Genomic DNA, 60948 nt, shown 5'->3' on the forward strand with positions numbered 1-60948 from the left:
GGGCACATTAGCTAATCAATCTGTCCAACATCTGTGCGAGGTGGATGAATCAGGATCATTATTTCCGTCGGGGAGAGGCCTGACGGGGAAAGTGGAGGGGCTGAGGCTCAGCGGAGGCCCACCCAATCCTGGACTCAACGTCAGGAGCACCTGCTTCGAGGCGGGCCAGGCTTTGGGACCTTCGGCCCGCGAACAGAGGCCGCCTGGTCAGTTTGAAGATCCGGCAGTGTTCCAGGTGAGATTTCGGCCCTCCGTGTGATGGGGGCAGTGGTAGAAAGGAGAAGGAGAAGCCAGAATGCTACGGGAGGCCGTCGGACCCTCCCAAGGAAACAGTCATTTAATGTATTAACTTGTTCACTGATTCATCGCCTGACTCGTTCACTCAGCTGCAGATGCATTGACTGGACAATGGGATTTATCCATTTTCCGCAGCGGTTCTCAACCTGTGGGTCGCGACCCCTTTGGGGGTCGAACGACCCTTTCACAGGGGTCACCTAAGACCATCGGAAAACACAGATATTTTCATGATGATTCATTAACAGTAGGAAAATTACAGTTATGCAGTAGCAACGGAAATAATTTTATGGTTGGGGGTCACCACAACATGAGGAGCTGTATTAGAGGGTCGCGGCATCAGGAAGGCTGAGAACCACTGATTTACCGGATACTGGGGATCTGTCAGGAACCGTGTGGGATTTGGGAGACACTGAATGAAAAAGTCACAACCCCTGCTCTTAATTTCCTCATCGATGTCATGGCGATAAAAAGAGCAGTCCTCTCCTTCACGGAGATCACTGACTCCTATCCGTCCCGCCTCTCGGCCTCTCCGCAGCCCATCCCGCCCCTGTGTTCCCATCCCCGCACCTGCCTCCCTCTGGCCCTCATCCCCTCTGGCTGCAGGTCTCTGTCCTCAGAGCCGGTGTCTGTTTTGTTTCTAGAGCATTTTTCTCAAATTCAAATGTGATGTGAACGCTCTCTTGCCCACAGGCCTTCAGGTTATTCATTATTACTAGGTGTCCTTTCCCCTGGAATCACCCGTGGATAAGCAGCCTCGTTCTGTTCTCACATACAGTCAAGAATGTGAGTTCTCTGTCTCCCGCATGACACGACAGTGATGGGAAAAAAGAAGGAAGGCTATTTTGAGCATGCCAGACATTAAATAAATGCAAGTGATTGAACCACTGTGGATGATTGACTAGAAATAGCAGGACAATCGCCGAGCCCATCATACTCCATCTTGCCCCTCATGTTTGCATTTGATCCCGTTTAGAATGAGGTAAAAATGTCCAGAAATGCGTCCTCCTCCTCCCAGAAGAGAAATCAACGCGGTTCCCTTCCACCAGGCATCCCCTTTTGGAGACTTCCTCTTCTCATTATCAACTTCCCAATAGGGAGCCGTGTTTGCTCTCTGCCCAGGATGGTCCCTGTAGCCACCTATAGATTTGGGGCTCTGTTAATCATGCCTGTAAATCAATAGCCACTAAGCCATAGGCCACGTTGCATTCTCCATCAATTGAGTATTTATAAACAGAAACAACAAAACCCCCCAAGGATTTATTGTTTTTTTTTTAAAAAAAAAAAGTGTTCTGTAGCTTTATTTATAAGTAACCCTTACCACCTATTATATGAGCTAAGAATCCAGGCACCAGCTACCAGAAATCAATATGGACTCAAATTGCTCCATCAATATGCACGTTGATTTATTCCTCCAAGGTTATCGGGGCTCCTTCAGAGCCAGATGCTCATTTTCTCTATTACAGCCAAACCTGTTCAGTTAGGGGAGACGAGGGGACGGAATCTCATACCAGGACATCAGCTTGTGTATTGGCAGCCCTGGGAACCACTGAATTTAAGAAGTGGTGGGAGAGGGTAGCCAGTAGCTTCACTTACTTTTCTTGTTTATCCAGGTAATTATCTTCCTATACACAGCCTCTCCCCAGATAGGCATCAAGGTCACCAACCACGCAGGTAAGGGGAGAGCATAGCCATCTGAACCTATTTTGTATCAAAGATCTTGGCACTCGTGTACGTAATAGACGTTCATCGCATGAATGAAGTATGCTATGTGGAGAGAGTCTGTGTTCAAAGCAAACCTCTGATAGCAAGTGCATGTTACCCGGCTTCCTGCAGCAGTTGCTGCTGGTGGGCTCCTGCTCAGGTAAGTGGTGGTCTCTGCATCTGCCCGTCTCTCCACTTAGGGGGACAGCCGTTTGCCCTGCGACCTTCTGCCAGATGTAAGAAGAGTTGTTAGTGTCCAGTTTGGTTTGGTTTTATTTGTTGCAGTATAGCTTTTACTTCATAAATTAAGACATCCCATTATTTTATTTTATTTTTTAAAATATATTTAGAGAGAGAATACTAACTATATGCAAGGCACTATTTTAAGTGCTTTATAAACATAAACGCATTTTCTTCTCAAATCAACCCCAAAGAACCTTCAAAGGCAGGTTTTCTTGCCGAAACCAGTTTGGCTCAGTGGATAGAGCGTCGGCTTGCGGACTGAAAGGTCCCGGGTTCGATTCCGGTCAAGGGCATGTACCTTGGTTGCAGGCACATCCCCAGTGGAGGGTGTGCAGGAGGCAGCTGATCGATGTTTCTCTATCATCGATGTTTCTAAACTCTCTATCCCTCTCTCTTCCTCTCTGTAATAAAATCAATGAAATATATATTTTTTTAAAAAGGGCAGGTTTTCTTAATCATCCCCATTTTATAGGTGGAGAAACTGAGGCTGAAAAAATTAACCAAAGAAACCAGGATTCTGGCTCCCGACACTACACATGCAGCCCTCTTAAATTCAACGTAATTTCACTTGATCTACTAGTAAGCCTTCATCCTCCTAAACTGGCGGTTCTTATTCCTGCGTGGGTTGTGGGGAGTCATAATCAGAGAAGACTACGGGGTGGGGGTGGGGGTGGGAGGGCACTCAGCCATCTGCCAGCTCTGTGCCTGCAGGTGAGCTCCCTGTCCACGTCTTCCCTAAGGACGAGCAGCTCAGCCCGTGTGTGAGCCTGGCCGGGTCTGGAGTTTGTTAAGGACTCTCCGTGGTGCTATAAACATGAAGCCATTTCCTATTTTTCCATTACTACTTCCAACTGCGCTGTGTCAATCCCCTTCTTTCTCCCCCGGTGCCGTCTCGGGCAGATTTTATAGCTTACAATCACTTTTGATTATTAAAGGTCCACTGCAATTTCAGGCTTATCTCAAAGGCGCTTTAAATCTCATTCCTTGCCCTTTTCTTCCCGCTCAGACCTGGGGAGAGCCTGGGGTGCTGGCCTGGTGCGGCTCCCATGCCTCCAGCCCCTCCCCCGGGAGGACGGCTTCTCGGATGGGAGAGGGCCCTGGTAGGGGGGCCCTCGGACTTCCTTCTGATCTGCTCTGGTTTTATTTGATAGTTTCCTGTAAGTGGTTTTCTTGGGGGGCTGATGTGCTTCACCCCAGCTCCTCTGTCTCTAGGACTGCCTCCAAAAGGCAGCTGACTCCTGGCCCCACCCGGAACCCACGCCTTCAGCCAGTTCTCTGAGTAAGGAAGGCATTGCCCGGCTGGACCCAGCAGCCCCGGGGCCACTCTGTGCCTCTGACCCTGACCCCTATGCTCTGCTCCTTCCCGAGAACCTGGGGAGCACTGTGGTCCTGCTCCATTCCCTCCAGGGGCCCCTGGGAATGCGAGTGGCCTACCTTCAACCTTCCTTCCCAGGCTCCCTCACTGCTCTTCCTCACTCACTGCCATGGGTGAGTAGAGCCCTCGCCTTCAGATTCCCCAGGTACTCCTTCCCGCCCCATCTGCTCCAGCAGCAGCCCGGGTGGACAATGACAGCTGGGCTGCGGGGAGATGCCTGCCTCCTCTCATGACAGGCACCCCCATCTGTCCAAAGTCTCTCAACGGCCCTCTACCCCCAGTTAGGCTTGGGGGTGGGTGACTGTCCCACCTTTCCCTTTCCCACGGAGAAGAGTGGAAATCCTCTGTCACCTGCGCCACACTGCAGACTGGAGCATCCGGCGACTCCTCTCCCACGGCCACCCCCCCTCCTAACCCCAGACTCTGGACCCTGGAGGGTGGTGGGTGGTTGCCTGGATTGGGGCAGGTGCTCTGGCTGCCTCACAGACCTGGGGAAGGGGTGGAGGTGGCTGGCAACTGGATTATTGTGGACTTTCTTTAGCATGAGCTGTACTTAGTTTGCCGTTTGCCAAATGTGCCAAATGCCGGACAAAAGGAAAATCCCTCTGGACCTGGGACCTCGTCAGAGAGCCCAGCAGGAGGCCCTGATTCTCCGCCTACTTTGTCAGGGCTCCTCTGCTGCCTGGGACTGTTACCCTCACGCCCACTGTGTGCATGTCCTCCCCCCACTGTGTGCATGTCCTCCCCCCACTGTGTGCATGTCCTCCCCCCACTGTGTGCATGTCCTCCCCCCACTGTGTGCACGTCCTTCCCCCACTGTGTGCATGTCCTCCCCAGAAGGGAGGGGGCGAGGGAAGCACACAGGATGCTCTTCCTCCCCTACAAGGCTTGAGGCGAAGAGGGAAAGAGGGAAAGAGGGAGCGAGAGGTTTGTACCACCACTTTCCTCACTTTCCCACTTCTCTTCCCCAGAATCCTCTGCAGAGCAGATACAGGTGAGGCAATGGACGCCAGTAACTTGCTCCCGCTTTCAAACTCCAGCCTGTGTCTGAAACCTCTTTCTAGCACAAACGGCTTGCTATGAGGGTGAGCCCCAGAGGCAGGGAGGGTGGGACCTCATCCTAGGCTGACTCTTGTATTATCAGCTCACGTTCCTCTTGAACTTCAGTGCTGATGTTAAGCAGGTTATGCCTGTGTACCTTATCTCCCTAACCGAATGATAAGTTCTCGGAAATCAGGAACCTATTGATCTTCTTTCCTCCCATGGCATTTAGACAGTGCCTTGTGAAGTGTAGGAGAAAGCTTTACAATATTGGTTGAAGAAAGAAATGAAGGGCTAGGAGACAAAACAATATTATATACAAATACGCCGACTCCGGGGCCTTATCGCAAGGATGGCACCAAGCGAGTAGTAAGTATTCAATAAACTTCGGTGGAATTGAATTAGTTGCAGGAAGTCCTCTGAGTGCAGCAGGTGTATGTCGACAATGAGAGTCTCCAAGGACATGGGTATAGATTTCACTGAGAAATAGAATTTGAAGATCAGGACAGAGGAACAAACCAGGTAAAGATTCGGCGGAAATGAAATCGAACACTATTTGCAAATCTTCTCCAGGCTAGCTGTTGCTTTCCGATGCTGGCAGTGGGAGCTATGAGTTTTATCCAGCAAACAAAGTTATGAATCTCGAAGCATGCGCCCGCGTCTGACTGCAACTCAATCACTTCCAATGTTCTTGGTCACTTGTGAAGGGTGATTATAAAATAATGAAACCGATATTTATGTGTGGCTGGTAGAATCAGGTTTGTTGTTTTATAGCTGCACATCCTATTTTCAAAAGATCTTTTTTTTTTTTAACTTGAAGCAATGGCAAGGGATCAATATTCAATCAGTTTGTGCAGAATATGATGATGGATTTGAGATCACTCGGGTCTGGAATAGTTTGATGCCCCAAAGGTCAATAAATCTCATTCACTCATTCAACAAATATCTACTGCATATTTACTGGGCACTAGACATAGAAATATAAAGATAAAAGACATAGCCTGTCTCTTCAATACACTGCAGGGTTATTGGGAATTCAGATGAGTGGACAGTGTTACAACGCAGGGGCTCAGTGTCACCTGGAGGCCAGTGTGGCTGTCAGAGGAGCACACAGGGGGGCCCTCGTCCAGACTTAGGGGTGTCAGGAAAGGCTTCTTGAAGAGGTGATAGATGAGGAGTGTCTTGAAGGATGACATATTAGCAGATGAAGAAGGGGACAAAGTGTACCCTGGTTGGAGGAGGAGGACACATGAGAAGGGACCGACGGTCAGGGCTCCTCTGAATCCAGGGCGGCAATGGGGAAAGTGTCGAGCAAGTGGCATCTGTTGCTTATGATCAGAAGTCTGGATCTAAGGGAATCAAACTGTGTTCTTGGCACTTTTTTAACACTGTGTAGCTATAATATACATATTCGCAAGTCTGATTTTAAACTGTCAGGTGCACAGTCCATGTGTAATCACAGAAACCCTACACACAGGAGGGTGGGGGTGTCTCCAGAATTTTCTGCCCCTGCCACTCCCGACAGAACCACATGGGCACCTGGCTAAGTGCCATCACCGCCATCACAAGGTCGCTAGTTCCCAGGGGGCATCACCCAGAGCCCTAGGCCTGGCCTCAGGCCTCAGCACCTGGGTGGGCAGCGCCTCCCGGTCTTGGCCCTCCTGTGCCCATGCATGTACCTGTCCTTGTCCACAGAAAGGTGAAGCCTGGGCCCGGGTGGTCTTGCATCATCTCCTCAGGGATGGGTGTGCGGAGAGCAGTTATGAGATCAACCAGGAAGCCCACAACAACCCACCAGTCTGGACCACCAGGGGTCCCAAAGCCTCACTATGCCAGGCAGGGAAAAGAGGTGCAGTGCCCAATGTGCTTGGCAAGCCCAGTCAGAGGTTTGCCCTCTGTGGGGAAAGAAAAGGCACTGTTCGGTCTCAACATCCAAGAGAGCAGAGATCTCGGGATCCATGTGTGCTGGATGGATCTGGAGGTGGGGTGAGCCAGCAAAGTCTCTGCACTGGAGGTGGCCGCTTTCCCGATTCCAGGCCATGTGCTCTGGATGGAACAGGACCCTAGTCAGGGACTGAAGGAGTGAGTGGTAGGGTCCAGCCCTGCCAGGAAAAGAATTGGCAGATCTGAGCCTCAAGATCATCAACACCATCTCTGGACCAGCTGCCTCCTCTCCAAGGTGCTATATAAACTCTGATTTCTCTCTATTGATAAGCAACAAACAAAAAGGACTTGAAGGATGCCTTTTATTGAATCACTTGTGCAAATCGGTGTTCACAAGTCTCATGGCTGGAGAGCAGGTCTGAGGAAGGCCTCACAGCTATTCACAGGCAGCTATCCCGATGCTACGGACCCCAAACATTGGTACAGCAGGTCCTCAAATAACATCATTTCATTATAACATGGATGAGATGCTGAAGAAACCTAACTCTTTTATATCAAGTAGATGTAAAAGTAGCCTTTGGTGAAACTGGTTTTATTATATGTCATTTCACCTAGAGTTGCAGAACCTGACAATGAGGCTAAGTACTTACTGTGCTTGGCCCCAAGTCTGGGAACATCTATATGTATAAACGCCTAACATGCACATTGTCCCCTCAGGAGTTCAACTGGGAGACCTGGAGTTCGATTGCTCACTATGATGTGCACTGATCACCAGGGGGCGGCGTGGAACTAAGGAAGGCCCCAGCTGGCAGCTGGAAGGCCCTGATCAGCCCTGGTCACCGGCCAGGCCTAGGGACCTTACCTGTGCACGAATTTCATGCACTGGGTCTCTAGTATTGAATAAAGTGGTCTGCCTGAATTAGAAGGCCCGTGAACTCCTTTCCATTGCCGCCCCCCACACTGTGCTGACTCACCTGGTGTCAGGACATGAAGTCCAGGGCCAGGGGTAGAACTGCAATGTGAACAGGTCCTGTGGCACCAGCACTGATAGATTGTGGCTAGTGGAGGAAAAACACAATTTCAAATATAGCTAGTCTCGCCCTGGCTGGTGTTCTCAGTGGTTAGAGCATTGTCCCTTGTACTGAAGGGCCACAGGTTTGATTCCCAGTTAAGGGCACATACCTGGGTTGTGGGTTCACTCCCTACAGGTCAGGGCAAGTGCAGGAGGCAACCAGTCCATGTGTTTCTCTCACATTGATGTTTCTCTCTCCCCTTCTCCCTCCCTTCCACTCTTTCTGAAAAGCAATGGGGGGAAAATCCTCTAATGAGGATTATATATAGCTAGTCTCTGGAAAATTCCTCCAATTATCAGACATGTACAATTTAAGTGGAGAATTCAGTTCTCAACAATGCCTAATAAAACAGGCGTTCCATTCCGTTAAGCAAATGCTCAATAATGCAACATATATCATTATAAATACAGCATTCATTATTTCTATTTTTTATGGGAATCTCATGAAATGGGATTTATATAATTCCTATGTTTGTAGGAGACAAACCTATAGCGGTACCATAAGCAATGAGTACATCTATGTGTGAAGTCACACGTTTTATGTGTCCCAATGTATACTGGATCACACCTTACCTTGTCTGACATATTTTGTCCCAATGAAGTCTGGCAGTCTGGATGAAATGGCAGGCAAATTTGCTACCAACACAGCAAAAGAGCCCAGAAAACAAGTCTTCTAAAGACAAAACTCATAAGTCACTGCATGTAATATGAGTAATTTGATTACAAAATTATGTAGCTCAATTCAACATAGCAGCCTTCTACAAAATGCATTTGTATTCTTCTTTTGTATGCTTTAATCTCAGGTTCATTTTGTATATCTTTGCAGACTATTGATTAATATTACTAAATAAAACAGTCTGGTCAAAGCCAAAAAGATAATGTGAAAATAGATTGAGCAAAAAAGAAAGAAAAAAAAAAGGAAGAGAAAAAAAACAACTCATGGACAGACAACAGTGTGATGATTGCTGTGGGGAGGGGGAGTGGAGGGAGAGGATATAGGGTGGAAAGAGATGAATGGTGATGGACGGAGACGTGACTTGGAGAGGTGAACACACAATCCAGTGTACAGATGACATTCTGTGGAATTGTGCACCTGAACCCTGAATAATTTTGCTAACCTTAATAAATTCAACAAAAAGGAAAAAAAATAATATGAAAACAAAGTTTTTTGTTGTTCATCCTTTTTTAATTGAATTTATTGGGGTGATACTTGTTAATAAAATTATATAGGTTTCAGGTGTACAATTCTGTAATACATCATCTGTATATTGTATTGTGTGTTCACCACCCCAAGTCAAGTCTCTTCCATCACCATTTATCCTCCCTTTACCTTCTTCTCCCTCCCCCAACCCTTCTATTCTTTTAAATACTATAATTTGTAGTGATTTATTTTCTCATTCTAAAAGTATATTCTCTCTCATGCCTAATTTTATATACTTAATTTTGTATTTTTTTTAAAGAAAGACCCCAAAAGCTTAAGTTTTAGATTCCATAAAACTGGATCTGCCCCTAGTACTTATTATGATGCTAACTTGTCATATCCAATTTACTTGTCCTTGCCTATAAATGTTTAATAAGTATTATGTACCAAGCACTATGTAAAGTTATTGCAAATTTGCATTTGCTTTTCATGTCCAGCTCTTTATAGCAAACTATCAGAATATTTTTTTCTGGTACATCTGAGGAATAATGAAAACATCCAGAATTCAGTAAATTACAAATATTTTTACCATTTGTGGATTCCTTTGAAACATTTTTAACTATAAGAAGGTATAAAGTGGGGTTTATTTTCTTCAAAGATGGAATTTTTCTAGGCTATACATGCTAGCTAAATCTTCTCTAAAGCAAATTGATTTTAATTTGGATAATCATGTATAAAGAACTAAATTTTCTTGAAAAAACTAGGTGACCAGAATTCTAGGATTGTTCAAAAGTTAAATATTTCATTTTTTAAAAAGAAATACATATAATTCCCTGGCATAACCTGTATGACTCAGTCAAATATAACTTCCATGCAAGAGAAATTTTAATTAGAGGTTTACTGTATTTACATGACATCCAGGAGTGTTTAATATAGTTAGATAACTCTTCTTCACAAACTTTATGTTCCTTTTTCACTAGAGTCAATCCAACTTTACACAATATTTCTATTTCTCTGTGGCTTTGCTGGACCCCTAGCCCTATGAATCATCTTATTCACTAGTGTGTCCCTCATGCCTGGAACAGTGCCTGGTACATAGTACACGCTCAATAAATATTTGTTGAACTAATGAACGAACCATTTCATAACTTTCTACTAGGAAATAAATATATTAGTGTTATTCCAAAACACTAACTACCAGGTATTTTAGATTATTTGTTTCTTTTCTTTATGCCTAATGTCAGATTTATAAGCAGTATTCCAACACGGGTGCTTAGATAATGGATGTGCATTATGATGGGGTTTTTTACTCTCTGTCGATGTTCAATTCAGAAATGATAGCCTCACAGTTTTGTAATCATCCAGCCAATTTGTCCCTCCAAATTTGTGAATTTCAGCAGGCCTCATAATGCAGTATGATAAGTTCTGATTGTGAAATTCCAGCCATACAAATAATGTGGGAAGTGACCAATTGCTTTAACAATGCCTAATAGCTCTTCCCTGGTGCTCAGTTGTTTCTGGCTGAAGTACTTAGAATTTGATTATAGTAAGCGATTATTACCTTATCAAGAATCATCTTATGTCTGCAAAGCTTTTCATCTGGACAGACAAAAGGCCCCATTAATCCTCAAATCACCCACACCTCATTTTTCTTTCATGTTCATCTACTGTGACTCCTTTGTTTCACTCTTTCTGGCTCAGAACATTCTTTCTGGTCCAGAACACTCATATGGTGGCCATATTTACAAGCCCCAAATTTGAATTCATGTTTTGACAAATGATGCTTTTTATTTATAAATTTATTCTTAGAAAGCCTAAAAAAACTAGCCCTAGCCGGGTGCTCAGTGGTTAGAGCATCGGCCTGCCAACTGAAGAGTTTGGGGTTCAGTTCCTTCCAGTCAAGGGCACGTACCTCAGTTGCGGGCTTCATCCCGGCCCTGGTCAGGGTGTGTGCAGGCAGTAACCAATCGATGTGACTGTCTCACATCGATGCTTCTCTCTCTGTGTCTCTCCCCCTCCCTTCCACTCTCTCTAAAAATCGATGGGGAAAAAAATATCCTCAGGTGAGGATTAACCAAACAAAAAAATTAGAAAACTTAAATGTTATGCATTATACATTGAATCAATCACCGTTTATTGACAAGAGTAAATGTACATGAGAATGAATACAAAATTCTAGGGGAAAAATTACAGATGGGCGAAGACATTTTTTGTCATTTTCCATCATCTCTGTTGAAGCTGACGACAGGGTTTTCCACTCTTGTGCTTATTTGTAGGATGCAACTTGCGAAATTAGAATTTGATCTACTTTTTTTTTTCCAAACATCTCTTAGAAAGTCTGAGTAATTCATTTGGATTATCAAGAGAGATGTTCTATCAATTACTTGAGTAATTTCCAAAAGTTGTCAGCAAAAATGATCTGATGAACTGGAGTCATACCTGGTAGTGTGAAATCTCAGAATAATAGTGTTTTTCTGGAGAATTTTGTTTTCTTCTACTCAGCAAACAAGTATTCAAGTTACAACTTAAGGTAAGGCTCTCATTTTGAATAATCTTCATAGTAACAAAATAAAATACTCTAGACATCATTATTCCATGCTTTCTTCTGATCATTCTCTTCGGGGCCTTTTAACAAGTTCTTGTTGTTTTTACCAAATAAAGCAAAATTATTAAGGGCTTTTCCACTTATGCCTTCTAAAGGTCGGTAATTTGATTCCCATTCCCTCATTTCACTAAATCCACATCATAATGAATATTTAACATTATCAGCAATTTTCTTCTTAAATTCTTTTATTTTTAGAATGAAATCATTCACATTTTTATCTTTCTCTTCAATTCTAATTAAAATGCAAAGATTCACATGGAGAAACATTCTGTCCCTTTATTTTGGAAAAAAAAAGTGTCATGGAAAATTGCAATGGCATTGTTTGGATTTAGGGTCTTTGGAAAATGTCTTGACAGTGGAACTTTTTCAGCTGATAACAACTACGCATGTAGAGACGGAAACATTATTAGTATTCTTCTGAGAACAGGCATCTGTACCAGAAATCTTATTTGAATGGGACCATATATGTCTGATAAAATCCCACCATTATTTCAGTGTCTTCACTTGTATTATAGAAATGTAACAAGTTTTGAATAACTTTACGATAACAACTTCTACGTCAATTGAAAAATCTGATGAATTATTAATACGACGGTTGCGAATGTGTGCCATGCAACTGATCCTGACCAAGATTCTGATATCACCATTATTGGAAAAGAATATCAAAGCTGGCGTTAGAAATATTGGATGACACATTGACAAGCTAATCAACAAGTCTGCTGAGGCTTAGCCTAGAGGAAATATGGCCATTTCATCGGCCACTTCAGTCACCTGGCAGGATGCCATCTTCAAGAACATTCCCACTAATTTCAGTGTTTCATTAAAATACCTTATTAATTATTTGTACTCCATGAAGGGCACCAGCATATTCAGGAAATAGTTAAAAAATTATTGTTACATGCCGGATAGTGATTAAGGGACCAGACTCTGGAAGGAAATTGCTGGGTTCAAATCCCCATTCAGGCACTTATTAGTCAGAGATTGGCCAAGTTAATTAACTCTGCTCTGTGCCTCAGTTTCCTTATCAACCATGATAGTGGTAATATTGCCCTCAACAAGTTATTGTGAGAATGAAATAAATTAATATTTGTAGAGTGTTTAGAATGGCATAGTAAGCACCATAAAAAACACTTAAGACTATTTTTCTTTTAAGGAAAGACCACTTCCTTTACTTCCTAGAAGACTACATCTTGATTCCAAGATCTAATGATTCACACAATACTACCATAGTTTTCTTAAGCTTCTGGAACAAGGACGTTTTTCACAGTTGTTAATCTTTTTGTTTGTGCAGACGAAAATTTGTTTTTAAACAATGTGACAATTAGCCTGGATGTGCAATCCAAATATCTGAAACCCTGATTGTGCCTTGTGATATGAAAAGGAGTGATTTTTTTTTCTTGGCCACAAATTCCATTTCAGCAGAATTATCTTTGCAGTGAAACTAAAGAGCATGCTGATCTTTGAGTCGCAGTAGCCCCATCGAGGATTCCATTGGAGGCTTGAAGAAAATAAGCACCTGAACAAATAAAAGCAAAGAAGCTACAGTTTGCATCAATAAGCACCAAAAAGACAATTTCACAAAGCAACTGAGAAGGATGGGGCTGGGGTGTGTTTAGTGAGCACAGCTTCTCATATTGCCCCATGTCCTCATAGGGGAGGTGCAGCCACTGAAAGAAGGGATCTAGTGTCTTACCCCCCAACAGGTCACCCTTAAACTTCAGCACTGCTCCCTCATATGGTGCACAAGTCGTATCACCCAGACCTAGCATCTAATTCTGAGAACCATTTCTTACTAAGCCACCAGGGCTACCTCACCCCATTTCACAAATTATATCAGGGGGTGGAAAACTACAGCTAACAGGTCAAATCCAGCGTACTGTCTGGTGTGTGTGTGTGTGTGTGTGTGTGTGTGTGTGTGTGTGTGTGTGTTGGGGTTTTTTTGTTGTTTTTTTTTGCAGCCCACAGAATGGGTTTTTACATTTTTAAAGGGTTGGAAAAACAATCAAAAGAATATTACTTTCTGTGGCAGGTGAAAACTGATCTGATGTTCACATTTCAGCATCCATTGGTTGTTTTGTTTGAATGCAGATGTGTCAGACAGACTTCTAAGAGGGCCCCAGTATCCCCATCTCAGGGCTACTCCCTTGTATAAGCTCTCCTCCCCTCAGTGTGGGTGGGACCTGAGAATATGAAGAGGAATCACTGCCATGAGTGTGTGACCTTAGAAAGCAAGTGAAGGGATAGTGCAGATGGGATTAAGGTCTTTAATCAGGTGTGGTTGAGGTAACTAACGGGAAATTGCCCTGGGTGGGCCTGCCCTGATCAGGTAGGCCCTTAAAGGTCTTGAAGAAGCAAGCTTCCAGGAGTTAGAGAGCTGCCAGGAAATGAATTCTGCCAGCAGACACTTGACCTTGGATGAGTATCCCAAGCCCCAGGTCAGACTGCAGCCCATGATTACTGACATCTTGATCGTGACCTTGTGAGACTCTGAGCAGAGGACCCAGCTAAGCTGACTGCTGACCCATGGAAACCAAAAGGTAATAAATGTATGTTGCTTTAAGTCACTAAGTCTGTGGCAATTTATCACACAGCAATAAAAGCAATACAATACGCATGCTCATTTGTTTAAGCGTTGTCCGTGGTTGCTTTGGGGCTACCACAGTGGAGTTGAGTAGTTGAAACCTGCTAGACTGCACAAGCTCACAAAACATAAAATATTTACAGAAGAAGGTGGCAAACCCCTGAGTTCTATAATTACAACGCAGCCTCATCACACATACCAACCACACTGCAACTATATGACAAGGATCAATCTGTGGTTGCACACAACTGAATGAAGGCTGAAGAAATAACAGATGTCTTACTATAACGGTTTATCTTACCCATTTAGGTATACACCTTACGCGTGGACTGTGATGCTTCCTGAGGAGATATATTCCTTTGAATTGTCTCATGAAAAGGCTCCTTTCTTTCCTAGTCCCTGAATTCACTTGGAAACAAACCTGAATTTTATAATTAATTTTTAACTTCAAACAACTTCAAACTACAGGCAAAACAAACTATGCTCGATTCTATGAGAAATGCTCAGTATTGTTATCACCTTATATTGCAATCAACTCTGCTCGGCAGCTACAATTACGTGGGCTTTTACAATGATGCTGTGTGGGTGAGTTCTGCCCCTAGAGACGCAGGGCAGGCACACAGCCCCTGCACGGCTGGCTGGACACCATCTCAGCCAGCGTGGGTGGGCACAGTGTCCCGAGTCGCCACAAGGTCCTGTGCCCCCTCCTGCTACATCAGGGTCTGATCGATGCATCTGTTCAGAAGGCATTATGGAATGTCAACTCTGCCAGCTGGACATTCAGTAGTGACGAGGACAGATGTGGCCACTGCTATTGTATACTAGATTGTATACAATCTAGTGAGGAACACATGGTTGAAATAGGAAATCCAAACTGAAAGAAGTGAGTAAATAAGTACAGTGTTATAGAAACATACATCAGTGTCCTAATTTAATGTTTCTAACCCAGTGAAAACCTTGGCAGCCTTGGTTGTGCATTAAAATCCTCTGGGGGAGCTATTTCAAAACCCTGATGCCCAGGCTGAATCTCAAAGGTGGGACAGGGCAATGGGACAGGCAGTCCTCAGGTTACATCGGACTCGACGTACGTCATTTCGTGGTTACGTCGCCATCTCCCATTTACAGTATTTATTTTAAAAAAAGTTCCATCATTTCGATGTATGTACATATGTGCTTTATGTTTTTTATTATTTATTTACCACAAGTAAAGGTCAGGAATTGTTATCTTTCTTTTAAATTTTTTTGACTGTTTCACGTCATTACTGCTGTGTATGTGCTCCATGTGAGTGACGGAGGTGCTTATGTAGGTGGGTTCCGACTTAAGCCGAAAATCGGTTACGTCGCGCCGTAGGAACGGATCTCCGACGTAACCCGAGGACTGCCTGTATATGCTTTTAAGCTTCCTAGGTGAATCCACTAAACACCTAAACTTGACAACCAGTCTATACTCATCTTTTCCTCCTTTTCTCTTGTTCCAGTGAAGGGGTGTTCCCTCTACTAAGCCAACGCAAATCCTTCCTCACCATTCTTCCATATTCCATCTCCTCCCACCTTCTCAGGAAATCTAGTGATGATTCCTCTTTCTTCAATTTAACCCTCACTATTGGCTCCTTCCTATTAGCACTTAATCATGTTCACGTCTCACATATATATTTAAATCCCCATGATCCCACACCATCCCCTTCAGCTACGACCCTCTCTCCTCCACTTTGCAGTCAAACTTCCTCAAAAAAGTGGTCTACACTGTTTGTTTAGTCCCACTCACTCTTCAATGAACGCAGATCTGGTGTCAGCCTCCAGCTCTCGCTAAGGTTATCGGTAACAACACAGTCAACCTTTCCGTCCTCATCCTGCACGATCTCTCAGCAGCAATTGCCATAAATGGGTCCCTCCACTCCCCACCTTCTCAAAACAGTTCCTCCTCTTGGAACTTCCTGCGGTTTTAGGCTGGATCTTTATTTCTCACCCTATCCTCCTCTATTCATTCTGTAGGTGATCCCATCTCCCCCAACGGCTGCAAGTACTATCCCTATACTGCTGAATTTTTAAAGGTCTAGACTAGTGTTTATCAAATGATGGTCTCTGAAGAGACTAAAAGTTCAGATTCCAGAGCCTAACTCCAGATCTGCTGAAATAGAATCCCTGAGAGTGGGACCTAGGAATCTGAATTTTTAACACTCTCCCCCAGATTCTTATGCACAGTCAAGTTGGAGACTCACAGTTCCAGACCCATGTACCCAACTGCCTATAGGATATTTCTACTTGGATATTTTACAGGTATCTTACATGCATTATCTGTGTGATGGACATTCTCAGTGCTGACTGACATCCGGTTGTCTTCCTCCTCCCTGTCCACGTGGAGGACAACACCTCGCAGCCTTCTTTGCAGTTAGGCACAGTCACATGGCTAGGTCTACACAATGGACTGTGAACATAAGTGATGTCACTTCCAGGCTGAGGCAATGAATGTGGCTCTCTCTTCCACCCCCTGGGAATCTGGAAGTCGTGGTGAGACGACAGAGCCACAAGATGAAAGGGACTGGAGTTCTTTCACTGCTTGGAAGGGAGCTGCCCTGGAGAGCTGCCAAACGCACAAAAGACATTGTGTGATGAAGAATTAAATAGTTGTTGGGTTAAGTCCCTGAGATTTTGTGATTAATTTGTTATAGCGGCGTAATTTAGCTCATCCGAAATGGAAGTCATCTGATCACTCTGCCTCCTCCCATTTCCAATTTGTTCCTCTTTCTAGTGTTCTCTCTCCACTCAACTGATGAGGCCGGAAGCTCAAGGTTAGCAGTGAATAAATATTCTTTTCAATTTTTCATGTTTTCTAGAGAGGAGGAGTCATCCATTCTACACTCCAGAAGGGAAAAATATTGGAGAACTCTTCAACTCAGTTTCTCCACCATCCCCTAACGGGAGGATGGGCAGAATGAGTTACTTCCCTTATTAGTGAGATTCACTGAACCACCTTTACTTTCACTTATTTCACATGGTCTGACATTATTTTAATCTTCACCTAGCTCTGAGCTCAGAACTGAGACAGAAGGAAGGAAGAGATTGATGGATCCCCAAACCAAAAGAGACAGAGATACAACTGTCTTGTTTTCCACTGTATCCCCAGCATACAGCATATGGAAGACATAAATATTTGTTGATTTATTGACCAACTTCATTTAATTGCTATTTGCTGAGAGAATGGAATTTCCATGATAATTCAACAGTTTATCAAAAAGAGAATATAGGATTATCATATAAAATCTGGGTCATATAGGCCCCATGCTTACTTTATCACCAATACTTCTTCATGCCCAACTTAATCTTAATTTTTCAAGCACAAGAGAAGTAGAACATGGCTCACAATATTCCCTCCTCTGTATCTCCTTTTTTCCTCTCTCTCTATTCACAGGCTAGTTTTATATGCTTGGGCTGGTTAAGGACACAGTCTGCTCATGTCTTTGTCTTATGTCAGTCTACATGTTGCTATTTCCATGTTTGTGAAGTTTTCTGGATCGTATTACTGGTACGTTATTTTATCCTAGAATCCCTCTGTTCTTACCCTTTAAGATTTTAAATTAAACTGAAAACTTGTGGCATTTTTCCTTGTTTTAAATACCCTTCATTCTGCTTTTGTAGGGTCTTATAGAACAATAGTTGAATACTTACTTATTATAATTATTTTAAAATATGTCATGGGAGCCACAAGGTGTCAGGCATTGGGTTAGGTGTACGGCGGCGGGGGGGGGGGGGGGCGAGCGGGGGGCGACAGTGAATAAAACAAATGCAGTGCCTTCCCTATAAGAATTTACAGTCTAGTTGGGGCAGTAGACAGATTAATTAATTTATCACACTAAGGAAAGCAAAATTACAAACAGAGATGAGAGCTTTGGAAAAAGAACATGATTCTATGACAGCATTTTAACAAAGTCATCTGACAGAGTCTGGGAGCCACCAAAGAAGGTTTCCCCGGAAGATTAAAGGGGAAAGAAAGTACCAATAGAGGTGCCAGAGGAAAGGGCAGTGCGTCCAAGGACGCAGCATGTAACTGGACAGTCCACGGGACTGAACAAAGGTTAGGGAGGCAGAAATGTGGTTCAGAGAAGGCTCAGGAGTGATGGAGCGAGGATTTGATCAGATACATATTTTTGAAAGGATTTCTTGGACCTCAGTATGAAGAGATGGCAAAGGGCTGTAGGAGTGAATTTGGGGAGGCCAAGTTAGCAGGCTCATTCTTCTTTCCTGGCAAAGATAAGAAATTGGTCTAAAGCATGTCAGTGCAGGAGAGAAGTGATCAATTTTGAAAAATACTTAGAAGGTGCCGAAACCGGTTTGGCTCAGTGGATAGAGCGTCGGCCTGCAGACTGAAAGGTTCCAGGTTCGATTCCGGTCAAGGGCATGTACTTTGGTTGCGGGCACATCCCCAATAGGGGGTGTGCAGGAGGCAGCTGATTGATGTTTCTCTCTCATCGATGTTTCTAGCTCTCTATCCTTCTCCCTTCCTCTCTGTAAAAGATCAATAAAATATATTTAAAAAATATTTAGAAGGTAAAAATAATCATAATCCTTGTAGAAAACATACCGCATACCTGGCCTGTTCTAAGCATTCTACAGTTGCCCTGTGCAATATGGTGCACACAGGGCGATCAAGCACACGAATGACATAGTCCAAACTGTGATGTGCTGTAAGTGCAAAATTCACACCAGATTCCGAAGACTCAGGACAAAAATGAAGAACGTATAATACATTATAATATTTTGAATACAGTGGGTTAAGTAGCGTATAATATAATTAATCTCACCTGTTTCTTTTCACTTTTTTAAAAATGTGGCTACTAGAAAAATTTAAATTACATATATGATCACCTCATACCTGCCAGAATAGCTATTATCAATAAATCAACAAAAAAGTGCTGGAAAGGATATGGAGAAAGGGGAACCCTCATGCACTGCTGGTGGGAATGCCAACGGGTGCAACCACTTGTGGAAAGCATATGGAGTTACCTCAAAAAATTAAAAATGGAACTGCATAATGTCCCAGCAATTCCACTTCTGGGAATATATCCAAAGGAGCCTGAAACACTAGTTCGAAAGGATATATGCACCCCTATGTTCATAGCAACATAATTTACAATAGCCAAGATTAGGAAACAGCCCCAGTGCCCATCAGTAGATGAGTGGATAAAAAAAAAACTGGTACATTTACACAACGGAATACTACGTGGCAATAAAAAAGAAAGAACTCTTACCATTTGCAACAGCATGGGTTGACCTGGAGAGTATTATGCTAAGTGAAATAAGCCAGTCAGAGAAAAATAAATACCATATGATCTCACTCATATGTGGAATCTAATAAACAAAATAAACTGACGAACAAAATAGAAACAGACTCATAGGTAGAGAACAGACTGACAGCTGTCAGAGGGGATTGGGGTTCCAGGGCTGGGTGAAGGGGATGTAAGGATTAAACAAACAAAAACTCTCCTAGACAGCAGTATGGTGATTACCAGAGGGAAGAGAGGGTGGGAGAGGTAGAAGAGAATATAGCGGTTTAAAAGGAGACTTGACTTTGGGTGGTGAACATCATCTGTATTATTGTATTGTGTGTTCACCACTTTAACAGCTGATAGCTCAATTGACGTTTCTTTCTTTTCAGCCAGACTAAGCTTTGAACAAAATGCTACTGGAAGTTTGAAAAAGCAGTTGAAGTACAAGCACTGCCTTTATATTTATTCAAAGTGTGAATAAATGTAAAAAATGTACACACACTTTAACAGCTGGTAACTCACTTAATTTTCACTCCTTTTCAGGTTGAAGCCATACTAAGCTTTGAACAAAGAAAATTTATCCACTATACTTTTTATAGCGATACATAAAAGATAATGTGTATGGTACAAAACCAGCAAAAGTTGACAAAATGAGGGAGCACAAATATCGAACTAAATGATTCTTGATGTTTGCGATTCCATTGCTGCATGTCATCAGCAGTGCCTGGACCAGAACAGTCATCAGTTTGAAAACAGGTGTTGACAAAAAAGGATTTGAAATGAACTGTATATTAATAAACACTGACTTTATAATCATTCAAAGTGTGTATACATTTTTAGGGACACCCTATAGAATTGTACACCTGAATCCTACTATAATTGTATTAACCAATGTCACCCCAATAAAATTTTTAAAAAGAAATGAATGAAAATACAAAGAAATTATAATTTTATCATTTTGTAAATTCCAAAGATTAATGTCCAGTCTAACTTGTATGATAATGACATTCTGTCAACCTTAATTTTTATTCTGAATTTTCAGCTGATTATGGTATATGTACTCACATTTTTCTGTATGTTTTGCTAGGAATTCTTATAATAGGTGACATTTTAATCCAGAGGGTGATGGACAAATATCTGTGATTATATATATATATATATATATATATATATATATATATATATATATATGGCCCGGTGCATGAAATCTGTGCACGGTGGGGGGGTCCCTCAGCCCAACCTGCCCCTTTCCAATCTGGGAGTCCTTAGGGGATATGGGGATGTCCTACTGACGGCTTAGGCCTGCTCCCTGTGGTTCTCTGCTCACTGCGGACCTGCCTGCTTGACGCCACTGCAGGCCCTGGTGTCTGCTCTCTGTGGGGTCCTGCTTGCCCTTAGCCGCCAGGGCCAGGGGCAAGCAGGGCCCTGCCGTCTGCTCGCTCGCTGCGGGGTACTGCTCGCTCGCTGCAGGGGATGTTCCCGCCCCACCCCCAGCTGCTCCATGCCGGAACAACCCCTGGCCACTCCGGGCCTACGCACGCCGGAACAACCCCCGGCCACTCCGGGCCTGCGCACGGGCCTATAGGCTCAGAGTGGCCTGGATACCAAGGACACCTGTTCCCGGGACACAGGCCACTTGGGTGCCAGTGCACACTCAAGCGGCCACCCCGCCCCCAGCCGCTCCACACCTGTGTATGCAAATTAACCTGCCATCTTTGTTGGGTTAATTTTCATACTCACTCCTGATTGGCTGATGGGTGTTGTGGAGATAAGGTCAATTTGCATATTTCTCTTTTATTAGTGTAGATATACAGTGACCTAGAAACTGTTTTCTAATTGGAACACATAGAATGCTAATTATAAAAATTAGCTCAATAGCTTTTAAATATATTTGTTGCTGATACACTCTTTTGTGTCCAAATACAGATTATCTCTGTTCCTCCATTTTCTCATTCATCCTATCTAATAAAAGAGTAATATGCAAATTGACTGTCACTCCAACACACAAGATGACTGTCCCCATGTGGACACAAGATGGCTGCCCCCATGTGGACACAAGATGGCCACCACAAGATGGCCAGCAGTGGAGGGAAGTTGGGAGGGACCAGGTCTGCAAGGGAGGGCAGTTGGAGGCAATCAAGCCTGCAGGGGAGGGCAGTTAGGGGTGACCAGGCCAGCAGAGGAGGGAAGTTGGGAGCGACCGGGCCTGCAGGGAAGAGCAGTTGGGGGGGACCCAGGCCTGTAGGGGAGAGCAGTTGGGGGGGACTAGGCCTACAGGGGAGGGCAGTTAGGGATGACCAGGCCTTCAGGGGAGGGCAGTTAGGGGTGACCAGGCCTGCAGGGGAGGGCAGTTAGGGACAATCAGGCTGGCAGGGGAGCAGTTAGGCACCAATCAGGCTGGCAGGAGAGTGGTTAGGGGGTGATCAGGCTGGCAGGCAGAAGCGGTTAGGGGCAATCAGGAAGGCAAGCAGGCAAGCAGTTGGGAGCCAGCAGTCCTGGATTGTGAGACCTGGATCAGGCCTAAACGGGCAGTCAGACATCCCTTGAGGGGTCCCAGATTGGAGAGGGTGCAGGCTGGTCTGAGGGACACACACCCCCGTGCATAAATTTTGTGCACCGGGCCTCTAGTAAAATACTACTAATAAAAGAACTCACTTTGTAGCATTGTTGCAAGAATTAAATATAATGTTACATCAATCTAAAGCAATGCTTGTTATATAGTAAGCTATTGTTGTTATTATGATTATTAAAGGCTGTTTATGGTATTTGTATGAAATATTTTGCTTTGTACGTGTTTGTTTTTTTGTCAGTCCTAGATTTGTGGTGGTTGTTTTTTTTTTTCAATTACAGTTTAAATTCAATATTATTTTGTATTAGTTTCAGGTATACAGCATAGTGATTAGACAGTTGTATACTTTAGAAAGTGTTCTCCCTGATATTTCCAGGACCCAATTGGCACCATATGTAGCTACTACAAGATCCGAATCACAATGCAAGACTGAATTTTTTAAATAAGAGGCCTGCATCTTGAACAATAGAATAAGAACTATTCTAGTAATTGAAAGTGACTGAGAAGTTATAGAATCTGGTCATGAAATCCATATAGAAGAGTTCCAAATATGTAGTTGAGAACATCCAATAAGGCAGGTTTGGTTAGGAAGAACCATAAGGGACTAACAATTGAATCCATAGGCACCATAGCTGTGTGGGAAACTACAGGCTCATCCTAATGTGAGCCAACAGTTTGATCACCCAACAGATATTTATGTACCCACTACTAGGATATACAATTCACTATAGATGCAGAAAGAATTAGTACCTGGTCCCTATCTTCAAGGAGCCTAAAGGAAACTGTTATAGCTCTTGGCAAGGACTTAAGTCACTCCCCGACCATGATCTGAAGTGAGTGGTCCAGTCTGGACACACTCTCCAACTGTCGAATCACCTTGAGTCTTTTCGGAATTCTAAGATCACTTTCTGCTCTAAATTATTTGATGCTCCACAGATTTAAGTAACAATAATTACATCAAGAGCTTTTCCCCTTCTATTCTCTGCATTAAGAATTGCAGCTTCGGAGAGAAACCAAGATGGTGGCATAGGTAAACACCTAAACTGCTGCCTCACACAACAATTTCAAAACTACAACTAAAAGACAAAACAGACATCATCCAGAACCACAGGAAGGCTGGCTGAGTGGAAATTCTACAACTAGAAGAAAAGAGAAAAGCACACCGAGACTCAGAGGAGCTGCAGAAGGCAGAGGTATCGAGGTGCGCGCACAGAGAGGGCTGGCAACTGAGTACACTGCTGGCTCTCTCAAGCAGGAGGGAGACAAAAGCTCCCGACGGCGCTGAACTCCAGTTCCAGGCGAGACTCTGGGGACCCAGACTCATTCGGGGAGAAACTGGACTGTCTGGCAGCAGGCGAAACTCAAGGGCAGCTTTCTCTCAGAGGTGCTTGCAGCGATTGCCACGGGACACTGAGACCCAGGGGCCTCGTAGGGCAGGGATGATGGGAAGCCATTGCTGTCTGCTCCGCCCTGAGACTCCGCCTCATCCAAGCTGAGCACAGAGGCATTTGCAAGTCTTGTCTCATAAGGGTGTCTCCAGCACAGAAGTTCTCCCAGCGTAGACACAGCTGATCCTCACAGCTAATTGGCCTGGAGGTCAATTCCTCCCAGTGATACCAACAACAATCAAGGCTTAACTACAACAAGATTGTGCACACAGCCCACAAAGGGGTGCACCAAGAGTGTCCACCTCAGGTAACTGGGGAGGCTGAGCCACTGGGCCCTATAGGACACCTAACACACAAAGCCACTCTATCAACTCAGGGAAGCAGCCAAAATGAGGACACAAAGAAACAGGTCACAAATGAAAGAAATGGAGGAAAGCAAACGACTGGATATAGAGTTCAAAACCACGGTTATAAGGTTTTTCAAGAATTTTCTAGAAAAGGCCGATAAATTTAGTGAGACCCTTGAGGATATGAAAAAGGACCAACTAGAAATTAAGCATACACTGACTGAAATAAAAAATAATATACAGAGATCCAACAGCAGACTAGAGGATCGCAAGAATCAAGTCAAAGATTTGAAATACAAATAAGTAAAAAACACCCAATTGGAAAAGCAAAATGAAAAAAGAATTCAAAAATATGAAGATAGTGTAAGGAGCCTCTGGGACATCTTTAAGCATACCAACATCCGAATTTTTGGGGTGCCAGAAGAAGAGAGAGAGCAAGATACTGAAAACTTATTTGAAGAAATAATGACAGAAAACTTCCCCTACATGGTGAAAGAAATAGACTTACGAGTCCAGGAAGCGCAGAGAACCCCAAACAAAAGGAATCCAAAGAGGACCACACCAGGACACATCATAATTAAAATGTGAAGAGCAAAAGACAAAGAGAAAATATTAAAAGCAGCAAGAGGAAAACAGTTAGTTACCTACAAGGAAGCACCCATACGTTTGTCAGCTGATTTCTCAACAGAAACTATGCAGGCAAGATGGGAGTGGCAAGAAATATTCAAAGTCATGAATAGCAAGAACCTACAACCAAGATTACTCTACCCAGCAAAGCTATCATTCAGAATTGAAGGTCAGATAAAGAGCTTCAAGATAAGAAAAAGCTAAAGGAGTTCATCACAGCCAAACTGGTATTATATAAAATGCTGAAAGGTATTCTTTAAGAAGAGGAAGAAGAAGAAAAAGGTAAAGATAAAAATTATGAACAACAAATACATATCTATCAACAAGTGAATCTAAAAATCAAGTGAATAAAAAATCTGATGATTGCCGAAACTGGTTTGGCTCAGTGGATAGAGCGTCGGCCTGTAGACTGAAGGGTCCCAGGTTCAATTCCGGTCAAGGGCATGTACCTTGGTTGCCGGCACATCCCCAGTGGGGGGTGTGCAGGAGGCGGCTGATTGATGTTTCTCTCTCATCGATGTTTCTAACTCTCTATTTCTCTCCTTTCCTCTCTATAAAAAAAACAATAAAATATATTTTTAAAAAAAAGAAAGAAAGAAATTGTCAGCCTGTACAGCAAGCATGTCAAACTCGCGCATATGGCCCACAATGAATATTTTAAAAAATAAAATAAAAATAAATAAATAAATAAATAAATAAATAAATAAATAAATCTGATGATCAGAATAAACTGGTGAATATAATAGAATCAGGGGCACAGAAAGGGAGTGGTCTGACAACTCTAGAGGGGAAAGGGGTGGGGGGTGCGGGAAGAGACTGGACAAAAATCGTACACCTATGGATGAGGACAGTGTATGGGGGGGTAAGGACATGGGGTAGGGTGGGAACCAGATGGAGGGGAGCTATGGGGGGGGGGGGGAAGAGGAACAATTATAATAATCTGAACAATGAAGATTTATTAAAAAAAAAAAAGAAGAATTGCAGCTTCTACAGAATGTATGACCTATGAGGGAAGGCGGGAGTGAGGGGGTAAGAGATCAACCAAAGGACTTGTATGCATGCATATGAGCAAAACCAATGGACACAGAATGGGGGGGGGGGGTACGGGTAAGGGCTTGTGCTTGGGGGAGGGGGTGGCAGGGAGAGGTCAATGGGTGGAAATAGGGAAACTCATGTAATACTTTAAACAATAAAGAATTAATTTAAAAAATAAAAAAAGAATTGCAGCTTCTGCCCAGCCGGCATAGCTCAGTGGTTGAGTGTTGACCTAGGAACCGGGTGGTCACAGTTCGATTCAGGTCAAGGCATATGCCCAGGTTGCAGGCTCATTCCCCTAGGGGGCATGCAGGAGGCAGCAGATCAATGATTCTCTCTCATCATTGATGTTTCTATCTCTCTCTCCCTCTCCTTTCTTCTCTGAAATCAATAAAAATATATTTTTTAAAAACTGTAGCTTCTTTGTAGTCGTGCAAGGTTTTCAGACCAATCCAGCTCCTTTTCTCCTCCTCTGCCTTTGTTTGTCTTTTCGCTGTCTGTCTGGTGGAGACAAATGGAGCAGGCATTGAGAATGGGAGAAAAGGAAAGAATTGATCTAGAAATACATTTTAAGTTCCAGTTTAAAAAAACAACAACCTGGATTAAGATATCCACATTGCCTGCTAGCAGTTTGCAATTATTCATGCAAACATGCTAATATTTTCTAGTGGAACTGGCCCCAGGGAACCTGAGGGAAACCTGGTAAAGGCCAATTTCCAGTAAACCAATGAATTTTCACACTATTAGATTGCAACCATTGTAACCTCACACAACCAAAAGTCATCCATAACCCACATTCCAAACCACTAGTGGAATTTCATGATCCACTAGAAGCTTAAGAAATTAACAACTCTATTCTCCAATGTGGGCTTCCCAAAGACAAGTTGATTTTTAATGGCATGTCCCATACTTACTGCATATCAGTATAAACATAACAGTTTTGCCTTGAAAAGAATGCATAGTAAAGCTATAAAAGTGCTCAGGCTTTTCTAGCTATAAAACCCAAAAACACAGAGTCTACTCACTGGAGCAACAAAGTAAAGTTAATAACAAAAATCTAAGATGCTAGTAAGAGAGACTATCGAATTATATGGTGGTTTAAAAGACAATACATCAGCCAAAAAAGGAAGAGAATTAACATCTATTTTGCTTCTATATATTAACTGAATAAAAGAAACACATGGCCTCAAGTAAGTGTATTGGTGTTGGATGTCAACATCTTCTTTTGTCTTGTTAAGCCAAAGCATCTATTGTTAAATTGCCTCTCCTTTTCCAAGATGGATTCACTTCTTTCTTGTAGCCTCTTAAACGTGGTGGCCATTTGGTGGTTAGGTCTAGCTTGCCACCTAAGAGCACGTCTCCACTTGAGACCTTTCAGCTATAGTGCCCTGTCAGTGTCTCCCTCAGCAGAGCTATGAGTGAGCTCAACCCTTCCCTGGAAGTGGTGATTTAATGTGCGAATTACATGGTGATTAGAACGGGTGTCAGGGAAACGGCGTAATATATGTAACGTGGAGGCTGATGGAGCTGGAGGAGCTAGAACCGTCTGGATGATTTCTGACGCTCTTTTAAATGCCAATTATTCTTATGACCGATCATTGAAAGCTGTCTATTACCTTCTAATAATCATAATAATATTTTTCACTTAATGTTGCACTTCCGCCAGGGGATTTCCAAGCGCTTTGCAAACATTCATTAGCACTTTATAAAATGGCCAGGTGGTATACAAACACCAAGTCACATGCTTCTGAGAGCAGCCATTACTAGTTCCCTTGACACCACATTCAGGTGAAGGCAGAAATGAAAAAGGACGGTGGAAATGAAAAGCCAGACATCCCCGTTAGCGGCGTTAACTGGGCACCCACAGGATCTCAGCAGGGATGCGCCTCAGCTTCCTCTCTCTCAGCTGGCGGGACAGGCGGCCTCTCCCCTCCTCTGGCTGCCTCTCCTCATCCCCACAAACACCTCCTCCTGAGACACGGTGCAGACCCATGGGCAGACGGCCCAGAACCCTGGCTTCTTTCAGCCTCGAAGCTCTTAGAATCCCTGCTCAGAAGGGCGTCTCAATGGGAGGAGATCCTGGCTGTCCTGGAAATGATCCTTACGGAACCCCATTAGACAATGGCCAGGTGACACTCCACCAGACCTTAAATAAAGGAACAAGTCTCTCATTAAATATATTAGGAGGCACTAACAGGGAAATTCTTAATAACAAGTCTGCATGTATTATTTACTCCCTCTTATTCAACCACACATGCAGTGATCCTCGGCATATCTTCCTTAAGAAAAATGGTTTTAGTAATGTTAATACCCTCTCTTTCGACTTGAAGGACAAAGACTGCATAACAGACAGCTAAGAAGTTTCTGGTGCCGCATCCAGAAAGTCACATGGTAAGTTGAAGCTGTCCCAGGAAACCCCTACCCTCAGGGTTGCACATTCCTATTCAAGTTCCTCCTGGTGCTTCCTCCTCCTAAATCTCAGCCCACCTTTTGGGACACCCTGCCTCCCCTCTCAGAGATTAGCACCAATCCCCCCACACACACACCCCAGGCACATTTCTGCAAGTCTGAACAGCTCAGTGTGCAGTGGCACTTTGGTCAGGGCTTCAGCAGGGGGCGGGGGCAGGGGGGGGGCAGGGGAGGGCTAGGCTGCCAGCTGCCCCACAGCACAGGGAGGGCACAGACCTAACAGAGAGTCCATTCCTGACCTCTCACCTCCACCCATATGAACTGAAGGCAAATGCATTTATTTTCCCAATTCTATAGCTAATGATCATTGGGCTAAACAGACACATTCCCCCAACCAATTCCCATTCATTCATTCTACACGTATTTATTGGGCACCTATGTGTTCCAGGAAGTCATGCAGGTGCTACTAGATTTGGGAGATTTGGGAGACGGTTGCTCCTACCTTATTCCTTGCATCCTAGTAGTGGAGTGGGCTGGATATCGGTTGGTCTCTGGCAGCAATCCAGAGGGGAGAGGATGGTGACAGGGACAGGGCCATGATGGTGGAGATGGACAGATACCGTGTTGGGTATAATCTATTTTGGAGGAAGAACTTGCCAGTGAACGAGATGTGAGGAGTGAGTTAAGAAGAGTAATCAAGGCCCACTGGACGGTTTGGGACTTGAGCCGGTATGTATGTAATGGTGCCATTTACAGAGATGCTGAAGACTGGGGAAGGAGGGAGAGGCAAATCAGACAAGGCATGCAAGTGGAGATGCCAGGCTGAGAGGAGAAATGTGGGTGTCATCAGCATCTAGAGGGGCATTGAATGCAGTGGCGGTTGTGGGGGCGGGGGGGGGGGGCGTGCGCAGCTGGACAAGCTGGTGGAGAGGGAATAGTTCCTCAGCTCCGCCTATAGTGGACAGATGAAGAGAAATCATTTCTAACTGTTCAGAAATGTCCAAGTGCTCTTTTTCTCAACAGTGTGTCACATTAATATGCAGAACAATGGTTAGTTTCTTTCCTTCATTTCCTACTTCCCAATTGTGTACCTTCAGGCCAGAAAATAAGACAGAGGCCCAGCTCTGATCCACACACGTTTAACAGCTGCTCCTGATAGTTGGGAAGGACATGTAACGAGAACAGAGCCACAGCTGTCTAATAACTATGCACCTTACTAACTACAGATAAGAAGTTTTCTCACAGACCCTGGGAAACTGGAGGATGGAACAAGGCTGTAAAGGGATAAGCTGCCTCGATGGGTCCGTTACTCAGAAAAGAAATACATTTTGAGAACAGATCAAGGACAGGACACGCTCTGATTTGGTTGCTGTGCCCGGACCCTGACCCGCTCTGGGAGTTTTTCTCAGGAACGCTGCCCATCCTCCAGTCCCAGGAACAGGCTGAGCGGTTGGTAACATCATAGAAGATTAGCCACCTTGTTATCGGACTCTGAGCTGCTGAAGGCCGGACTGCAGACCTTACTTACCTCCCCTTTCCATGTTACACTTCCAGCTCGAAGCTGCACGTAGCTCTCTTCTCCCTCGTGTGTGGATAACCAGCCAACTGGCAAGGGGAATCAGAGCCGATTTTTGTGGATGACCGATTGCTCTCCCATACTGCCGGCATTATTGGAATAAACACTCATATATGATTCAATCCTATCTTTGCTTAATTTGGATCAAGTAGTGACAGGTGGCCTCGGACCCACAGTGTCCAGTTTAACTCCCTTAAGCTTGAGTCTGGCGCCTTAGACCACTCGGCCATCCTGACACATAGATTAGTTTAACTCCCTTAAAAATGCAAAGAGAAGGCTTGAGCTGATAGGGGTGACCTGATGATACTTTTTCCAGGGGACACTCTCTCTCCTCCATTTCTCTCTGGGGAAAGGAAAGGATAGCTTTATTCACTCAAGTGTTCAACAAACATTTACTCAGGACCTGAGATGGGCCCGGGTCTCAGTGCTGGGGTTACACCATGGAAGAAAAAAAACAAAATCTCTGCCCTTACATAACCGACTTTCTAATGGGTGTTAGGGTCGCTGAAGGAAGTACACATGAGACTGAAAGGGGTGAAGAATTATGAATTTATTAGGTCATCTGGAGACCAGATGGGCTGAGCCCCAAAATGGTGCCAGCACCCAGGGATGGGGAGTCAGAGATTTTAAAGGACTCTAGGCGGGCTTTTTCAGCAGGGAATTCTCTGGGTGGGGCTGGGTCCTGGCAAGTCCAGAGGGGAAAGGTACTGGTCTTAGCTAATGGAATGTGGTCTGAGCAAAAGGGGATATTGCTTGCAAAATGACCTAAAGGTCAGTTTCCCAGGGGAGGGGATATCAATTCGATTATTTGATCAGACCTAACAGTGAGGGGAGGCAGAAAATAAACAACAGACGTGATTTTGAAAACTAACTAATACCATATCTTAGAAACTAGTAAGATCTATGGGAAAACTAGAACGGAATAAGGGCATTGAGAGCATGAAGGAGGATATAAGTAGGGTGGTGGGGGTAGGTCTCACGGGCAGGTGAGAGGACAGCAGTGACTTGGAGGTGAGGAGTTAGCAGATTAGGGACAGTGTTCCAGGCAGAGGCAGCAGGAAGGCCCTAGGCAGGAACAAACCTGGCGTGTTGGAGGAACAGCAAGGAGGCCGGCGTGACTTCCACAGTCATGTCCGTAATGCACTCCCTTCCCAGCACCCACAGAGCATCACTTGTCCTTCAAAGCCCGGCTCAAGCCCTGCCTCCTCCATGAAGCTCTCCCCAGACCACACAGGTCACACTGGACTCTTTCCTCTCGGGGCAACCTCAGTACCCACAATCGAGGTCACACGGCTCCGCACTTGTTTTCACAGGGCTTTATTGATGTTGCCTTCCCAACTAAACTCCGGGGCCTTATGAATCCGGGGGACCATTGTTTGTAGTCTTTGTGCCATCCATGCCACATGGTACGTAAATAAGAAACATGCCACTGATGTATTGACTAGATGAGCAATTCTTAAATGATTTATATTTGACTTTGCAATGCAGGCACATAAATATGCATACACCTTTGCCTAGAATCTTCCCCCTACCTAGTACTGACCCGTCTCCAGGATCTGGCCTTAATATCAAAAGACTGAGGCTGGGATGGACGGAAGGCCTGGGAGGGTGAGGAAGCTTCAGGTGACTGTGACTTGTCTGAGAGGTGGACGGCTCTGCTTTGGAGAGGGAAGCAGAACACCTTGCCACATCCTCCGGCGTTACCAGTAATAAAGCTGATCAGCGTTTCGCTCCTTGTGTTCTCAATTGCTTAAGAACCTGTAGAAGCAGAAGGGTGATTAATTAGCACCCTCAGACTTCCAACACAACTGGATTCGCCTGATAACAAGGCATCTTAGAGAAGTCTCTGAGATATTTAAACATTCAAACACGGTAGCATATCAGTGATAAAGTCTAGAAAGATGAATGAATCTACGCTTCTTCCAAGAAACAATGGCGTCTTTCGGCTCTAATATATCACATAGTAACATGTTCAAGGAAATTCTTCCAACTAAGAACTACTCCCGAGTCTTCATTTTACCCAATGAGAAGTGAAACTATTCTAATGCCCATGAACACTGTCAAACGGGCATTGCGTGTCCCCTGCGAGGAGGCACTGAGGAGCACACAGCCTCACCGCAGTGCTAGTCCTGACAAAAATGCACCATTTGAAACAGATCAGAAGTAAACAGACAAACCCAAATTGGTTGGCAGTTTACAAAATAAGGGGCCAAGTACTCTTCAAAAACGTCAATGTCAGGAAATATAAAGACAGACCAAGGAATGTTGCATATTAGAAGAGGCTAAAAACATGATTCTTACAGGCAACGTGTGACCTTAGAGTGGAAAACAATTGCTAGAAAGGACACGTTCAGGACAATTGGCAAAATGTGAATATAAACTGCATATTAGGTGTCAGTGTGAAATTGCCTAGATTTGATGAGTTCATGATGTTGATGCTTTAAAAAAAAAAACCACATGTTTTTATTGATTTCAGGGAGAGGGAGAGAGGGATAGAAACATCAATGATGACAGAGAATCATTGATCAGCTACCTCCTGCACGCCCCCTACTGGAGATAGAGCCTGCAACCCGGGCATGTGCCCTGACTGGGAATTGAACCGTGACCTCCTAGTTCAGTGATGGGCAACCTTTTGAGCTTGGTGTGTCAAACTTCGCCAAAAAACTGAGCATAACTCGGGTAGTGTGTCACTTTGAGGAAAAGACATTATTTCGCAAATGTTTCATCCTCAGGAGCAGCAAATGTTTCATCCTCGGCATGCAGCCGCCTCAGCAGCCGCGTGTCATCAGAAATGGCTACGCGTGTCAGTGCTGACACGCATGTCATAGGTTCGCCATCACTGTCCTTGTTCATGGTCGATGCTCAACCACTGAGCCACACCAGCCAGGCTGGTGCTCTTAATGTTGATGCTCTTAATGTTCTTAGGAAATATTTGCTACTACAATCATGATCTTTGCAATTTACTCTCAAAAGATTCAGCAAAAAAATAAATAGCATATATTATATAGCATAGCATAGCATAGGTATGCATAGATAGAGAAAATGTGGGGAAATGGGTTGACCTAGGTGAAGATATATGGCAACTCATTGTATCACTCTTATAACTTTTCAGTAGATATGAAACTTTTCAAATTAAAAGTGAAATTTAAAAAAAAGATACAAGAAGATACTAGAATTCTTACGTACTCTTCAAACTTTGAGAGAGGATTAAGTAAGTCTTGAGGATTCCATTAAAATAGAAAATAACTTTGGGACAAATCCCCCACCTCACATGGGGACCTAACTGTCTGACTACTGCTTTCCAATCTGCATGTCAAAACCAGACCTACCCGATGTGCAGGGAAGAAAGTGGCTCATAAATTGAGATTGTTTGTCTGGCTCATTTTGGGGTCATTTGTTAGCACTCCTCACTTTCTGTTCCTCTCTGACTCTACTTCCTTCCATCTTCTCCATCCCTATTTCTGTCACTATATTAAAACACAACTATGCCTTCATCATGGCATTAAGAAAATCAAAAGATTATCCAACATTCAGACTCAGCTATCCCAGAGATAGTGCTTTTAAAATACATTCATACTGCCCTCAGGACTTTGCATGGAAATAAACATGCATACATCCACCTTATGATATGCCTCTCTGTTTTACTATTTTTTTAAAAAAATTCATTGAAAAGGGTCCAAGATAGACATGGATATCATATATATATATAAAAGGGTCCAAGATAATGCCAAATAGTATTAAGATGAGGTTTCAGTGAAAAATTATGACCATTTTATGTAATTCATTGCCATCATAAATTTCAGGTAATTTGCAAATTCTATTTTGGTTACACAGCTACAATACCTTCATCTCCTCTACGTCAGAACATTCACAAGGCAATGCAACATTTATGGACTATCAGTATGTGTCAGGCACTATGCTCCATACACATTATCTTGCTGGATACTCACTATGTTATTAGCTATGTGGTATTATCCATGTTTTGCAGATAAGAAAATTGAGGCTCAAATGGTTAAGTCACTTGCCCAAGGACACACGACTTAATAGCAGAGCCAGAACTGGAGCCCAGAGCTACCTGACTCCATAGTCCAGACCTGAACACTACATACCCATCCCATTGCCTGCAAAGCCCCATCTTGGATCCCATCAGAGCAGCATGAGGCCATGGGGAGACTCCAGAATCTTGAGAAAACTCAAGGACATGCCAAATAGAAAAACAAGGACATTTCCTATGGTATGAAGAATGAAAGTCTTCTTTTAAACCCCTACTTTCTTTGCATGAATTGCTTGAACTTCACATTCATGGTGGGGAGGGGGTGTAAAGCGAACACATTTTATTGACACTTTTTCTCTTTGTGAGACTTCCCTGGGCAATTTAGGATGATCTTCTGCCACCCACCCAAAACTTCAAAATGCCTGCTTTGTACAGATTGCACCAAAAGCTCCAGGACATAACTCACACGTAAAAAGTACAATACGAAGTATGAAAATCTGAAATACACACTGCATAAGTAATGGCAGTAAAAAGCCAATGATATTTTAAAGATATTTTAAAGATTTAGTATTTATCATTGTAACACAGCTTTTATGTCTGATGCTATACGAACCTATGAGCTCACTTCTGAATCAATGCTGTTTTATTGCTGGCTGTTATATTTATGGAATGTTACTGTGAACAAAGCAGAGCGGGCCAAGCCTATTCCCAACATAACCTATAAATAATGTAAGCAAATAAACTAAGCAAATCTTCATGAACCAATGCATTATTTACTATTCCTTGTTGCTGAAATATGAGCTTAAATTTTGGTTACATATTAATACAAAATCTTAGTCATTTCTAGGTCTCCTTGGGAGTCAAATCCTAAAGCTTAACTCAGAATTAACCTTGCATGCCTTCTGAACTCTGTAAATAAAGCCACACTCCTCTCCAGAAACTAGACTATGGAAGCCACATCTCTACTATAGACCAATAATCTACAATTATCCCCAAGAGTCTACACCAGCATCATAGTGTTAACTAACTCAAATGAATGTTCTATAGCCTTTGGCCATTTGGATTTTGCAAGACAAAATCTTTAGGAGTTTATCTCACTGATCTAGGCTATTTTAACTTCCATATATTATACTCCAAGTGGGAGTCACTCAAACTTTCTTGAAGTTTTAGAGTATTTTTAATGATTAATTCTTTCATTTCAAAAATATTAGTTGAGTCCTACCATGGTGCCAAACCCTGTTCACACTGGGATCTCACAGTGAACTAGATAGATAAGGATCTTTTTACAGGGATCACAGGTTGTGGGAAGTAGAGAATCAGACAGCAAACAAGTGAACAAATGAAACAAGAGAATTTCAGTAGTAATGAAGAAAACAAAAGGGAGTAATATGATAGAAAATGATGGGGTCACTTTAGAATGGGAGGTTAGAGAATATATATATATATATATATATATATATATATATATATATATATATATATATATATAAAAGGCTAATATGCTAAGTGTCCGACTGTTCATTCGACCAGTAGCTATGACGCACACTGACCACCAGGGGGCAGACACTCAATGCACAGGCATGGAAATATGAAACAGACTGATGAATCTCAGAAGGAAGGGGGAGGAGGAGGGCGGGAAGAGATTAACCAAAGATCTTAAATGCATAATAGAGGCCCGGTGCACGGATTTGTGCACTGGTGGGGTCCCTCGGCCTGGCCTGTGCCCTCTCTCAATCCAGGACCCCTCGGGCGATGTTGGACTGCCAGTTTCAGCCCAATCCCCATAGGCCAGGCTGAGGGACCCCACCGGTGCATGAATCCATGCCATCTAAGGGCCTATGAGGAAGGGGCAGGATAAGCCCTGGTGAGAAAATAGTCCAAGGTAAGCTGGAATGGATTCTTGGAGAAAAGACAGGAGGATACTGTTAGACGAGTGCCAACAGGTGGAAAGTCATCCTTCACAGAAAGCAGTGAATCAAAATGATGCCTGGGAACACAGCTCAGGTGTGAGAGACGGATCAATGCCTGGGACCAGGAGATCACAACAGAGGCCGGGGTGAAATAACAGAGTTGCAAACAAACCAAAGGTGAGTGCAGCTGAGATTGGGGAAGGACATGTAATGAGAACAGAGCCACAGCTGTCTAATAACTATGCACCTTACTAACTACAGATAAGAAGTTTTCTCACAGACCCTGGGAAACTGGAGGATGGAACAAGGCTGTAAAGGGATAAGCTGCCTCGATGGGTCCGTTACTCAGAAAAGAAATACAATTTGAGAACACACCAAGGACAGGACACGCTCTGATTTGGTTGCTGTGCCCGGACCCTGACCCGCTCTGGGAGTTTTTCTCAGGAACGCTGCCCATCCTCCAGTCCCAGGAACAGGCTGAGCGGTTGGTAACATCATAGACGATTAGCCACCTTGTTATCAGACTCTGAGCTGCTGAAGGCCGGACTGCAGACCTTACCTCCCCTTTCCATGTTACACTTCCAGCTCGAAGCTGCACGTAGCTCTCTTCTCCCTCGTGTGTGTATAGCCAGCCAACTGGCAAGGGCGGTCAGAGCAGATTTTTGTGGATGACCGATTGCTCTCCCATACTGCTGGCATTATTGGGATAAACGCTCATATATGATTCAACCCTGTCTCTGCTTAATTGGCTCAAGTGGTGACAGGCAGCCCGGACCCCTTGGTTGTCCGGTTACACAGCCATGGACAGCTTATGTGGACTCAGGAGGGAGGGGCTGGCATGGGAGCGGAAGAAAAACTACTGAGCGGAAGATGTCCTGACCTGGAGGCCAGCCAGATTTCATCACCACCTTCATTCAACCCTATGTGAGCCCTGCTAGCGATCACTGGCCAGCAGCAGTGGTCTCACTCAGAACCCCAGGACCATGGAGGTCTTACTTTTATGAGAGGGTGGTCCTCATTTCCTAACCATGCTTGAAAGGTTCTACACCTTGGCCATTCATGTATAATGCCCCTGATAGAATTAATTCTCTGAAATTAAAAGGCCCAGAAAAGATCTCCAGAGGTTTCCCAATCAATGCCCTGCCTTTAGATAGAATAAATGAATAAACAACCCAGGACAAAGATTAAAAGCTTAAAGAGATGACCAGGCGCTAAGCAAACATGTGAATAGGGTGAAAGTTGCTTTCCTACCTACACTTACAGTGTCCTTCATTGTGTGAGGTTCATGGGCCTTATTTTCCTCGTGCCTGACATTTATTTGAAGTTGTTTGTACCTGTTCTCTCTATTTGGCTGCCCCTTCAATAAAATATCATGTGGAAAAGACTATAATAAATGAATTCATTCTAAGTAGTCAAAGATTCAAAACAATTAGAGCTAATCAATTGTCACCCTTATTAAAGATTTACCCACAGAATGGGAGTTGGATGGAGGAGGAAGAATGGTTTCCATCTACCGAGGACACGACACAGGCCAATTAAAGGAATGGCAGGTAAGAATGGCACAAGAAACTGATTTTTTTAAACTTTCTACTGACAATATACATAAGAAAAGTATGCTTAGCATCAGGTCAATGAATTTTCAAGGACTGAACACGCTCATGTACTCGGCACCTACATCAAGACATTGAGCATGACCAGCACCCACTTCATACTCCTTCCTGCCATTCCTGCCCCAGGGGCAACCACTTTCCGACTTCTAACACCATTGGTGAGTTTTCCCTGTTTTTGAATTTTATGTAAATGGAATCATAGAGTGTACTCTTTTGAATCATACTTCTTGTGTGTAACATTATGTAAGTCATCTTGTAAATGTCAACATTTGACCCTCAGGACTGAATCCCAAACGCTGCAAGAGGAAAAACATAAACTCATCCCCAGAGTCAAATTAACTCCCTTGGCTGGAATCATTTTTATTTTGTTCATTGAGCACTGAGCTCATAATCTATTCTCTTAGACTTTCTTAGTTAATTTGAAATTTACATCCGAGACACTCTTAACATCAAGATACAGGCAGATGAGTTCAAGTCACAACCCTTTCCCACCGCCGAAGGAATGAAGCCAAGCTGTTCTCTTGCTCCAATTTTATTTCTTCGCTCACAAGTAACTAAGCTTGAAGATGCACCAAGAACAGCTGCCAGCAACCTCTCCTCTGGGACACGCAGCCAACTCAGCCAGTCAGTCAGTTGTTGGCATTTGTTCACAGGTTGCAAACATCAGAAGTGCGTGTGATCATTATCGAGGCAATTCTAAGCCTTGCAAACACATACCCACAAAGGCTTCGGCTACTGTGCTCTCTAATTCTCCAGCGGGTACTTGGTCCACCCTGCCAGCTTGTCTCTCCTAAGTAACTTGCCCACATCAGACACCTGGGAATAGTGGTGTTGGATCAAGAAGCTCCCAGTTCTCAATGGACTGCAAACATTCTCACTGGACTGCAAACAACCTCTCGTTTTTGCTGGGACAGCAGTAAAATGTAAAACGAGAGTAGAAATTGGCATCAGTCTGACGGACAGCCTATGAAAATTTCTGTCCACTCAGGATCTTTAAAACCTAACGGGTTTGGCTCAGTGGATCAAGCATCGGCCTATGGACTGAAAGGTCCCAGGTTTGATCCCGGTCAAGGGCATGTACCTTGGTTGCGGGCACATCCCCAGTAGGAGGTGTTCAGGAAGCAGCTGATCAATGTTTCTCTCTCATTGATGTCTCTAACTCTCTATCCCTCCCTCTTCTTCTCTGTAAAAAAAAAATAAATAAATAAATAATTGATAAAATATATTTAAAAATAAATAAATAAATAAATAAATAAAACCAAAGAGTTCAAACAGGAAACATTTTCAGGGTTACATGATACTTCTGGTTCACGACCATGGCCTATAAAATCCTCAGGTTTTCTAAATTGGTGGGAGAAAGAAACATTTCCATTGAAAGAGGCTTAGTGCCCATTGCCCATACTGAAAGGCAGTGTGGGCAGGGGAAAGAACACCATATTCTAAGTCAGTCGGGGAAGGAGGAGCCTGGCCTCACCGGCTGTGAGGCCTGAGTCCTTTAAGAACTTTGCAGGTCATATGCCTCTTCCTTTTCCCAAGCAAAGTGCTTTTTAGTGTACTTTTTTATCATGTTCTTATTGTCCACCTTTTTTTTTTTTTGAACATTGGTCATTTAAGTCTGAAGGAAAGTACTTGAAAATTGAGGATCTGTACTTTTAGGACTCTTTGGGAAGTCTTACCTCCTGGAGTATATCTGGAAAATTATTTAATTAGAGGAGAATTGGCCATTCTTCATAAGCTGGTATTCTATTCTTGGATTTTAAAAAATTAGGCGGAGGCAAGAAATAATGCCAATCAGAAAAGGCACCTCATGTCCACTATCTGATCTGGTCATTTAAACATATTTAATGTTTTTTGAGGGGGGGAGGGGATGGGCTTACTGATACAATCCCGTCGTCATTATCGTCCATTCTCACCCTTGTCCCAGAGAAAAGAAATGCTAACAGCCAGCTGTACATGTCTAACCTCTTTTTATGTATATAAAATACAGATACAAGCATTGGACCACACTCTTCACATACTTTTGCAGAGTTTTTTTTCACCCTTTAATTACATTATGGACATCACGGTCTAAGCCAACAAATAGAGGTAGAATTTATTCTTTTAAAAGACTGCATAAAAGTCCAGTGTATAGATCTACTCATTCAATAGTTCTGTTGATGGAAAATGAGGTTGTTTTCTTGTTTGTTTGCCAATACAAGCAATGCTGCAATAAATATTAGTATACAAGTCCTTTCATACCAGTGCTTCATTTCTATTGGCCAAAATCCCACTTACACTGCAAGGTCAGAGCTTAAGTACATTATTCATTTTAATAGATATTGACATATTACTTTCTTTAATCCATCTGGATTTTATTTTTTGTATGACAAGGTAGGGGTTATAAAGTTTGGGGTTGTTTTTTTTCACTTGTGTAGCCAATTTTGCAACATCATTTACTAAGTAAACCATCCTGTTAGTAAGTTGCAATGCCACCTTTTGATATATGGTAAGATCTCAAAAACACCTGAGTCTTTTTTCTGAAGTTTCTGCTCTGTTTCACTGATCCATTTACCTAATTTGATGCTAATGCCTAACAAATTTGATTACAGTAGTCCTAAAGTTCATTTTAATATCTAGTAAGGTATGTCTTATTATTATTCTTTTGCATAGTTTTCTTGACATTTTAAGGATACCTATTCTTCCATCTGAACTTTAAATTGTTTTAGTAAAAAAAAAAATCCCATTACAATTATTGATTTTGAAAGAACAAAAATGTTACAGTTTTAAGACTTCCATATAGATGATCTATCTATTTACTCAATAAGATGTTTTAGATGTTTATTTTAGGGGACGTACAAATCTTGTAAAATTCTTATGTTTTCCATTTTTTGTTGTTATTATAAATGAGATGTTTCCTCAAATTCTACTCCTAGCCACAGTAGCCAAAGAAAAGTTACAGATTTTGTGTATTTATCAAATATCCAAACACCTTATCAAAAGCCCTTATCAAATCTAATATTTTCTTTAGTCTAATGGGTTTGCTGATTTTTCTCCTCTGTTAGCTTGCTGATTTGAAGAACTATTAGGTAGATTTTCTGATATTAAAACACCTTTACCTTACAGAAATAAACTCTACTTAGTCATGGTGTGTGTTATTCATTTTATACAGGGCTAGATTCAATAAACTAATGTTTTAGTCAGACGTTTTGCATCCATATTTATAAGTGAAATCAATATATAATTATCAGATTACATTCACTTTGTAAAATGAACTAAGGAATTGTCCATTTTTTTCCTGTGGCCTACAATTATTTAAATAACAGACATTTCCATTTTACTTTATAATACCCTAGGAAGATCTTATTAGATATTAATAGAGAGGGTATTGTTGTTATACAACTTTTAAACATGACAAGGAATAGATATTAAGAAAAGTATGTAGATTGACTCAAGTCAAGCCATCAATAAGGGGCAAAGCTGGGAACAGAACACCAGGCTTCCGATTCCAGGCCTGAATCTAGGTCTACCGTGGACCACCTCATCTCTCCAGGCATGAGTCTGAAATCCAGAACTAGACAAATATGAGCAGAAATCCCACAGTAGGACCAATAAAAGAAAGCCACTCTGAAAAAACCCAATAGAGCAGTCACAGGCCTTATGAAGAAGAGCTGTGAGCTGCTGAAAGCCACAACCACAAGATGATCTTCTTGGTATTTGGTCATTTAACATGGGATTGCCCAGATGGAGCAAATGGACCACTAACAGTGTTTCAAGATGACAGATTCATGAGGGGCAATGTGCAGGGTTCCACGTAACTGTAAAGTAATGATAATCCACATGCACATATTCCTTTGCAGTTTACAAAGAGTAAATTGAGATTAAATAGTTTGTCAGAGATTATATCTTAAGGGTGATGAACCACCCCATAACTCCTTAAATTATGACCCTTGTATGTTTCTTTCTTGGCATTTATCACCCTTATTGCAATTATTTTATTTATTTGTACTACTTGTTCTTTGCATATCCACTCCCCTTCTACCACTACAATAGAGGTAACATAAGAGCAGAAGCCATATTGTATTATTGTTTATTCATAGGCCTGAACAGAGTGAAAAGATTCAAAACATATTTGTTAAATGATTAAAAAATAAATACCACCCACCATATATATTTATATCCAACGTGATCCCTTCTTGAATCCTCTCCACAAAAGACAGTTTTCTGTCCAGATATGGTGGTCCCACCGCACACAAGAGTGTTAGGAATTACACTCTTTGTTGCTGCCACTCTAAATATAAAATGTGCTATGCATCCAAGTCGGAGCTCTCCATATCAATCTCATGCAATCACTTTATTTGACAGTGACATTCTTTTTAAAGGCAAGTCGGTGTGAACTCTCAATATCCCAAATTAGATCAAGCACACAAGTTCAAATGAGCTGGCCGTTAATTAGTCACCACCCCTGGTCTAAGTCTTTGAAACCACCGGACCTCATTTTTCACCGGGCTGATCCTGAAAGGCACCATTTGTCAGGAGACTCCCTTGTACTCTTGTCTTTTTTTTCTCCACTTTTTCACTGAATTAACGAAAGCAATATTAAATAAGTTGCTAAATACAGGCATTAGCTCATTTGCAACTAATTATTATAGGTAAATGGTGCAGTAAGGGCAGCCCCCTACACCCTCCCCTGGCCTTTCAGTGTGTGCGTGTGCGTGTGCGTGTGCGTGTGTGTGTGTGTGTGTGTGTGTGTGTGCGTGTGTGAAGTTTTTGTGATGTTCTCCAGGTAAATCCCATGCATAATGTAAGAGTGGCAATGTTGTTTGCATAATAAGCTATTTTCTACCACAGGAGCAGAAACATTTTATCGCTATAGAGAAAGCTCAAATTATGAATACATTTTCATATAAGTTGATTTATGTGAAAATTACAAATAAATGCAGAGCCGAGCTGCAAGTGAATTGTTTGTTCCAGGTTCAGGGAGTGGTGTTATTTGAAATTAAAAAAGAAAACAACCCCACCACATCCTGCGAAAAGAAATATTTTTTATGTTATTCGGACTGAAGCATATACCCTCTGATCCCAGGAGCGAAGCATGACCTGGGCTGGCAGTAAGACCTGAGGTTGCAAAAGCTGAGATAAATTTGTGCACTGATTTCTGAAGCCATCTTACCATCGATAATAGATATATTATACATATTATATATATTATCCATGATACATGTATTTTTACTTGCACTTGGACTACAATTATTCTCAGCCAACTCTGTAACTACGTCTTTCAATAGTCAGAGACACCGGGAACAATCAATGGAGGCCCGTGATCACCTCTACACAAATAAGAGCTAAGTGTGTGATGAAGGCATAAAAGTGATTCTGTGTAAGACCAAAGCTTTTCCGGGTGCCTGTAGGGCTCTCAAAGTGGGATGTACATTTCTCATTTCAGGCAGAATCGTCGGGGGTAGAGAATGTATCCTGCTAGCAGCCTCCCCTGTTGCCGGTGTGTTGTTGGACTTCCAGGTGGTTGATCTGTAACAGGGATACTGGCCACAAAGCTTTGGCTGATGTCTAAGATGTGAAGAAAGCAGATGTTTGGGAAAGGAGACAGTAACGTGGCACCTTGAACCAGTCTACACAGTAAAATAAATGCATCCTGTTTAGCAGTTCGGGCAATACATGGCTGTACTTTTCCTAGCCCTTTACACTTGCCTAGATTATCCTCACCAGGGGCCATGCTCACAGAAAACACTTTGTCCTGGTCATTGCCCCAGGTCTCAGCCCACTTACACTTTAACTGCTGCTTGATAATCCCTTACCTTTCAAATTCTTGGTTTCGGTCATCTGACATTTTGCTCCCTTTCAGACTGCCGAAAGTGGCTTATTGGACTTGTGGGTCTTATTCAGCTGTGATGATGCTCAAAGCCTCAAGGGAGACTCCTATTTCCAGCCCAGCCCATGGAGCTGAGCCACCACCAAACACCATTCCCTCTTCCCCTTCGGGAGGCCAATTTGAGAAGCATAGACAGCTAATCTAAACATGATTCTCAAATGTCTCTTTACTAGCTATTTGTTGTCAATTCATTGGCCTATCAAGAGGTACATGTAGATGTGATTCTTTGCAAAAGTCATCACTAAACTATCAAGTGTTGTTGTTTTGATCAATATCTTCAAGTCAAAGCATAGATAGGAAACATGTAACTTGCCCAGCCTTGTTAGATCAAAGAGACCAGAGCCAGTCCCTTCACTGAGCCCAGAATCAGGTACTAAATGGCCACCCAAGGATTGCTTCCATATTCATTTTATTTTCATCTCTTATCCGCATTCCTTCAGTTAATTCTGTGCTTTCCTTCCAATCCTATGCTGGAAGTCTGTGTAAGACGTGAAAATAAGTAATGTTGGGGGAAACACTGTCTTCATTACATTGCCTTGGATTTTTACACTCCACATGTTGACAGACTGGGAGGAAATATGTGGTCCACCATTCCCACACCACTTGAATTTTTAATCTAGCAACAAACCATGCACTTGAGGCTTAAAAGTCAGGAGCACGAAGCAGATGATCTGTCCACTTCTCTCCCTCTTCTATTATTCTCTGACTCCAGCAATATAAGTAGGCCAAAAATAAGCACACTTCTCTTAAAATTAGATGAAAAAATGTTACCTCTAACAAACATTTTACTGCATGAGTCCATTTATCTGAGGTACCTGGAGTAGTCAAATCCATAAATATAGTAAGTGCAATGGTGGTTGCCAAGAGCTGGGAGGAGGAGAAAATGGGAGTTACTGCTTAATGGGTACAGTTTCAGTTTTGCAAGATGAAAAGAGCTCTGTGGATAGATGGTGGTGATGGTAGCAGAACAATGAATGCACTTAATGTCACTGAATTGTAGGCTTAAAATGATTCCAATGGTAAATTTTATGTTATGTATATTTTATCACAAAAAATAATAGAAGATATTTATTGGGCCACATTTTTTTAAAAATCAGATTTTCAAATTTTAACAGAGCAACTATTGAGTCATTAATTTAACACCTACTATATACCTTGTACTCTGCTAGATTCTGGGGATAAGTATTTATTATAAGGGACATATGCTCTACCCTCAGGGAGGGGAGAGCTAGTAGAGATAGACATTTTAAAAAAAGCAGCATTACAATTTGATGAAGACTTTGAACAAAAGTGAAAGCTGTACAGAACCATTTTAGACACCATCTCCTAACCCAGGCTGCAGGATCAGAAAATGCTTCCCTGAGTAAGGGGCATCTGAGCTGTAACTTGGGGGATGAAGGAGAATGCACTAGGAAAAAGCTTCTGAGTGATTCTTGCTCCCACATTTCTCAATGTTCCATCTTCCCACTAAAAACTCTGAACTCTAGAGTCATTTATCTAGATGTCCATTCCACCTGGAGGTCCCTGAGCACCCCAGCCTCAACATGTCTAAGGTTGAACTCATGATATTTTCCCCAAATAATATTTTCCCCAAGTCTCCTCTAACTGATGAAAGACACTGACATCCACAACTTACAAAACAGGGATATCGCCCTGCAATTTCTCTCCGTCACCTCCCCACATCCAGTAGGTCACTGCTGATCCTGCCTCCTATATGTCTTTCAATTCCCCTCTCTTCTCCTGCCCTCAGATTCCGAATCCAGTAAGATAACGCTTGCCAAGTGTTGGCTCCAGGCCTGGCAACATGGTGGCTGATCCTAGGAGTAGTAGTTGCTTCAAACTCCTGTTACCATTCACCTGGACTGTTGCAATTGTCTCTTGTTCTTCTTTATCCAGTCTTGTCCCCCATTGAATGCCTCCCTTAAATTCTTTCAACCCATTATTATTTTTTTCCCACAGCACATATCTTATCACCTCACTCCCCTGCTCAAAAACACTTCAGTGGCTTCCTATTGTCCATTGAATTCGTCTCTAAGCTCACCGCACAAGGTCCTCCAGGGCCTGGCTCCTGGCTAAGATAGAATCTACCTTTGGCTGCTTTCCCATTGAGCCTTATGTTCCAGCCAGAGCAAATGCCTACAGTTCCCTGAACACACCACACAGTTGCATGTGTCTATAGCTTTGTACACATTCCTCCCCGTGTATAAAATGGGTTCTTATCTCCTTGTCCTCCAACCACAGCTCGTCTTTCGAGACGCACCAAGTGATTTCTCCTACCCATTGTCTTCCCTGACCTCCAGTTTTCCAGGTTAGTTGACTATCCCCTCATTTGCGCTACTGTAACCTTCGCATTATCACAGGCAATTCAGATCTGCAATCAATAAGACAGAAACTGCTGAACGGCATTTTAGATGGACACTTTTCCAGCACTGAATATTAAATAAAACTATAAGGTCCAACCTTCACCAGAAACCTTGTCACAGTACCATTTTCCCAGATTGCTTTGAAATTATTATTTTTTTAAAAGTCTGACTTCTGACTTACGTGGAACTCTTGGGTGAGAGTTTTCTTGGCCTTTGCAGTGTCTGGCATGGTGCCTGATAGCAAATATTTATTGAGCACCGTCTGTGTGCCATGCACTTCTCTAGGGGCGGTGAGAATCATAAGGAACAAAATCCCTGCCCTCCCTAAGGGACACCTGTGCACTGCCCATCATTTTCCAGTCTCCTTCCTACACAGAGGCTGGTGCTATTCACTGAATTTTCTGTGATTAGCAATGTAAAGGCAGGGGGGAAGTCATTCAGAGAGAAAATATGAACTGTCAGATGAGAATGAAATTATAAGTGGTAAGAGGAGAATTAAATTAAGAGCAGTAAGCATCATGGATTTATAAAAACAAGTCATGTCAGACAAACTTAATTGCTTTTCCTGATAGAATTACCAAATTAGGGGATGGCAGTGTACAATATCCTGAGAGCAGTTTCCTTCAACGACCAGGTAATGAATATTATTTTTGAAGTTAGCAGAGCCCTTTGAAGTAGTATCTGTTGAAATTGTACAAAATGAATTCAAATTGACTTTGATGTGAATCTGGTTCGCTGACTTGACAGCAGATTAAAGAGGAGAGAAGCTAAGGCAACTACAAACAATATGGTGCTAAGCTTAAAGGTATTGCCTGGAAGGAGCTTGGGGGCCTTTATTCTGATGTTTATCGTGATCATTATCAGGGTCAAAGTATGATTTTGTGGCATTTAAAAGACATTGAGAGAAAATCATAGTACTTGGGGGAAATCATTGCATGGAGCACAGGAATGAGATAGTTCTATATTATCGTTTATAATGGGATGGCCCTTGGAGGGGTAATACCCAACATTTTGCATAGTGCATTAAACCCTTGCTACTCAAAGTATGGTCTGCATTTTAACAAAATCTCCAGGTGAATCTGCATGTTAACAAAATCTCCAAGTGATTCGTGTACACATGAAAGTTTGAGAAGCACTGCCAGGTTTATTTCATACTGTCCCATCCGCCCGAATTTTAGACTCTTCTCGGAGCTGCAAGACATCCTGTTGATCTAATAAACCCGGCTTTAGTAATTCCACTATTTATCCCTTTTACTTTCCTTTGAAACAAGCCTATGCAGCTGATGAAGTTGCATCCTTGGGGAAGGTATTTCTCCTCAGTGGGCCTTGCTGCCTTCCTCTGGAAAGAGGAACTTACCACCTGTGCTCCTCACACTGTTTTTACGTGCCACACATGTACATCATCTACTTGCATCCTTTAACATCACTGAGGACTATATTATCATTCCCATTTCACATGTGAACACTGATGTCTGGAGTTTTAAGGTAATTGGCCTAAATCCATATTGTTAGTAAATGGCAGAGCCAGTGTTTAAACCTAGGTCTCTCTATATGTGACAGGGGCTAGCTATATGTGACAGGGACTTCAGATAGTAGGACCAAGAGAGATATTCTGTTAAGAAATATTTATTGAGCACCTATTATGTTGTATTCACTAGGGAATAAACAGATCTGGGCCCTGCCCTTGTGAAGTCTGTAATCTAGTGGAGATGGGAAATGTGTGTGTGCATGCGCACGTGTGTGTGTGTGTGTGTATGTGTGTGTGTTTTGAAGTGGGGAGTGTGCGGAGATACTGCTTCCAAATTTGTGCCATTTGTTGGGGTAATGCAGATATCAAAGATGCTGGAGAATTGCTTTAAGTCTAAGGTCATGTGGATGACTGGTAGACATCAGTATGGAAACGTAGACTAAAATATGTAACATACCACTGAGGTATTAATGACAAACTTTAGCCAACCATTTTGCCTTTTTAGAATTTCTTCCAACCTTATAAAGAACCTTATTGTGCCCTGTGTTTGTATACTCATGTGCTTAGCAGCATTATTCACAACCAAAAAGGTGAAAGCAGTTAATCGATAGATAAATGAATAAAGAAACTGTAGCAGATGCATACAATGGAATACTATTCTGCCTTAAAAGGGAAGAAAATTCTGACACAGCTACAACATGGATGAATCTTGAAAACATTATGGCAAGTGAAATAAGCCAATCACAAAAGGATGAACAAACATTGTATGATTCCGCTTATATGAAGCTCTTATTCATAGAGACAGAAAGTAGAATGGCAGTTGCCAGGGGCCACAGGCCAGGGGCATGGGGAAATGGGAAGTTTTAGTCTAATGGGTACAGAGGTTCTGTTTGGGAAAATGAAAAGGTTCTGGAGATGGATGGTGGCGATGATTGTACAACCAAGTGATTTTATTTCGTGTAACAATTTTACAGTTAAAATAGTAGATTTTATGTTATGCAGAGAAAAAGAAGTCTATTTTCTTTTAATATTGTCCACCAGAAAAAAAATATTCTGATTGTAAAGGGCTGAGATGAACAGTTTTCCAAAAAAAAAAAAAAAAAAAGGAATAGCCTAGAAAAAGAAGACCTTACCATAGTTAAGAATACTAATACTAATACCAGTACTACTACTACCATTTATTGAGTGTTTGCTATTGAGGAAAGAATTCAAGCAGAGATTCTACCATATGCAAAGCACTGTGCTTGCTTGGAACTAAGAAGATGAAGATTCTATCTGGACCCTTCACTTAAAGAGACCCCAACCAGTCAAAGATGGACATAAACCCATAACCAAGATGCAATATGCTATGGAGTACGGAAGGGCTGTGCTTAAATCATCACAGAGACAGAAATCTGGAAATAATAAAGTTTCTGGGTTTCTACTCTGTGCCGTGCCAGCACAGCCAAGGGTTCGGGGAGCCTAAGCAGGGGCGACGAAGGATGGAGAAATGATAGACAAAGAGAAAAAGCTGGGTCTAGGTGGACCTTCTGTGCCTTGCTGAGGCCACAGAACAGATCCAGACTGCAAAGCTGGTGCTTTATTTATAATCAGGGACAAACAAGGCAATTGACAATGTTCTTGTAAGTTTCACTTGTTTTGGCAGCACTTGCTGCCCCTCCCACAGCCCACTAGCTACCTAGGAAAGATCTAGGGAGCAGTCACAAGATCAAGCTTAATTATGCTTAGAGGACTGTGCCCTCCAAGCTGGGACTTGTTTGTGACTTTGCCAGCAGGTCAGTCCGAGGCTTAACCCTATAACCGCTTCCTACACTGCTCCTTCCTTTAAAATATCTCATTACCTTATAGAGTCTCAGACTAGGAAGCCACCTCCAATGTCACCGAGTCCATCCTTTACTTTACGGAAGCCCCTGGGCTGTCCTTTAAGAAACTGTCTCACAACTCAGAACCGGATTTGAGTCTTTTGTTTTCTTCTCTTGAACGGATCTGGATGTGGCATTTGAAATTAATAAAAAGGAAAGCACCTTGAAAAACAGAAGCTCAAAGTTATTATTTCACAGTGGACAACTTCAGGATGGAATCTCCGGAAAGAATGTCTCTGCCAGTGGTTTGAGGAGGAATGTCAACCACGTGCCTCTGTGCCCAGGGAGAAGAATGTCCAGGCTCTCCTCCAGGGCAGATCAGTTCCAAGCGGCGACAAAGCATGATAATCCCTTAAAGTCATAACCACGGACCACTGATATGTACACAAATGCTCTTCGCAGCAATATTCATGAGAGCCAGACCCTGGAAACAACCCAAATAGCCCTAAAGCAATAGAATGACAAATGAAATGTGTATATTCAGACAATGAAACACTACAGAGTAACGAAAAGCAACAAACTATGGTTACACTCAACAATACAGATGATCCTCGCAGACATAATGTTGAACAACAGAAGCCAGACACATATACATACACCATATGTGATATATATAGTATGAATCCATTTATCCAAAATAGGCAAAGCTAATCTATGTATTAAAAGTAAAAAAAAAAAAAAAAAAAAGTCCAGTTACTCTGAACAAAGAGGAAGGGAAAGTGAAGAAATCTAGGCTCCTGGTATTTCTTGACCTGTGTGTTCATTTTGTAATAATTCATGAAGATATACATTTATGATTGGTGCTCTTTCTTTTATGCATATTTCAATATAAACTATTTATTTAAAAAGAGGAAGAGATATTGGAAAAAACAACAAACAAAAACAGTCGCAAAGCAAAATAAAAGTGCACCCTTAGAGCGGGCTGCTTGCCTTCTCAAACACTTACAGCGGCTCCCAATGCCTAGAGAAAAAAGTTCACACTCCATGGCATGGAGTATGAGGTGGGTAAGTTCACACAGAGAAATGCGCCTTGTCTGCATGTAACTCGTGTTTGTTCTCACCCTCCTTCACCAAGGCAAGGAGACAGGTGCCACTACCCATGTGTCAGAGTTTGTGTCGCCTCAGAGGCAGCTGGTCTCCCTGTTTTCAACCAAGGTTTTGCCCTTGACTCACACAAAGTCAATGGCCCAATCCTTTGTGGTGATGGTAACAGGCTTTTTTTTTTTTTTTGCTGACAAGTTTAGCCATTTAAAGGCTAAAATATTCAAGTTTAATACAAGTCAGCAGCATGATGTTGACACCAGAAATGTAGTCTTAGAAGTCCAGTGTCTATGTCTAGATAGGTGAAGGGCCCTGGGGTTCTCCTTTGCAGATGAGATTGCACTTGGGGGTTCAGGTCTGGACATCATACTGTGAAAGGTTAGAAATCAGTCATATGTGATCACTAGAGAGAGACCATGATGACGAAAGAACTTGAATCCACATCATGGAAGCAGGGGCCAAAAGCAGATCTTTCCAATTCGTGTGCCGTGGCACCCTGGCATGCTCCGAATAGCTCAGAGCTGTGCCTGGAGCTGCATCCCTCGGACCTTGAGCAGGTGTTGGGACAACTGAAGGCCCCAGGCCAGCCAGCTCTGGCCCAGGCAGCCCTGGTCGGACCTCTGCAAAGCCCTGTCCAAGCACCGTGGGGTCTGAGGATGCCCATGGTCCCCCATGGGGAAAGCAAGAAAAGTGACACTTGCCTGGATGCTGAGCACAGACAAGAAGATGCTCTACCACCTCGACATCTATCTTGGCATCCAGAGGCAGAGCACACTGATGCCCGTCCTGAAAATGGGACTGAGGAGCTGCTGCTGAAGTCGTTCATTTTCCAGGTGCCCAAAGAATACACTGTGTTACCCTAAGTGCCGGTTGGAGGTGGGGAGCGTGGGAAGGAGCCTGGCAGGTGCTCCGGTGGGTGTGGTTCTTTCTTCACATTAACAAAGACCTCCCTTCGCATGTGGCTGAGGTACCCTCCCAGGAGGCATCAGTGCTGCTGGGTGTTGCTCTAACAATGCACGTGCGTTCTGCATCGTTTGAAATATTTAATATGAAAAAGTTCCATTGGAATTAAAGTCCTTTCCCACTAATATTGGCAATTTCAAATTTACATTAGTCAAATGAAAGTAAAGAAATAGCTATTAGAGTCTTTAACTATAATTTCAACTACTATGCATTTTTGAAAGGTTGTAAAAAATGGTATTAAATTTTTAATCACAGCTTCTTGTCCATTGTGACTCTCAGGAATTCTAGGAACTCATCATCAACTCGTCTTGATCAGGAATTACATGCAGCCACTTCAAACATTAAGCCTAATATGAAAGCTTGTGGAATCAAGCCAAGTTTCACTTTCAAACCTTGGAAAAGATTTTACTTGGAAGCTTTATACAAATTTAATAGCTTCCCTAACATTTTGAATTTTATTTTCTCATTATAATTATATACTATAAAGGAAAACATGTAAGGAAGTTTTCACCAGTCCCCAGACAGACTTACTTTCCTCAGATTCACCTCATGGTGCATGCAAGTATCATTTTCAATACCTGTCTTGGAGGTCAAAAGGCTGGGAAATACTGGTGGGAAAAACTGTTGATGTAGAAGGAGAGAAACATCATGGAAAAGCACATTGGAAGAACTACCGTGGGGGCCAGAAATTCAGTTATTCTGAGTGGCCCCAACGGGGTGCATTTGGACTTCAAGTGAAGGATCCAGGAGGATGGATTTCAGTCACATCCTCAGCGTAGGCTCTGGCCAGAGAGAGAGGCCATGCATTTTCTGACAGTCTGGATGTCCACGTGTCAGATGATGAAGACGGAGAATCAAACTGCAGAGAGTGACCGGCGTAGGGAACCTGTACAACCGCCTCTGACCTTCAGACCCTGTGATTCTGCACCAGCCAGTTCAGGAAGCCTTCCAGCCTCTCCCTCTCAGACATTGCTTAAATTCTCAGAGTGGAAAGCAAGGAGTCATCAGGAAATGTAAATAAAACGCGATGGGCGTGCCAGCCCTGACAGAAGGGCGTTGAAATGAGATCGATCTGATGCTCGTAGGAGCATCTCTCTCTGTCTGCTGCCTTTACCCTTGAGAAAGATTGGTGGGGAGACAGACATGGACCCTGGCTCAGAATTCTGGTCTTTACTAAACCACCCACTAACTACTAGATACTGAGAAAGTCGATTCCCTTCTCATTTAATGTTCTTGCCAATAAAAACAGTGGTGATGAGGCGGGGAGGCTTAGTTGATTTCTAAGGGTCTTCTCATATATAAACTTCTATCTAAGATTGCAGATATAACTTCTCTTGGTTTAACGGTTCCTCATTTATACAATGAACATGCTAGGCCTCTCAAGCAGGGTAGTTCCATTCCCTTTACTAAATAAACATACACTGTATGTCAGGCTCTGTGCTGGACACAGATATATCAAACTTTAATAGAAAGGACAGACTACAAAAAGGCAGGCTAAAGGCCATTCTACCCAAAGAGGCACCCGAAAGACTTAAAGGCACTTAAATAACCCTCAGGTTTATGGAAAATGAGGATGTGGAAGAACAAAACCAAGCTGGTGACCAGCAGGGAAATGAAATAAATGCTCCCACCCAATCCTATCCCCCATAGCAACACAGCAGCCACTGTGTGTGCTGTAAACAAAAAAGCAGGCTGGGCAGGCCATAGCTACTTCATGACCCAGGGCTTCCTTAGGGGGACAGGAAATAAAAGACTGGAGGTTGAGCAACAAATAAGCATGAATGCCACCAACCACCTGAGAAAAACAAAGAATTCCTGAAAACTCAACGGATGGAGTTCCAGGAAGCCAAGAGGTTCGATAAAGGTGTACACGTGCTCACCTTCTTAACCTACTCGGGCAAGAGACTAAAGGGACAGGGGCGGTGGGCGAGTTTTGCAGACTGAGGTTATCCAAGAATTCTGCGCGCAAATGCCACCCGCCCGTGTAAATGTCACATGGTATCTTTGGTTCATTTATCAAGGTAATGTCATGATAGAATATAATTTTGCCATAACAGCATTTGTTCTGTATGCCAGGTAATCTCAGAAAGTCTGGGAAAGGGAGCTTTTCCCACCTGGCAGTGTTCTTTGAAACCAATTATCTAGGAGAATCCGTGAACAATTAAATGGAAAGGTAGATAAATAAAATAAATAAGACCCAATTCCTGCCTTCATGGACTCCAAAAGCTAACTGGGTGCACAGACATGTATTCGACTGTCAGTGTGCAAATACTCTGAGGATTGAACGGGATAACAAATGTCAAGGGCGTTATAAACCATACAGCGCACCACACATCACATATAAGGGTAGCGGTTCTGGTATTTTACAGAGCAGTTCCTGATTTAGACTAACAGCCCTTCGATGAAAGGGCATAATCTTTCCCTCTGATCGTTTGAGTAGCAGCATCTAAACACTGTCTGTTTCTAAAAATCATTATTCCAGACGAGGCTGTGTTTGTCACTCAGCTGTGCCTGTGTCGTTTTAACCAAGCATCCTAACACGTCAGTCCATCATCCAAGCCCCCGCTTCCCCCCATTTTGACTGTCTCTTTGTTTTTTTATTGCTCTGATCTCACTCAGAACTTGTCTGAAAGGTCTGGGTGCTTTCCATCGGGCCTTATCCGAGATCATGGTTATTGGCCCTCTCTGTATTTTACAGCTTCCATCTCATTAATGCCAGCACTAATTTGTGGTCCAATCCAATACCACCCCCATAAGATCTGCATGAATACACACTGGATTTCAATCTGCCACTCAACAAGCATGAAGTCCTTTATGTTCATTATTAGCCAATCAAACAGCCCCAGGTTCTGTTCTCTGCATTTTTTTTCCATAGTGAAATCACTCTGTGATTCTCCCAAAGCAGTGGCTTGGTAGGAAATATTAGGAAAAAAAAAAAGCAATGACAATGATAACAGCCCTTCCTCCTCTTCCTTTTCTCCAGCAAATGCAACTGTTTCACCCGGAAACCCCAGTTCCAACCGAATCACCAATGTGTTTGTTAAAATCCTCCTCCCCTCAAATAGCTCTTACCTTGCAGTGTATTGTAAAATGAGACACTTTTATTTTACCCTCGAAGAGGCAGAAGGACTGTTGAAATGAAAACGAACTCATGCTCTGGCAGAGAATCCAACCAGGTTGCCAACCCCAAGCGGGCAGAGGGATCCAAGGTCACCAGGGCGAGGGTGACCTCATGCCAACGCCCACCGATCTCTTTTCCTGGAACCTGGAGCCCGGGGCCATTATCACGGAATTCTCCTTTGTGCATGTGCATGGTTAACTGACTTCCCTTTCCCATCATTCCGACCCCATGCGTCATTACCAAAAGTACTCCAGTCCGCAGTAACGTTCCAACAAACGCCTGGTCCTTCAGGTTCCTCGGGTAATTTTCTGTTCTGCAACACATTTCAATTGCAAAATGGGCTCAAGTAGGCCTGGCTTTTCATATTGTGAGATAACTTAAAAGTAGGGTGAAAGTTAGTAAATAAAGGGAAACAACCAACGGCCGAGTGTCTAGTTCAGCAAAAAGACCGAGCGAATTTCAAAAGGGGTCTTTTTTTTCCCCCCCCCCTTTCCTTTTTGATGATCAAAGACAGAAAATTTCAAGAGTGAGTCTTTTCTCACACAATGAGGACCCGAGAACTACTTTTTCTCCGCCTCCCACGGAGACCTGGTTCCGAAGGTTGTGCTCCCCCCTGGAAGCAGGCTCAGAGGTGATGGGTTGGGTGCTGAGGTGAGTTTGGGGCGGGGGGTGGCCCTGGGTTGGATCCCTGCGGAAGAAAGGGAAGGAAGTGGGGTCAGGCAGAGGGAGAAGCTGGGCTGCGGTGCAGGCACAAGGTCGCAGCCACCCCCACAGGGAAGCTGGAGCAAGAATGGCCTTGAGCCTGGGCTCCCTCAGGAGAAGGGGTGGAGCTTGTATGTGTCGGCATCTAGGAGGCAGGCTGCCGGCAAAGGGGTGTGACCTTGAACAAGAAGGCTCCCACTGCAGCTGATGGCCATTCCCAGGAGCTAAGGGACTGAGGCCTTTCGTCCTGAAGGGGGACCTGAGCGGTGCTGTGCATCACCCCCAGAGCACAGGCGCCCCTCGTCATGGGAAACACCTGACAATCACCTTAGGCTGCAGCAGGTTCCCGGAGGTGTTTTGCCAAACCTGTTTAAATCCGACTTGGATGACTGGCACCAACCACTGCCAAACAGTTTCATTTCCATGGGTTCAAAAATGTATCCTCACCCCGTTTTCATGAAGTGCAAACCTCTACTACTGGTGGCCTCGGGTCAGCTACCACTGTGCCTTAAAGTGACCCCGGAGCTTTCTAAGACCTGGCTTCTTCACCGTAAAACAAGGATAACAATACTTACTACATCTTTCTCATAGGATACTCAAAGGGGCAATGACTGGGAAAGCACCTGGTAAACAATAAAATGCTATACAGACAGTGCTTTCGGCACCATTCAACATATGTTGGATGGAGAAAGGAATATGATCCTAATGCCCCCACATCCCACAGAGCCTGCGGCCCCTGGCTTCCTTCCAGCCACGGCCAGCCTGGGCCCCTCCACCGAGCAGCTGGTCTGAGGAACGAGCAGGGCTCGGGGTGAAGCGGAGCCACAGCCTCTGGGACAAGCAGCCTGGCCAGAAGGAGGCAGCAATCTCTCCACCCTGTGGCCGTGGCTTCAGTCTGATGCACCAGGAGGCGTCTCCAGAAGTAACCGATGCCACTGCCTTAACAAAAAGTATCTGTCTGCTAGACGTGCTCCAGTGTCCCCGTGGAAAAGATTAAACAAGCTCACCCAGCGAGCCAGCTTGTTTTCTGGTGCTTTGGAAACATTCCCGTATGATGAAGGTCTGCATGCAATCCCTTATCCGCAACTCCAAAATCCAGAAAGCTCTGGAAACCAATTTTTTTCCCTAACCCATCCGGTGACAAAACCAATATTAGGTTGTGTCTGACCATTATTTACTCCCCTTGGTGCCTTTCACTGCAGAAATACGACTGCATTTGATCATCGGCGGTACCCGCCCCGCTAGTGCTGTTACAGTATCAGCCCCGCAGGCTTCAGATACAGGACTACAGCGGACCTATAACAACTGCCAAAGCATATGAGGAGTTCCTACGTATCAGAAACTATTCTAAGTGCTTTGCATCTATCGCCTCAGTTAAACCTCATATAACCTTACGAGGTACATCCAAACACCTGCCTCGTTTTATCAATGAGGAAACGGAGGCACATGGAGAGTTATGTAAATTGCCCAAGTCACACAGCAAGTAGGTGACGGAGCGGGGGTTGAAACCCGGCAGCCTGACCCCAGAGTCTACCTCCTCCCTGTACAGCAAGCTCACCGTGGTGAATACCGCCCAAGTCAGCAACAAACAGGCCGAAAATCCGTGGTGACCGGGGTGTGCTCAATAATTTCTACTTGCATTTGTCAGGGTTTTCCAGAGAAACAGAATTGTTAGGATGTGTGTGTGTGTGTGTGTGTGTGTGTGTGTGTGTGTGTGTGTGGCTGTCAGGCTGGAGGCCTAAGGAAGAGCTGATGTTGCGGCTTGAGTCTGAAGACAGTGTGGAGGCAGAATTCCCTCTTCCTGAGGAGCCACAGTCTTTCCATTAAGGCCTTCAACTGATTAGATGAGGCTCACCCACATTGAGGAGGGTCATCTGCGTTACTGAGTCTACAGATTTAAGTGTTAATCACATCTCAAAAATACCTTCACAGTGACACCTAGACCGGGTTTAACCAAATATTTGGGTACCATGGCCTCGCTAAGTTGACCCATAAAATTAACCATCATATGACTTTTAAATTTTTTCAGTATAAACTGGGTCTGTTTGTGCTTAACATTATCCTATATAATAAAAGGCTAATGTGCAAATCGACCGAACAGCAGAACGACCAGTTGCAATGACGCACACTGACCACCAGGGGGCAGACGCTCAATGCAGGAGCTGCCCTCTGGTGGTCAGTGTGCTCCCACAGGGGGAGCGCCACTCAGCCAGAAGCCGGGCTGAAGGCTGGCGAGCACAGCGGTGGTGGCCGGAGCCTCTCCCTCCTCCACTGCAGCACTAAGGATGTCCGACTGATGGGGAGTGGGCCTAAGCCATCAGTCGGATATCTCCCAAGGGCTCCCGGACTGTGAGAGGGCGCAGGCTGGGCTGAGGGACGCCCTCCCCCCGACCCCCCGAGTGCATGAATCTCATGCACCAGGCCTCTAGAAGTTTTATAAGATTGCAAACTGGGCATTTAAGCAGATGATGCAACGTTGCCCCTGGAGAAAAATATGCTCCAGGTCGTAGGCCCCCTATGCCCCTCCCTTGCGCAGAAACGGTAAGAGAATTAATAAGATACAAGTCAGGCCCCTCGTTTTCATCAGAGAAGGCTGCCTGCTGCATCGGTGGCATTGCATTTGTTAGTACTATCTGACTCACAAGTGACAGATATTACACTTGAACCAGATTAAGCAAATAGGGGATTTATTATCAGGATCCTGGGACCAATGAAAATAGAGACTCTCCCGTTCAATGTTTAAAGTCAAGAAATTTCACCAATATCAAGCAAACAAGCAGAGAATCAGCTAAGGAATGAGGTTTCTGGCCTAGCCCTGCTCCTGAATATAACCTATGGCCCCCATTCCCTCTAGTCATACACCACCTCCCACCACTGACCTAATAGCAGGGAGAAAAAAAAAATCCTAAACTGTAACCACTTTATTCCAAATCAGGGGAAAGTGAATTGGGGGCCTACCTTTGCAATTTCTGTCTTTTGATTGGGAGAGAATAGAAATGGCTCCTCGGAGGCATGGAGGAAATAGGAGACACCCATGGTCCTTTTTCTCTGCCAGAAATGAAGGCTTCAGGGCCCTCCAGCGAATCAGGGCCTTCGGGAGGCGCGGGGGCAGTACAATCAGGGGCCTCAGCACATGTGACCACGACCCACCCCAACTAGCCGGGGTTAATTCTCACACAGGACATTTGACAAAATAGAATACGGAGCAGAGCATGGAGGGACCTCTGGTGAAGACTCTGCACAGCGTCAGCCACATTTTCCCCAGTCCCAAGAGCAAAGAGAAGCAAAAAGAAAACAAGCTATCCACCTTTCAAACAGCTCAGCGTAGGAAATGACGATGTTTCAGATACAGTGGGAGGGTCAAGGGGATCCATCCACACTCCGTGAAAACAGAGGAACAGCTTGGAAAAGTTCTCACAGTGAGTATGGGCAGCATGAAATGAGATAACACGAAATCATACCAAGTTCTACAGCAAAGAAGGAAGAGATGCAAGGGAAGACGGGAGCAAAGGAGGAAGGAAGAGAGAGAGAAAGGAGAGAAGGAGGGAGCAAGGAAGGGAGGGCAGGTTCAGTGTGTGTGGCGGGGGGTGGGGGTGGGTGGGGGTGTTCTGGGGTGTGTCCTAATCAGAAGGTTCAGTGGGAGGACCCCAGCTAAGTGTTCCCATTGCTCTGTCTCCCTTGGTTCCTGCCCAACTTCTGAGCAGGAGTCCCACCTCTGAGTCACCCTACATCCCTCTCATCAATTCCTTTTCTGCTTAAACAAAGTTGATTTCTGTTGTTTGAAACCAAGAACCTAAATTGATTCATATAATGAGCAATTGGTTCCTTTTAAGTAGAAAACGAAGATTAAGTAACTGAGGAAATTAGAGATACAAACCAGGTGTAAATGTTATAAACTGGGCCAATAGATAATAAAATAATATATAACTGGCAAAACCAGGAGGCGGGGGGAGGAAAGTGGAAGGAAGAGGGAGTGCTAATTTCCTCACCTTTCCTAGCAGGGAATTAATAGATACTAATTAAAATGGAAACACTAGTTTTAAAAATATAATGACTCAGAGTGTTCCTCATAATCACTTTATAAATGTTAGAATGATACTTAAGGTAATGCAGGTAAGGACGCTTAAGCTTAAAGATGATACCTGATTTAACCAAAATCTAAGAGCTGGTTCAGTCAATGGAAAACTCTCTGAGAGGACACAGAGAGAAGGCGGCCACCTGCAAGCCCAGGAGAGAGGCCTCGGGTGAAACCAACCCTGCCAACACCTTGATTTTAACCTTCCAGGCTCCAGAACTGTGAGAAATACATGCCTGTTGTTTAAGCCACCTGTGTATAGCATTTTGTTATGTCAGCTCTAACAAACTATTGTAAGCAGTAAAATGTTTTTTTGTTCTGATTCTCAGTATATTGGGACATTTTTCTAATAGATAGAAGTAAGATCACTGAGGAAGAAGTTGATTTTTTTGGCGGGGGGAGGGAAATTCACATGAAGATGCCCTGTAGGCCAGCAGTGATCCTGATAATTACAACGCCAGATGCTTTCTCTTATGGTATCTCATTAATCATATACAACATTATAAAATAAAAGTTTTTAGATTAAAAAAAAAAAAAGCTCAAAGAAGTTCAGTAACTTTATCAGAGTCAACCACACAATGGTAAGATGTTGATCAGAAATTGTATCCAGAGCAGCCTCTTCCAAAACTCGGGTTTCCACTCTTCCATTCCACAGCCCAATACAAATCCTGGTATAAAAGAGATGCCACTAATATCAATTGTGCTTTTACTCTGCCTCAGACACTCTGATAGATGCTTTTGTGTACAACTAGTGCCCCAGTGCACGACATTCATGCACTGGGAGGATGGGGAGGGTCCCTCAGCCCAGCCTGCGCCCTCTCGCAGTCTGGAACCCCTTGAGGGGTGTCCACCTGCCGGCTCTGCAGGCTTAGGTCCGCTCCCTGTAGACCTAAGGACATCCTACAAGGGGTCTTTAGCGCTACCGCGGAGGATGGAGAGGCTTCCACCACCGCCACTGCGCTCCCCAGCCATGAGCCCGGCTTGTGGCTGAGAGATGCTCCCACAGGGGGAGCACACTGACCACCAGGGGCAGCTTCTGCATTGAGCGTCTGCCCCCTGGTGGTCAGTGCGCATCATAGCGACTGGTAGTTCTGCCATTTGGTCAATTTGCATATTAGGGTTTTATTATATAGGATAGCAAGTAGGTCTTCTTAACTCTGGTGAGAGGGGACAAAACTGAGTCCCAGAGAGGTTAAGTGATTTACCCAAGTTCACACAGCTTAGCAAGTTGTAACCTGTTTATTACCCCTTTCTCCCCTTCTCCACCTAATACTCCACCATTGAACTTTCCCTCTTCTCACATGCAGCTGTTCCTAAGCAATTCATAAACACAAAATAATCTTTCTTCTGCTTCACATATGATTTACATCCTTTTAGAATAATCAACATTATCAAGTCATTTACAAAGTAAATAAGGTAGCAATTGTCTGATAATGCATATGCTTCCAAAAAGTAAATAAATGAAGATCAAGTTAGAGTTAAGCAACAGTTACATTTCATTGAATAAATTTCTAGTTCTCCTTGATGCATATAGTTTTCATTTGTTTGACTTATGAATTTCACTCTGAAGATTAATTTGGCCCTCTATAAAGAGCATAAGAATTAATATTCAGCCAAGATATGAATCTTTTTATTTTCACTTTAGTGGGTATGAATTTGTTAAAATATTGTTAAGTGCAATTTGTTACTTATTCACTCCCACTTTTCCTCTCAAGTTGAGGCATTTGAAAATACCTATATAAACACTTTCTGTCAATACTACCAAGATTTATATTGCCAAGTTACTGTAACTGTTATCTCTGAGAACACTATGAAATATGCTATGTGATGTTAGATTTTATTGAACTTATGTAATAGAGAAGTGATCAATTTAAAAAAAACTTGCAGTGAATTTTTGCCTGCAGCAGGCAGTATGTGGAAATGACTTCTAGATTGAAGAGATAAAGCCAAAACACGGAGTGAACCCACTTCGCGTTACCTAGTCTGGTGTGGAGGCATTTCCATGTGTTCCTGAACACATTTCCTACGATGGTCACTAAGAGGAATGCCACACTAATATTAACTATTAGCCAAGTTCTCTCTCTCTCTCTCTCTCTCTCTCTCTCTCTCTCTCTCTCTCTCTCTCTCTCTCTCCTTCCCCCAAACTCCTCATCCTATAACAAAGTGCCGTGCCACAGACAGAGTAGCTTAAAGACCAGAAATGCATTAGCTCGCAGTTCTAAAGGCTAACAGTTGGAAGGTGAGTTATCACCAGGACCATGCCTCCTTGAAGTGCTAGGGAAGAATGCTCCCTGCCTCTCTCCAGCTTCTGGTGGTTTTCTGGGATCTTCGACAGCCCTTGGCTTGAAGGCATTGCCCTGAACTCTGCCTCATGTCCATTTAGCTTTCTCCCTGTCTGCATTTCTGTGCCCAAATTTTCTGTTTTTCAAAAGGACACCAGTCATATTGGATTAGTGTGACCTCATCTTAACTAATTACACCTGCAAAGACACTATTTCCAAATGAGGTCACATCCTGAGGTCCTACGGATTAGGACTTCAACGTATGAATTTTGGATGACACAATTCAACCCATAACCCTCTCAACAATACTCACTCAACATATAAACATGCTCTACTATCTTCCTTCTTTTTTAAAATATATTTTTATTGATTTCAGAGAGGAAGAGAAAGGGAAAGGGAAAGAGAGAGATAGAAAGATCAATGATGAGAGAGAATCATTGATCGGCTGCCTCCTGCACGTCCCCTACTGGGGATCGAGCCTGCGACCTGGGCATACCCTTCAGTCCACAGGCCAACACTCTATCCACTGAGCTAAA

At 43.4% G+C, this 60948-nt stretch overlaps 1 long non-coding RNA gene across 1 annotated transcript; it reads right to left on the reverse strand.

Moving 5' to 3' along the window:
- Positions 1–10500: 10500 nt before the first annotated feature.
- On the reverse strand, positions 10501–53577 carry LOC307100827. Its single transcript, XR_013813618.1, has 4 exons — positions 53305–53577; positions 30699–30913; positions 16227–16521; positions 10501–12875 (listed from the first exon to the last, which is right to left on the reverse strand). It is a non-coding gene; the product is annotated as an uncharacterized lncRNA (long non-coding RNA).
- Between the last annotated feature and the right edge of the window lie 7371 nt (positions 53578–60948).

This window comes from Cnephaeus nilssonii (genome assembly GCF_951640355.1).
Source record: "Cnephaeus nilssonii genome assembly, chromosome: 1".
Classification (NCBI taxonomy): Eukaryota; Metazoa; Chordata; class Mammalia; order Chiroptera; family Vespertilionidae; genus Cnephaeus; species Cnephaeus nilssonii.